Source organism: Pongo pygmaeus, chromosome 7, assembly GCF_028885625.2.
Source record: "Pongo pygmaeus isolate AG05252 chromosome 7, NHGRI_mPonPyg2-v2.0_pri, whole genome shotgun sequence".
Lineage (NCBI taxonomy): Eukaryota > Metazoa > Chordata > Mammalia > Primates > Hominidae > Pongo > Pongo pygmaeus.
In genome coordinates, this window is record NC_072380.2 from 93557657 (window position 1) to 93629745 (window position 72089).

At 38.7% G+C, this 72089-nt stretch overlaps 1 protein-coding gene across 1 annotated transcript; it reads left to right on the top strand.

Moving 5' to 3' along the window:
- Positions 1-11687: 11687 nt before the first annotated feature.
- On the top strand, positions 11688-19817 carry FABP5 (fatty acid binding protein 5). The gene is made up of 4 exons (XM_054499174.2): positions 11688-15677; positions 18406-18578; positions 18914-19015; positions 19552-19817. Exons 1-4 carry the CDS (start codon positions 15599-15601, stop codon positions 19603-19605), a joined length of 408 nt encoding a protein of 135 aa, XP_054355149.1. The 5' UTR covers positions 11688-15598; the 3' UTR covers positions 19606-19817.
- The last annotated feature ends 52272 nt before the right edge of the window (positions 19818-72089 follow it).

Sequence of the window (72089 nt, forward strand, 5' to 3'; positions counted from 1 at the left end):
GATACCATCTCACACCAGTTAGAATGGCTATTATTAAAAAGTAAAAAAATAACAGATGCTGGAGAAGTTGTAGAGAAAAAGGATCACTTACACATTGTTGGTGGGAGTGTAAACCAGTTTAACCATTGTGGAAGACAGTGTGGTGATTCCTCAAAGAGTTAAAGACAGAAATACCATTTGACTCAGCAAGCCTATTACTGGGTATATACTCCAAGAAATATAAATCATTCTATTATAAAGACACATGCATGTATACGTTTATTTGTAGCACTATTCACAATAGCAAAGACATGGAATCAACCTAAATGCCATTCAGTTATAGACTGGATAAAGAAAATGTGGTACATATACACCATGGAATACTATGCAGCCATAAAAAAGAGCTAGATCATGTCCTTTGCAGGAACATGATGGAGCTGGAGGTCATTATCCTTAGCAAACTAACAGAAGAACAGAGAACCAAATACTGCATATTCTCACTGAAAAGTGGGAGCTAAATGGTGAGAACACATGGACACATGGAGAGGAATAACACACACAGGGGACTATCGGAGGGTAGAGGTTGGGAGGAGGGAGAGGATCAGGAAAAATAACCAATGGGTACTAGGCTTAATACCTAGGTGATGAAATAATCTGCACAACAAACCCCCATGACACATGTTTGCCTGTATAACAAACCTGCGCATGTATCCTTGAACTTAAAATAAAAGTTTAAAAAATGAATCTGTCACCCCTGGGAATTTCATAAAAATATGGTGCCACATTTTTACATGAGTGTGAATTAGGATAACATCATGGTATGTTTGCAAGTTTGAAATGAGTATGTTGCAAATGTTTATTAACATATTGAATATGAAAATATAATAAAATTAAGTACAGATTTTTAAAAATTGGCATTTTATGTTTGTTCAGTTTATTTACTTGTTAACAAATAAGTTAGGTAATTCTATTTATAATAGTAGTTACCATCCACTGAATATTATATGGTGCTGATATATATACATGCATGCATACTTATATACGTATTATTGTCTCATCAAAATGGTCGTTATGATTCCCCTTTAAGGTGAAGAAACAGAAAGTGACTTGCTCAAGATTATACAACTAGGTGTGTGGCAGAGCTAAAATTCCAGCTCAGTTCCTTCTGGCTCCAAATTTCACATTTTTTCCACCCTACCGTGCAGCCTCCCAAAGGAGCATTCAGGTTGCTTTCCCAGTTACATATCACCTCCCAGTTGTCAGTGTAACCTTGTAAAGTGGGAGGTCAAAAGGAATTACGTGGCCCCCTCAACATTCACTTCCTTAATTGCTGAGCTCAGCTAACTCTAGCTGTACTCACCTGAAAGGTAAAAATCAACAAAGTAAAACCTGCTAAGTTATGTTTCCTTTACCTAATAAAATAATTTAAGAGGACTCTTATAAGCCAGGATTAATAACATAGGAAGAATTTTATTGAATCATTTGCTACTTTTTCCTGAGACACTTAAGATATTTCATAGTTCTTCACTCATCATCCTATTTGCTTTCAAAAAAATAACATTTCTAATGAAAGCATAACACTAGGCAGAGAAGAATGCACAAATGTGTTATATACAGCTTGGTGAAATATCACAATGTGAATCTACCCATATTGCCATCTTCCAGATAGAAAACTTTGCCAGCACTCCAAAGCCCTCTCATCCCCTTCCCAATCATTCCTCCTTCTCTCCTTCCCAAAAGAAACCATTAACTTGGCTCCCACTACCACAGATTAGTTTCATCTATTTTTGATTTTTTAACAAACAGGATCTTCAGGTTTTAGCTTTTGTGTGTGTAGATTCCTTCACTCAACATGTTTATCGTTGAGTGGTTGCAAATGGTCATATTTCTTTCATTATCATTGCTTTCATTATTCCATTGAATGAATATGTCACACTAAAAGCCCCATTTTACTGTTGATGAACACTTGAGTTACAACCACGTACCACATAACAGTTTTGGTCAATCGTGGGCCACATATTTAACAGTGGTCCCGTAAGCTCATAACTCCATATTTTTATTGTACCTTTTCCATGTTTAGATATGGTTAGCTACACAAATACTTACCATTGTGTTTCAATTGTATTCAGTATTTAGAACAGCAGTGTGTTGTATAGGTTTGTAGTCTAGAAGCAATAGACTATGCCCTGCAGCCTCGGTATGTAGTAGGCTATACCATCTAGATTTCTGTAAGTACTCTCAATGATTTTTGCACAATGATGAAATCACCTAACGACGAATTTCTCAGACTCTACCCCTATTGTTAAGCAATGATGATGTTGCTTGACTGTATTTCCATTTTGGGATTATTACAAAAAACCCTACCATGAACATTTTTGTACATGACTCTTGGTGTAAATATTCAATTTTAATAGATTATACCAACAGATTTCCAAAGTGGTTTACCAATTTACTATCTACCAGCCAGGCTTGGTAAGTAGGAATGGTTCCTACTCTACATTTTAGTCCTGAGTTTTAATGTAAGTTATTAACAAGGTTGGGGGCTAGAAAGAGGCATCACATCTATCCTAGTGCAACATAGAGATGTTAAATACTGCACCCAGGATGACTCAGCGATCTCTCTGGACTTGGTCATTGTGAGCTACCTCCTAGCTGCAAGTGTTAGCACACTAGCTAGGAGTGTTTTCTGGACCATTCTGTGAACAGTGGCAGTTTAATAACATGTGGCAGGGCACCAGTGGATGATCTCATGTGTGAGTAACCACTCTTAAATCACCTTAGTATTGCTGTTGATTCATCGGTGTGAAAACAGCAATATCAAAGTAAGCCATGCAGGAGGGTGGAGGCACGTAGACACTGTGCTGTCATCACAGCAAAAGTTAACACTAGGGTCTTCCTAAGGCATCTGCCTATCATAGTGTTTGTTTGAAGTTCTGAAGACACCAGAACTTTTACAATGCCACTCTAGAAGGTAGCATTAGTGGAACTGACAACAGGTGCCTGAACACCTGACCCATTTCTTTTAAGTAGGTCAAAACCTTTTATAAAATTTGTTATGAATTCTAATACTCTTAGAAGTTCTTGTAAATGTTACCTACTTTTTACTTAGTTAAGAGAAGATCTGCGAGAGATGACAACTTCCCTTAGATAATTCTGGATACCAAGGACAATCCAGAAATAAGTATGCAAAATGAAATAGATTTGTAATCTTTGGAAAGTTCAGTGAGTATGTGGAGATGGTGTGGAGAAACAGAGACTAAGATTCTTAAATTTATTTGCTCTCTCTCTCTCTCTCTGTCTCTCTCTCTCTCTCTCTCTCTCTCTCTCTCTATATATATATATATGAGAAACTGAACAAGCAAGTTAAACTTATAGCTTTCAAAGAGAACCTCCACTCCTTGCTTCAGGAAACTTTAGTAGGTGAAGAGGAAAATGTGATATAATCTCTGAATAATAAAAAGAGGATCTAACAGAGGCTTAATCTCCAAGGTATTTCCAGTATCCAAAGTTTCTTTGACTACAAATCCATTCTCAAACTCTTAGTTGTCTTTTTTTTTTAATTTACATTAAATAAAAAATTACATTTTTAAAAATTACATGAATGGTCACTAATTCCTAATAGAGTATCAATACTCTTAATTACCTTTTCTTCAGCCTACTGAGGCATGTACTGTCATCATTAAGTATTTGGTCATAGTAAAAAAAAAAAAACCCTCAGTAACCTAAAAATAAGGTTTGCAAGTCTACTGATGCTGTCTTCTTGCCATTTGCTTTTGGTGGCATCAGTTGACTTAGTTGATTTATACAATACATTTGCCATCAACCCTGGCAATTTTTTAAAAAGAAATGATGGAAATCCCCTGCGGGGTGGAAAAAAAGAAGTAAAGCAAGAATGGGGTTAAGAGAGAAGGAGGGAGAATGAGAGAATGGGAGTGCTTTTATCCATTTCACAGGCATAAGTCAATGCATGTGTCACTCGTGAATTTGAAGAGTGAGCCTTCTCACTGGGCAAGCAGAAAGCAGTTTCCTCCCTTCCATAAGCTTCTGTACAGGTGGAAAAATCTCCAGTGGGGAATAGAGGAGGCTTCTCTACTATCTTCTTGTCTGCATTAGGCTGCCTTTGGCTATTCTAGTGTGGGAGAAGAGGAAAAATAAAGGGTAGAAAAAGTCTTATTTGACTGGAGTAGTTTTATCTGAAATTTATTTGTATCAGAATAAATTTAAATATAAATGAATATTTTTTGTACTTAGTGAGTTTTTAAAACTATGTTTTTCTATGGGATGTTATCGTGGATTCTTTGGAGAACTTCCTGTCCTCATCACTGAGGATTTCTCACTTGTAGTTTCCTTGACTCAGAGAACTCTTATTTCTCTGCTTATAACTCCTCCTTCAGCAAGATCCTGCTGGCAGAAGGGGGCTGAGCAACAATAATAAAAATTGTATTACAAAATTTGCCCAGGAATCTGAGTCTGAAAACAGTCAATGGCATATATTTTAAATTTTAACCATTATAGTTTATCCTTATGTTAGATGACAAATAAGTAAAATGCATAATAAGGTTTTTTAGTTGTTTTCTTCAATGTTGTTTTCTTTTTGGTTGTTAAAGAAATGCTCTGTGAAGTTATTATACACATATCTGAAAGAAACCATTTACTACACTTCCCACATGTAAGTATATAAATTAGGTAGGTTTAATGCATCTAGGTGAAAAATCGGTGCGTAATTGCTTACTTCTTGAGAAATAGAACATTTGGCTTTGGAGTAGCAATTTAATACAATACCAAGACCACCTACTGAAGTGGCTAGTGACTTTGCTGTACTTTTCCCCCTTCTCACTTTCTTCGAAAATCAGTTTTTGCTCTGTGTCTTCTGACTACTTTCTCTCTACCTCCACCAATGGCTTCAGTCACCTGCCCACCAATGTCATATACATAGGTGAGTGCTACTGTCTGAAATGCCATCGTTAGGGATTGAGCCTTCAGTTTAAACATTGCTCCTTCTTCTCCTTTTAAAATGCAAATACCTCCCAGATGGTCAAATATGAATTAAATCACTTCATGCATTAGAATGAATTAGTCTTCAGGTTCCTATGGCCCCAAGGACAGCATAAGAGACTTGGAATTTAAAGGAAAAGACTATTGAAAAGGGAAAAGAGAGGAGGTACATTAGGTTGTTGTTTTTCATGTTTCATTCTAGTATAACATGTTGTCCACTGGAATTAAGATATAATCTGGTGACCAGGTGTGGTGGCTCACACCTGTAATCCCAGCACTCTGGGAGGCCGAGGCGGGCGGATCACGAAGTTAGAAGTTCAAGACGGGCCTGGCCAATATGGTGAAACCCCATCTCCACTAAAAATACAAAAATTAGCCGGGCATGGTGGTGCGTGCCTGTAGTCCCAGCTTCTTAGGATGCTGAGACAGAAGAATCACTTGAATCCGGAAGGTGGAGGTTGCAGTGAGCCAAGATGATGCCACTGCACTCCAGCATGGGCGACAGAGCGAGACTCTGTCTCAAAAAAAAAAAGATATAACCTGGCCACAAAGCCAGGGGATGCTTACCAATGGCCTGATCTCTACTGGGGCAGAGCCTATATCCTGATGCACCTTTAGAAGAAAAAGAAAATCTCTCTGTACTCATAACTGCTTGGAAGAAGATGCATTTGATTCCTATTCCCCTCCACTGGTCACCTTTCTCTTCTTGCCATCAACAGAAAAGTTCGGGTGTCTAAGTAACCTGGTTTCTTCCTCCCTGCATCAATTTTGTTCCCTATTACTCAAAGCTCAGGGTGCAGATTTCAGAAGTAAACCAACTCAGTCCAATATTCTACTTGTCATTCAAAAGACCACCAGGATAGCTACATAGTAGAAAGGAGAGCATTATTGACAGCATCAGTTTGCAAACCAGAGTCAGTCTCTGATGTGGACCAAAGGTGCTCTCTCTTTGAAGAGGGAAAAAGCAGGTTGAATTTTATGCCTCACAGGTCCTTTATCATGCAATAGAGTCGGACATATATAGATGCCTCAGAATACAGCTCTGCCCTACAAAAATCAGGCCCTGGGTAAGTGTCCTCTGGCCCTGTGGTCAGGTTATATCTTGATTCCAATGGGTAACATGTACCGGGATGAAACATGAAGAGAAACATCTTAATGCACCTCATCTCTTTTCTCTTTTTAATAGTCCCTCCCTTTAAACTCCAAGTCTCTTATGCTTCTGCAGGTTTGGGAAAAAGCTATCCATATCTCTGAGAGGAGTTAGGTGCATGAGCAATGGGTAAAAATGTATGGAACATATATCCCATGTTCACTTTGGGGCGAGATTTTAGCATTAAAATGGGGTGGACTTTGCTCTTTACATCAAAAGATGAACTATAGGACACAAAGACAGTTTGTGCATCTCTATTAAGCTGGCTGAAACTGGCTTGAGGACTGCAGTTGCTTATCAGGAAAGAATGTAAGGTGTGTCCTCTGTTCAATTAAAGTTGTAGTGGTCTGGGATGTAAATCAGAGTTAAGAAGGTTCTGATAATTTGCCTGATTCCTCTTGTTGTTAAGGAGTTTAGCAAAGGTTTGGTTTTTCTTAAAGCTGTAGGAATTTAGGACAATACCATGCTAGCTGAGCCCTGAACCCTCAACCTGCAGGGAACTTGTTTCAACTTTAAGGTCTGGTTTAACTGATAAAGGGGCATCTACTTTGGCCTCCCAGGTCACATATACAAAGCTTTCTCTAAATACTGTACCTTTGGTCTGCATTCACTTTCTGAACTTCAATAGAACATGTCTAGAAGACCTTTATTAGGAGGTAAGTTTTCATGCATAGATGTCCTCCATGAACAACTAATATGTATGTTCTTCGAGGCCATTACTAGTTATGTACTATATTTCTTCATTCCTGCAGAACAGTGTCTTGGTGATAGAATCAAATACTTTGCAGGCTGAAGATTATCATCAGCATTTTCCTAGAGTATTCTTCAGAGCATTCTAAGTGCTGCTAAAAGGATGGCAGCAAACAAGGCAGGTTTTGCAATCAATCCATTTGTAGAATTGCTGCTTTTAAAAAGTTAAATGTATTTTTTAAGTTCAAGATTTCCTGGCATCTTTAGTATGCTCATACAAGCTGGAAATACCCAATGGGAATCACGGTATGCCCAATTTCCCTAATTTGTTTGATAATGGAGTCTGTATTCAAAAAACTCCTCACAGGAAATTTTAATTTCTTCTGTTCTTCTAAGGTTACAGATGAGAAAACAAAAATTTAAATTTAAACAGATATTTTGTAGCAAAGTCTAGAACAAGGGTTTCCTATATCCTAGGTCACTGCTTTTACTTTTTATGTATTTAGAGCAGATATTTAATAAAATTATTGTTTTACAAATGATACTAATATTTATTTGCCTGACTATTTTAACATGTTATGGCTTAGAATTATAATAGAGACAAAAGTTGCTATGTCCAATTTGATTCTTAAAAAATCTTTTAAGATTTTTTTCAATTCAAGTGAAGACAAAGGGGAATTGAGGACACAAAGATAATAGTTCTTTAAAAAAAACTTAAAAAAAGATATATACTTTTGAAGATTTTCTAAGAGACCAAAAAGGCTCTGCTACAGTTTAAATAGTGAGCAAATTATGCATGTTTGTGTAAGTATATGACACATGATTATGACATATGGTTTTCTTGAGGAACAAGGGGGGAGGCCAAGCAATGGTACAATTACTTGCAGTGTTACATTTCTCATGTCTATTTATAATCCATACTCTAGTATTGTTTTAACTATGAATTATTAACTATTATTTTCATAGGCCAAATACGAATTGAAAGAAATTATTTAATTTTTAGGTTAATCCCCTTCTCTTGTTTTTTCATTTTCATTTTTCTTTCCATAAAGTATTTTAAAGAATACTTAAATGATTATGGAATATATTTGGTATTCTTGATAAACCTATAATTTGCAATTCTATTTTTGCTTACTCAGAAAATCTTTTGTCAAAGGAATCTTGATTGAGTTTTAGTTGAATTAGAAGACACCTAAAATTCCTTTAAACTCTAGGATTTTGATTCTCCTTTAGTCCTAAATCCAAGCCACTAATCTATTTTCAGAAATGAAACTATATAACTTTAAAGAATTTACCAATATGTCTGCTCAAGTGACAACTCATTGTTCTGAGATCACGTCTGACCAAGAATTACTGCCAAATATGCAATTAAAAACTGTATGTCTTGGGTGTGGGCAGCAAAGATCAAGTTCTACTTGTTCATGTGGATTAGTGACTTGGACTAATTAGGTTCCCTTAGAGTACTGAGGCCCTAAGGCTTTGGGTGTGAAAGAACTAGAGCCTTGCCTTGGAAAACCAGAAGCAGCTGCCACCTACTTAGTAAAGCACGAAGCAAAAGGAAACCCAATACTTTTTTGTGTGTGCAGGATTTACCGTCACTATTCACGTTGATTGGAAAATGACAAATAAATGTTTTGTTGAACTCTTACGTGATTTTTATTTTGTTTCTAGTTATGATTTATATCACCACATGCTTTCAAATGGAATATTAGGCAGTTTTGATTTTCTGTTTCATATTGGGGTCAAACTTTTGTTTCTGTGACTATATCTCAGAGATGATTATGTCAACCAAAATGCAAAAATGCAATAAAATGGAAAGGTATTTAATTTGAGAAAAAAGCTTTTTTTCCCATGTAGTATGTAACATAAAGTAACTTTCATATGCGAAATACATTCAAAGGGACACCAGTAAATGGCATTCTTTCCTTTTTATAGAAGCTGGTCCTATTCTGTCTTGATACTTATACGATGTCCTGATAATATAGCTGCAGAAGTGATAATACTTCACAACATGCAACAAATAAAACTTGTCATATAGAACCATAGTCTTCTCCCCAGGAACCACGTACAGTTTCTATTGAAAGACAAGGGCATCAGAGTATGTGTAGCAAGAAATCATTCAGCTTTGCTTCTGAGACTCTTCTCTCAATTCTCAGAAAAGGAACTCAGCAGGATTTTCTGACCCTTACTGAACTAGCTGGGTGGTAGACAATTCCAGTTTTGACTTGTATTCTGGAAATTTTTATTATGCAAGTTGTATATCTCAGTACTCATCACCACCTCAGGCATAGCCTGGTGTCCATTTACTACCCGGTTTATAGCGATGAACTAACTCTAAAGCACAGGCAGAGCTGAGTAGTGACATGAGTTGCTGCATGATCTCTAACCCAGTATTTCTCAGACAAGATCTTTCTAGCTGAGCAAAGTTTACCTCAGTTAAGTTTTTGACATTGGGCACATTAATTTTAAACAAGATATATCTATTTGGTACACTCACCTGGTTTCTGTTAAAGACTCCCTTTAAAAAAAAACACACTTAATATTATAAAGATAAAACAATTGCCTTGACCAATGCCATGGAGCTTTCCCTCTATGTTTTCTCCTAGTAGTTTCATGTCTTACATTTAAGTATTTAATCCATTTTGAGATGATTTTTGTATATGGTAAGAGATAAGGGCCTAATTTCATTCTTCTGCATGTTGATATCCAGTTTTCTCAATACCATTTATTAAAGAGACTGTTCTTTCCTCTTTGTATGTTCTTGGCACCTTTGTAAAAAAAAAAAAAAAATTAAATTGACTGTAGATGTGGTTTTTCCTGGGCTATTCTATCCCGTTGGTTGATGTGTCTCTTTTTGTGCCAGCACCATGCTGTTTTAATTACTATAGCTTTGTAGTACGTTTTTGAAATCAGGTAGTGTGATGCCTCCAGCTTTTGCAATTTGTTCTTGGCTAATTGGGGTCCTTTGTGGTTCTATATGAATTTTAGAATTGTTTTCTCCATTTCTGTGAAGAACGACCTGGGAATTTTGGTAGGAATTGCATTGAATCTACAGATCACTTTGGGTGGTATGGACATTTTAACAATATTAGTTCCTCCAATGCAAGAATACAGGATATCTTTCCATTTATTTGTGTCATTTTAAATTTCTTTTATCAATGTTTTATGGTTTTCAGTATATAGATTTTTTATCTCCTTGGTTAAATTTACTCCTAAGTATTTTATTTTTATTATTTTATTTTTATACCTATATCATAACATCACATTTTACCCCATAAATATATACAATTATTATTTGTCAATAAAAAAATTAAAAGAATAAAATAAAAACATTATTATGTAAATGGAAAACAACAAATGTAGATTTTAAATTAACCAGTGATGATCTAAAAACCTTTCATTTATTTCTAAAATAAAATAATGTGGTTTCTTAAGAAAAAAGACATAATGAATTATGGGGAACCTGAGGGCTTCTGTTTACCTGATATTTCAAAGACCTTCAATTTTTAAAAATTTTCAATATGTGGTGAACTAAAACAGAATCAATTTTTAATAAATGTTTGTGAAATTTAAAAAACCCACAATGAATGTAGTTTTTAGCTTGTATAGACTTAGATACTAAACTTTTTGAAGATAAGAACTAGATTCTATCCACATAATTACTAGGTGTTCTAAAAATATGGGGTGATGTGAGACAAAGGAATGTGTCTGGTATGGACATCTCTGCTGGCCATTCTTTTGTGAGCAAGCAAAGCTGTCCCTGCATGACATAGTTGTATGATACCTAAGTAGGGAAATACTGAACATGGCGCCACCACATTTTTTCCCTCCTGCAAGGCACCTTCAGGTCTTACAATAGATGACACTGTAGTACCATGTTAATGCCTTCCTTGAAATTTAGACTTTGGAGCTACCTGATAGGTGAGAATTAAATATAACAACTCTTCATCCTATTTGAAATAGTTGGAAGGAAGGAGGGCATTGCTCAAAATCATACCAGGACAACAAGCATAGCCCTGACTTGCCCCATTCAAACTAGGATATGGTCATCCTATCTTGCACTCTGCAAAAAATCGTGTGTTCAGATAACCTACCAGGGCAGAAAGGCCATTAGGAGCTCCATCTCTGCTCTGATGGCGAAACTAGAATTAATGCTATCTGATGTGCTGGGCAGGGAGAAGGAGGTAAGGATGCAGGGCACATGATTATTTTTGTGTTATTTTAGGATTCGACCATCAGCTTAGGTCTTGTTCCTTCTTCCTGATGGTTAAACTCTGTCTACCATTCTCTTGCCAGGATCCAAATCCAGATCAGAAGAACCCATCAGAATCATAATAGTACCATCCCCTGGAATTCAAGCCTGACCTCCACAGCTCTAGTTGCCGTGTCCCACCCACAAAGCAGATCCTCTAGGTATTTTGTTGTCTTCAGATCCAGGTACATACACTTTAGGCCCAGCATGTGGCAGTTATGAAATAAAGCAAATGTTTCAAAGACAAGTCAGACTCATTCCTCCTTCAGATGGGTAAAACTATATCGAGTGTGAAGGAGAAATGATCAAATGGTGTGAGAATCTAGGAATACTGCATGGAAGGTAGGAATGAAAAATACAAAAGGGTAATCTACAAGAAAAGAATTCGGCCTCTTCCAGTGGGAACATATCATTTGAAGATTTTTTATGTTTGCAATTTTTAAGGACAGAGATCCTCATTATGAATGTGACTGTGTGTTTGGGCTTGGCCAGCCTAAGATTTTGTATATAAGGAGGCTTAGGAGTAATAATGTGATTAGAAGTGGGCTTGAAGAGGTTGGGGTTGCTAAGGAATTTGTTTTGAAGTTGTATTGCCTGGTAAACATAGTGCTTTTACTAAGATTTTGTGTTTATTGGGGTGGCTTTGCTAGCATCCTCCTGTTCCATTTCAAGCTGTGCCCTTTGGAGTTGTGCTTTTAAACCTTTGAACACTGCTCATATGAGGTATAAAAGGGTTATACCAAACTACGTATATCTGTTGCCATGACCTAATGACAAATGTAATATACAATAATACACATGTCTGGAAAGTAGGAAGATCTATATAAGTAAGGGAAATTTATGAATTTTATACTGAAAGCTTTTATTATAAAATGAGCCATTATGTCCTCTGCCTTATTTGGAAGCCATTCACCTTTTATTACTGTAACTTTTGCAATGCCTCATTTTCCCTCCAGCTATCTTCTAGTCCAGTTAACTCAGCAAGCACAAGTTTATGATGGATCATTTAAGGAGCTGGAAAATTTTAATGGTTAGCCATGGCAGTCATGATGTGTAAGACTCTAACTGCTTTAAGTAAAAGGACAAAGTTCAAAATATAACTCCATCTTTATAAGTGCTTTAATTAAAACCAGTCTTATGAAAAACAAACCAAAAAAACCTCGCATTGATGGATGGTAGCTATCTGCAATTTCTTGTTTTGGCTGGATGCATTGAAGGATTTAAAATTTAATATTTAAGGTGTGCCTTAAACTGCAAGGCTCCCTGACTTTATTCTCATCTAGGAATTTTTGCTGCTTCAGATAGCTGACAACATGCAGATCCATACTCTATCTCTTAAGATTTTCTTTTGGAACTGATTCCAGGTGAAATTTTCTTAGGGAAGATGTGGCTAGAAGCTAGGTATGCAAAGCATGTCTGTAGCAAGGAAAGCCAGACGAGTGAGGGTCAAAAAGCTAGTTATAAAATTTAAGGGAGACACTAGGTTTAAATAAACATATTCTCCAACCTTAGTGATGAATTTTTTTCCTTTTTTGATCACCTGGCTATGTACTTAGAGAAGACTCAATTCCCTGAAAATGGATTACTTTGAATATTCTCTGCAATAATTTAATGTGGTACTCTCCATTTCTCTACCAACTGCCTGTTGCTAAGCCACCAACACTTAACTGTCCTTAGGAAGAACTAATATACAATAATCGACTTTGTGGAAGGCACATCTATGTACATAAACTTTAACTGGGAAGTTGTCTTTAAATAAAAATGACACAATACGCTCCAAAGCTGTGTGTGATTACAGAATGAGAAGCTGAAAAACTACTCACATTTATCAAGTAAAGCCTCAGAGAAATATTACGGTTTCACCACTAGGTGGAAATAGAGTAATTTTGAGTACGCTTTTTCAAGGCCATGAACTACTACTGCAGGAGTACTTCATAAACTGAAGGGGACCTAAAAAATCATTTAGTTTTAATTCTCATCTCCTTAAATTCATAGGTGATAAAACTAAGCCTCAGAGATATTAAGTAAAATTGCATCTGTCTTGAAAAAGGCAGTTTTCTAAGCTACTGGATGAAGAGTTGCTAGTAATTCTTGATTCTTCAGTCATTGTCATCCATAAAAATGTGTTATTATCTTCCAGTGTGAAGGAAAATATGATATAACACCTGTATTACCTATGTGCTGTTACTAAAAATAATGAACAGCACAGTTACTAATGTTCGTAAGGACAGGTTAGGATAAAACTATTGTTTCTTGTTTCCTATGTTGTAATTAATCACAATCAAGTGATGATTCTCCTCCTTCTTTCCAACGAAGAAATACTCAACCATCTCCATAAAGTTACATGAAACTTCAATGAAATTTGTTTTCACAACATTTTTGGTTTTACACCTCATAATGGGTGCAAGGTAAGTAGCCTAGAATAGGCCTTTACTTAGCGGGTGAAGGCAGTACTTACTGCTTTTTCACAGCTTAAAATCCATTACCATTACTCTTGAGAAGGAAAGAATCTGAGTAGTAGAGCTTAAGGGGCATTAGGAATAATCTACTCCAATCATACATCTGTATATACAGCAGATGAGGTGTCTGAAAACAAGACATTCAATGTGTTTCCCTGAGGAACAGAGCAATCACCATGCCCTTTTTTGTTCCACAAGATACAATAACGGTTATTATTTTGGCCATATAGCTTTGTTTTTGTCTGCATGTTTTAACACAAAAGAATTATTTCCACTCATCACATCAGAGATTGTGTTTAAGCTTAAGTTTTAGGTAAGGCCTTGGGATTAAAGGCTATTTCTTAAGTACCAAAGTATCTAGTACTCCAGTGCCATTATCTTTTTGATATTTCTGTAACATGTTATATTATGATAATTTAAAAATTAGTATCAGAGTGCTGTGTCCTATTATTACTATAGTCTATACAGAAATGGATAAGACATGTTGAAATGGCACATGAAGAGCTCAAGTTCAAACACACAGGCAGCCCTAGGAGCTGCCTGAAGTGCCTGGTAGCTAGGGCTTCTCATCACTGAGTAAATGACGCACTCAGCTTCCCTCAGAACACGAATATTTTCTGAGCAGTAGGGCCTCGGGTGTGTGACATGCAGACCCTTATTGGGAAAACAACTGAATATTAAATGGTACCACAAGGAAGGCTGGTGTGACCCTAAACTGAGGGCAGGGACTTGAAAGAGATGCAGTTCAGGGGAGTACACGTCCTGCAGCATGTTGAGAGATAGCAAACCAATCTCAGATTTCAATTTTGTCAAGGATGATACAAGAACTAGTAGTGTCTCGGTGACTGTGGTCTACTCAGAGCTCCATCACAGCTACCCTGAGCCCAAGGCAGTCAGGTGTGGTCTGATTTCATAAGGTCTTCAGTGAGTCGGACCTGGATAGGGATTCTGGTTCTACTACTGTGCGAACTTTCTTTGCCCTATTTTCTCTTTTGAAAAATTGGGATAACACCCCTAGCAAAAATATAGTGGAGACCAATGTCTATAAAGTGCCCAGGAAGCACATCTAGCACTTAGTAGCTACTCAATAAATGCACATTACCGCTGTCGAAACGGCCAGCTTGTGTGGCAACTTCCTCACCTCAGTCCATCTGACCTCCAACAGGCACCTGGGAGCACCAAGTAATAAATTGTGAAAAGTACACTTTGAAACGTATCATGTTCTACGCACATGTGTAGGGTATTATTATAGTTCAAGAGAAAGAGGGAACCCGCTGGTGTCTGAGAAGAAACGGTGAAGGGTGCACCACGAAGGGAATATAAACTAATCAAACATTCTTGAATGGCAATGACAATCACTAAAGTTGACACTTCCTGCAGTCTTTTAGTTTAGAAACCACACTTCCCGAGACGTCCCCCATCCCAACAGGGATAAAATCCTCTAGCTCAACTCAGGTATGTCCCCACTATTGGGCCAGGGAGACCTGCGGATGGCGAGAGCAGGTTCTCTCAGGAGGGTGTGGATTGTGAGCTTGTCCGCTGGCGAGGAGCAGAAGGTCAGGGAGGCACCGTAGTTAATGAATCAATAAACCAATCAGCCGATCAATCACTTCCTGCAGTCCAAGTCCGGCGAGGGCTAATCGATTGGTCCGGGTATTTTGAAAGGAAAAACGGCGGTGGATATGTTGTCAAACGGAGGGGTGCAGGAGAGGCGGGGCCGGGCCTCCAGGTGACCCCTCTGGCTTCCTGGGCCTGCAGAAGCGCCGAAACGTGCAGGCACCGGCGTCCAGGAGGCGTGGGGCGCGCCAGGCGAGTCCCTGCTTGCAGGAGGAGCCCGAGAGGCCGTCGCGTACCCTGGCAAGCGGAGCTGGTTAGCACCTCCCGACCCCGAGAAGGCCCGGGGGGCGCCCGGCGGGCGGGGCGGGGGCCGGGCGAGGCCCGCCTCCCATTGGCCGCATTGCGCCGCCCTGCGCGGGCCGCCGTTATAAAGCAGCCGCCGGCGCCGGGCGCCTCACAGCACGCTGCCACGCCGATACAGATCCCTGTCTGCACGCCAGCCCGCCCGCACCCACCATGGCCACAGTTCAGCAGCTGGAAGGAAGATGGCGCCTGGTGGACAGCAAAGGCTTTGATGAATACATGAAGGAGCTAGGTGAGGCACCGGGCCTGGCAGCGCCTGCAACGTGGCGTGTTGTGCGGTCGTCTGTCCCTAGGTCCCCGTCAGCGTGCCAGATTCCGGGGCAGGAGATGCTCGGCGGCCTACCCCCATCCCTTCCCATCTTCCCCACCACGCGGCCGTTGGGTGCAGCGCGCGCAGCACCACGCGGGCAGGCGGCGAGGAGCAGGGAGCGTGCGCGCCTCTTGCCCGCCCGCGGGCCGCAATATTCCGGAGGTGGTCCACCCCGTGGTCCACCTACCTCTCTGCTTCTTTCCCGTCGCCCAAACGGCAGTCACTCCGCATTGCTTCCTGTCCTTTAGCGGGCGCACCAGTCACCTCACGCTGCATTTCTTTCGACCCCCTCCAGGCGACCCTGTATTTCCCTTTTTTCCCCCTTTACTCATCCTTTCCCTTCCTGCCACCATTCTCTCTCTCATTTACCCCATCGTGGCAGCACCCACTCCCCTTTTCCTCCCTGTCGCATCTTTTGTTCCCTGTGGCGCGCAGGTCACCCTCCGTTTTCTTCATGGGGACGCGGTGCTGGCGCGCAGTTTCCCGCAGAAATCCTGTAGAGGGGTCTGAGTGGCGCTACAGCTTCAGCTTGCATTCCTCTGTCAGCCCCATCTCCCCCAGGTCCTCTGCTCGCCCTTACCAGTTGACCCGAACCCTTTGGATTGGTACCCCATGGAACACCAGGGCCCCCGAGAAGCGTGGCGCTGGCGGTGCCGACCTGCTGCTGGCACTGCCGGGCCGGGGCGCCGCAGTGGGCGGGTGGCCTGTGGGAGGAGCGCAATGAGGCCTGGGGGTGGCCGTGTGTTGCCATCCTGGCCTCTGCCACTTGAGGGTGAGGAGGAAGGAGGCAGTGGGCTTTGCTGGAAAACCGTAACAGAAACTGCCTGGCCCTCCTGCGGCTAACTGCATGCAAGATGGGTGTGGCCCTGCAAAAGGCAGATGACTTCTTGAGGCGTTCCGAGGGAGAATGAATCTCAGTAGTAAGATTCATTTCTCACTCAACAGTGCTTCATTATAAATTACTGTCCTTTTCTATGCCAGTGACAGAGATTGCATGCTGATTGAGACACTGGATAAATTGCAAACAAAAATGGACCTTTGTCACAGGCCACTAGGAAGTGAGATGGAGTTAGCATAGCATGGATCCTCTCTGGAAGGGAGTTTCCAGCCCTAAGGGATGGCTGGGACTTATGAAGGTGCTTCAGAAGCTGGTATCCACAAATGTTAACCTGGTTACTCGCTGGTGAAATAACTACTGTGACCCTCTATTGATACCTGGTCACCGTGGCACTTCGGAATCACTCCTTCATTACCCTTTATCCAAGACCGTGTGGTGTTAAGGTTGGTTTATGGTGAATCATGAGTGTATTTATGATACTATCAGTAAAGAAGGCAGTATTTTTCTTTTTCCTTGTAAACCTACATCAAGATGACTCTGGAAAAAGCGATTTACTTCACCTGTCCAATAAATACTGTGTGTGTGTGTGTGTGTGTGTGTGTACAAGTTTAAGGCCCAGAGAACACTTTTTTCTGCCCGTAGAAAGCAAATTGTGTGTAGGTTTGGAGGGCTTGTTTCCAGGATTCTGGAGTCTTGAAGGTTGTCAAGACTCAGTTCGTTAGGGAGCAGTCACAATGTGAAAAGAGCAGAGCCCATTTATTTGTCCAAAGTGAGAGTGAATAATGACTCAATTAACAGCGTAAGGCACCAGCCCTGAGCTGGTAAAAGAGAAGGCTCCAAGGGGAACTTTAAAGCCTGGCTGAGTGTTCTTCATCATGACAATCATGCTGCATAGGTTGTAGTCTCCTCATTTATGAAACAGTGATTTGGCCTGGATCTAAGATTCCTTATACATGTTAACTAACTCTAAGGGGAAAGAGATAGATCATAAATTACATGTTAACATTGAGGGGAAATTGATAGATCATAAGTTACATGTTAACGTTGAGGGGAAATTGATAGATCATAAATTAAAATATAATTTAATATGTTACCTTATACATTTCTATTGATTTATATAGCTATGAAATAGTTTTTATATTGAAAGGTAGGATTTTTTTTTCCATTTGTTAGCATCATGATTGTGCTGCTGAATTTTAAAAGATTGTGCTTTTTGAATATCTCAGGATCGATTTCTATTTTGTGTAGTCTATTAATCAAATATTTATCGAGAACATTTATATGCCAGACTGTGCTGGAGTCATAGAATGTAATGGTTGGCAGAATCTAGTAAAAAGAAAAAGATTGAGCAAACTCCTGAATTTGCAATTTTGAATGCTTTATCTCCACCTTCTATCAACTGCTTTGAGTAAATAAAATTTGGAAGTCCACATTTCTTCCCTAACTTTCTGAAAGCCAGAATAGCATGGTGGCCAGAGCTCAGATTTGGAGCCAGGGTGCCAGTGCTCTTGGTTCCCAGCTCCACCACTTTCCAGTTGAACGATCTTGGGCAAGTTACTTCAGTGCCTCGCTTTCTCATCAGTAAAATGGAGACAGTAACATCTGCCTTTTACAGGGCTGTTGTAAGGCTTACCTGAATTTCATATATGTAAAGTGGTGGCTCATACCATGGGATATATGTTTACAATAGTTATCAATAAGCAAATAAGTGAAAATATGCTGCACAAAGTGATTACAATGGAATTATTGCTTTTATCATGTAAATGATAACTTTGGTCTTCCTGTTATTTAACATGACTTAATATTCTACAGGAGTGGGGATAGCTTTGCGAAAAATGGGTGCAATGGCCAAGCCAGATTGTATCATCACTTGTGATGGCAAAAACCTCACCATAAAAACTGAGAGCACTTTGAAAACAACACAGTTTTCTTGTACCCTGGGAGAGAAGTTTGAAGAAACCACAGCTGATGGCAGAAAAACTCAGGTCAGTCCATGACATGTTGTGAAATCACAGAAGCTTCTAGAATGATAGGCTGTATCAATAACATTTTACTGTTTATAGGCAAGAACTTAATAAAAAAGTTATTTTATGAATTGAATTTTGTCAAATTAGCAAAAGTATCAACTTCATCATAGAATTGGCATCTTTTATTAGCTACTAGGTTGAAAACCACAAACTATTGTGAATAAAATCAGTATGGGTTAATGAAGTAGACTCAGAAAGGAGAAGGTGAAAAAAATGTTGATTAAGGAGGTTATGAGTCATGGAAACTCTTGTAATGTACTTGGAAGATTAAAACATTTACTTTGTTTTTGCAGACTGTCTGCAACTTTACAGATGGTGCATTGGTTCAGCATCAGGAGTGGGATGGGAAGGAAAGCACAATAACAAGAAAATTGAAAGATGGGAAATTAGTGGTGGTGAGTGTCAAACTGCTGTGTCTCAGTCAGCTTCTTGTGTGCATTTATAGTTCACATAACTGTTCTATATCATTGATCATTAACAGAACTCAGTTTGGAAGAAAAAAAAGCAAAATAACAAATTAAATACTAGAACACTAATTATTAAGAAAGTCCTAGAGGAGATAGAGAAGTGACATGACATAGGAAAGGATTTGGCTGGAGTTGGGGGGAGTTCTTGCTTTGCTGCCACATCACAGTGAAATCTTGGCAAGCCACCAAACTGCACACATTTTTCTATATCTTTAAAATAAGGAATATTTGCCATAACCAAAAGAATAAAGATATATTCAACACAGTTTTCTGTAAAACATGCATATTATAAGCAAAACAACAGCTTCTGGCTTCTCTCAAACCCATGAATTCTGAAAGAAATTTTCTCCATCTATGAAGTAGGTTACGTGATTTCGTGGGACTTTGATTCTAATGTTTTAATACCACCACTGCTCTGGAATCTAAGGCTAACCTAACTCTTTTAATATCTTTCCTTCTCCTAGGAGTGTGTCATGAACAATGTCGCCTGTACTCGGGTCTATGAAAAAGTAGAATAAAAATTCCATCATCACTTTGGACAGGAGTTAACTAAGAGAATGACCAAGCTCAGTTCAATGAGCAAATCTCCATACTGTTTCTTTCTTTTTTTTTTTTCATTACTGTGTTCAATTATCTTTATCACAAACATTTTACATGCAGCTATTTCAAAGTGTGTTGGATTAATTAGGATCATCCCTTTGGTTGATAAATAAATGTGTTTGTGCTAATACATCTTGTATGCATTCTTTAAACCTTACAGGAAATTAGTGATGAGTTTTAATAATTATTAATTGAGTAAAGGTTGGGGCAGTCTTGAGGGTACTATATTGAGATGACACTAGCAATTTATATAGATAGCTACTCTTACAGGAAATACCATACCAATTATTTAAGCTTGCCCTATACTATTTGAACTTTGTATGAATTCAGGAATCTTGAATTTCTGGCAGAGACCATTCTCAATAAAAGGTGGCTACAACATAAACTTTATTATTCAAATTAGAGCAAAGGTTTAATTAACCAGCATTGACTAAAATACTTTTTGTGTGTATTTATATACAAATATAAATAATATACTATGTATGGAATAACCAGAATTCTAGTGAATCTCTGTTTCTCGGTCCCCAACACAAATATCCACAGTTCACATTTGGAGAAGCAGGCTGTTGGCCCTGAGCTAAAGCTTCGCATAAATGATCTTTAGGGCAGACGTTAAAGGGCTGGTACAACTACATGCATTCTGCAAGTAAGGAAACAGGTTTTTGACTAACTAGTTCAAGGACAGGAGGTAGTAGAGCTGGACTGACAACCTATATCTCATCAAGTCTACTCAATGTGTTCAGTCATTTTGCAACGCTGCCTCTGCAGCTTGTGCAGAGATCTTGTCTAAAGTCCCTAAGTATACTAAGTGAGACTTCTGAAACCACCCTCCATGTGCAGAAATGTTAACTGGTAAGCCTATTCTCTTAAGAATTACCCACAGCTAGCAGTCAGGGGGTTTTCAACTCACTGATACTCTAGTCCTGTCCTGTCCAATACGTAGCTATGAGTCACATATGGCTATTGAAACTTTGAAGTGTGACTAGTCTGAATTGAGATGTACATAGGGGATTTCAAAGGCTTAGTACAAAAAGTAAAATGCCTTATTAATGATTTTTTGGTATTGATTGCATATTAAAGTAAATATATATTAATAAAGTTAATTTTACCCATTTACTTTTTTAATGTTTCTAGGGAAAATGTAAAAATTGCATGTACTTTCATTTCAGTCATGCTTATTTCAGTCTCTATGCTGGGGTTTTCTTTCATCCACATTTTCCGCTTCTCATCATCGTGTATATTTATTGACATTCTCTCTGAACCAAACATGATTATGAGAAGTGGAAAATGTGGATGAATGAAGAACCCTAGCATAGAGACTGAAGTAAGCATGATTGAAATTCACATAGAAAGGAAGTCTAAACACTGTCCAATAAAAAATATGACACAAAAATGAAAGTTAGCACAGGACCCATAATATAGTAAAGGCTTAATGTCCCACCAGCACTTCCCAATATAACTATGTGACATGGAAATGCTCTTTAATATCTGCACTGTCCACTAAGGTAGCCACTAGCTGTGAGTATTGAGCACTTGAAATGTGGTGAGTGCAACTGAGGAACTGAATTTTTAATTTAGTTTTTATTAACTAAAATGTAAATTTAAGTACCCACATGTAGTTATTGACTGTTAATTTGGACAGCATGGGATGTTTCCAAAATTGAAATTCTCATGTTTTAAAATTTCAAACCTATTCCTCTTGCAGTATTCTCCCTCTCAATTCATGGGAATGTCATGTTTCCAGTGTTAAGGCTAAATGTCTAATCTTTGATTATTTCTTTCCCATCTTTAATCCATTAGCAAATTATTTGTTTTACCATCAGAATATACCTAGAATTCAATTGCTTGTCACCTCTTTCACAGATACCACCCTCATTCAGACATCACCATCATCTTTCCCCTTCTCTGCCATTTTGCAACTTTATTCTCTCAAAGCTATCATTTTAAAACACAGGTTACAACATGTCACTCCTCTGTTGAGAACCCTCCACTGGCCTCTCACTTCACTAGGAGTAGAAGAAGCTAAGATCTTCATAGAGTTTCTATCTGATTTGCCTGTGTCTTCCACCTTCCCAGTGCCCCCTCCTGATTTCATTTCCTGCCACTGTTATCTCAAACATTCCCTCAGACCTTGGCCAATGTTGATGCAAATGTGCTTTTGCCTCAGGGCCTTTGCACCTGTTTCCTCTGGCTGAAACACTCTTCCCCAAGGAGGCTGCAGCCCACACTTTCTCCCCTCCTTAGAGTCTCTTCCCTAAAGGTCACCCTAACAGTGAGTCATTCCCAGACCACACGATGCATCAGAGCTGCCACTCCTCCCCCACATTCTCAATTCCCCTAAGCTGCTTTATTTTTTCTCATAGTCCTCACCTTTATCATTAATTCTAACTATACATTTGCTTGTTTTATTTCTTAATTTTTTTGGTTATTATCTGTCTCCCCAATAGAAAGTAAGTCTTATGAAGAAGGGACTTTGTTTCTAACAGTGCACACACTCTCTAGTATGCAATTAGGGGAGAACCTGACATACAAAGGATGCTCCATACATATATGTTAAATGAACGAATTTGTTAATAAATTAATGGATTCCTGACATCTATTTAACACATTTTTATATTATTTAAGACCCATCATGATATTGCTTCAATCGACTTTATTTATTAAAACCATATTTCTTATCTTTATACAAACCATTCAACTTTAATCAGGTCTTTTACCCCAGAATAGTGCGCTTGATGACTGTGGAACAAGTATGTTTGAAGTAGGAAGTAAGGAATTCAGCCTTGCTTCCAAACTGGCATGTCATGGCACTCTGGCCTACCAAAAAATAGGCTACCCAGTTTTTATTGATGTATACAATTTATTTTACTGCAGCCAAGCACTCTGCTAACAGGCAACGCCTGTCAAGCAGAACTGGACGTGAGGTGTTTGTGGAACATGGTGAAGATTAATATGATTTGCTAGAAGAAAGACAGTTTAACACAAGTCAACCTCTCACTAAAGAAAAATATACAGGAGAAAGATGACAACTTTTGTATTATGTCCTTGAGCACCATGAGGGCATCAACTCTTCTCTACAAGTGAAGTCCGAGTGCCTGTGGATGAATGGTTGTAGTGAATTGCCACTGTAAGATCTTCGCAGGCAAAATGAGGCATTGTTTTATGCTAGTAGTGATTATGAGGCATCTATTGCTAACATAGTCAATGATTTCTTGAGTCTCAATCTCTTTAACTGTTTTCTCAAAATTCTGATATTTGAAATTCTGCTATGACCATGAAAAGGTTGAGAACCATCTTTTTGGCACCTAGATTTTGATGCTGCCAAGTCAACTTAGACTATTACTCAATTCTTGCTGCTCATAAACCAATGATTCTTAATGTCTGTTCCATTTTGAATTCACTTTTAAGTTCATGAGAATAATTATAGTGTTTCCCTGGGTTTCATGAATTCTCTGTTCTCCTTTTCTAACACTGCCCTCTTAGAATTCACTGCCATTTGGTGGGTCATGGGTGAAGTGAGTTGGTAGAAAGGGCTGATGAAGCTGGTGAACTGGTTTGGAAAGCTGAGTGACACATATTTTGAAATGCTGTGAAAGGCAAAGTGGTATGACTTGCAGCTGGTCACACAGCAACTGGAAAATAATTGGAGTCTTAGGATATCTGGTCTGCCAGGCTTTGTCACCAGATCATATGTAAACATTTGCTTTTGATCCAGTCTCTCTCCTCCTCCCATTGCCCCTCCCCTTATACCTCCTTCTCCCATACTGTACACTTGGAAAATGTCTGAAAAGAGGATAATTCTTAAGGAGCGTTTTTTAAAGGTGCTGGCAACACATGGCATGGTGAACAAGATAGAGTAGGGCGAAGGTTCTTTCTGATGGAACTGACATTCTAGTGTGAGATGGTGTGTCTTAGTCTGTCCTGTGCTGCTGAGACAGAATACTTCAGACTGGGTAATTTATAAAGAACAGAAATTTATCTGTTATATTTCTCGAGTCTGGGAAGTCGAAAATTGAGGGACCTGAATCTGGTGAGGGCCTTCTTGATACGTCATCCCAAGGCGGAAGGTGGAAGGACAAGAGAGAGTAAGAGAGCAAGAGGGGGCTGAAGTCACTTTCACAACAAGTCCACTCTTGTGATAACCACCCCACTCCAGTGATAACGACATTAATCCATTCATGAAGGCAGAGCCATTGTGACCTAATCACCACTTATTAGGCCCCACCTCCCATCGGTGTTGCATTAGAGATTACAGTTCCAGCACATGAACTTTGGGGGACACAGTCAAACCATAGCATGATGGAACATACATGATTCAAACAAATGGCAGGGTGATAAGTGCAGCTAGAAAAATATAAAACCAAGTAGAGTGATAAGGAGCGAATGGGGTGGAATCTGTTAGGTTGGTGCAAAAGTAATTGCAGTTTTTTGTCATTACTTTGAAGTGCAAAAACTGCAATTATGTTTGCACCAACTTAATACTTTATATGGGACGGTCAGGGAAGGCCTCTTAGAGAAGGCAGTGTTTGAACTGAGACCTGAATAATGAGAGAAGGTAGGCAAGTGAACATCTGGAGCAACAGTATTCTAGGCAGAGGGACTAGCCACTGCAGAAGCCCTGAGGTGGGGACTGACAGAACCACAGAGTGACAGAAGCTTATTGAAAGAGGAGCAATGTGGAGCAAGATGCTGTCTGAGATTTAGGTGAGAAGCAGAGTGTGTAAGACCTTGTAGCTCCTAGTGAGGGATTTAGGTTTATCTAAGGACCCAGAGAAACTACAGAAGGTGTCAAGGAGGAAGTGACAGATGACTGTTTTAAAAAAGATGTTCTATTTTCACTTTTACAATGAGATACTGATATTTGGAATAACTTACCAAAGACACTGAAAATATTGGACAAAAAAAATTATTTTAATTGCCTTAAAGTGACAATGAGCTGACAAAATCATGAGGAATTATGTGGCCTATTTCTGGGAATCCAGAGAAGCAACCCCAACTGACAGGCGAGTTTTACCCCGGAGTATTAATTGCAGGTCTAGGAGACATGGTTGAGAGGCTGAGCTGTGCTTTCTGCAACATAGGAAACAATTGGGCCTTTGTCTGATGGTAGATAGGCTGACTCCATCCTCTACTGTCTTGGAGAAAGTTCTCTGAATGTTGAAAATTGGGTTATAAAGATGTTCTTCCAAGTGCTTTTACATTAGCAGTTGATTGGCAAGCATATAACTTTCTAGAAACAGAAGACTGGTTAAATAATCATAATATAGCCATACAATAAAATACTAACTGGAATTAAAACAACAAAAAGACAATAGCTTGGAAAAAAGACTCGTAATTCACTGTAAAGTGGAAAAACCGGATATAAAATATTATGTACATATTATACCATTTGTGTAATAATGGGCACATATGTATAATTAAATACAGAAGAATGTTAACAGTGCCTATCTCTTGGGTTTGAGGTGATGTTTAATTTTTATTTGCTTATCTCTCTATAACAGAAATGCAAAAACATTTCAATGCCAATAGCTTTGTTTGTATTGTTAATAATAAATTTATATTGGAAGATGTTTCAGAAAAGCAGAAAGAAGTAAATAAATATCCTTGGAAGTCTCACTTCTATAGAAAATTGATATTAATATTTTGTTATGATGCATTCAAATACTTCTTCATATATTTATATGCATAAACATCCAAAACATTTTATACATGGAATCATATAACACAGTATTCTCTTGCCATTATTTGTCTTTTAAACCTGATTTAAATATAGATTCACATCTTTTTTTTCAACTTCATAATATTTAACTTTACTTCAACTCTGTTATTTCTTTTATCAATTTCCTCTTGATAGATGTTTAAGCTTTGGAAAAAGTTTTGGAGTTATTAACAGTGGTTTGATAAACATTCTTTTCCATTGATGGAATATAATTATTTAAAATATTTTAAAAATATTTACCCTTTGGTTAGATCCCCTAAAGCATTCAGCCCATGGTGTGACATAAACCAAGTAATGCCTGGATGCAAACAAAGCTGGCTTCACAAAGTTGCAGAATGTAGTAGGCACCTGGTTAAGGAAAATTCTACCCACAAATTATTTTGCCCCCAACAGGCACTTTAACAGGGAACACATTTTTTCCCCCTTTTTACATTAAATATCTGAATGTTGGGGAAGGGGAGATGTTTGTTCTAAAGTTAATCCTAATGGTAGTTAAAGGTCCAATATTGTGTTTATACTGTAATGGACAGTTTTGCTTTTTCTCATTGCTGAACTTTATGCAAGGGCCTGGTGCTTATTTGGGCACAACTCCAGAGGCCTTCATTCTTACTCTCACCTGAGTGCATGGCCCTGCCAGGTCGTGTATAACCTGTGCTATACCTGTATGTGTACGTAGTGTGCATAGGCCGCTGAGGCCCTGGTATTTGGTTTAGTTTGTTTCTTGCTTTGCTGCTGCTTGGCTTATTGATTCTCTAAAAGAATACAAGGGAGAAAAGTCCCCACAGAGATGTTTCAGAGTTTCAGGACAATAGCAATGAAGATAGTATTCATGCAGAAGTTTAGAGAAGTTAGATATAAGAGAACAAAGACTCCTTTCATCATTTAGACAGAGCTGGTTTGACAAAGGTTTTCAGCAAATCACATCACCAAATATAGAAACTAAACTTGCTGACTCAGTCTATTGCACTAACCACTAAACTCAGCTTCCTCCCTTAGCTATACAGGACGGAAACACGGGGGAAAATGCCACCCTTTCTGGAACAGGCAGACTTTTGGAAAATGGCCAGTTCTGGAGGCTGACTTATATAGTGCATCATTTTACCAGACACACACCGCACCCAGAAACTTTGCAGAAATCATCATGACAGAGATGAGATAATCTCAATACTTTCTGATTTTATGTGAAGATAATTTACCATGCTCATAGAAGGTTTTATGAGAACTTAAATGTTTTATTCTGAAAATAGGCAGTAATTCCAGAATCCCAGAAAATTTAAATCTGTGTCAATTTGGTATGTTTGGACAGCTGATGGGGAAATTGTGCTGTTTGAATTTCATGTCTGTAGGGCATAGAGACACATATTAAAATAAGAAATAAGGCACCACACCAGAATGAGGCAACATAATGTGAATGAAGGCAGTAAGTTCAAAGGATAATTGTATATTAGAGTATTTGCCAAGAGGAGAGTTACATTTTCTCTATCATGTCTCTTATTTCATTATACCAGAGCCTGTATACCTGCAGTGATTCTTTTAGGACTTAAGACAAACACTTTATTTATTCTAAGAACAAATTGATACACAACTTATATATCACATATAAGAAGTCAGTTGTCTCTTATTGTATTAGTGTTGATCAGTTAGCTGATGAGGTCTTTAAATCCTACCCCAATGCCAGCATGTCCGGGATGGATGTATTGATTGATTGATTCATTCATTCATTCAATTTAGCAAATATATGTCGAGCCCCTACGATGTGCCAGTTAGTATATAGTGCTAAGGGCTGGGTCTACACAATTGAATAAAGTAAAAGCTCTTACCTTCATAGAGCTTAGAGTCTGGAGGGAGAGATAGACAATAAACAAAAATTGAAATAATAATTATAGATAGATTTAATTGCCATGAGGGGACTAAACATGAAGACTAATAGCAGGAACCAATAGTGGATAGGTTAGGGAAGGCCTCTCTTGGGGGAAGAAATTTAAGTTGAAACCTAAAGGCAGAAAAGGAGCCTCCAGGGGAGGAGGAACAAGGAAAAGCCTCTCCAGCGTGATTGACAAGTGCCAATGGCCGGAGGTGGACATAACTTGGTGTGGAGCCAGGCACAACACCTGAGAGAGGGAAGGACTGCACTGGAGATGGTGGGCATTGGCTGTGTCCTGCAAGGCCCTCGAGTCAGGGAAAGCACAAGGATTTCATCTAAGTCTATTGGGAAGTCACCAGACGGTTTAGTGCCAGACAGAGCCACGGTGAAGGGCAGACACTCACATCCCAATCCCTTGAGCCAGATATAATTTGGAATTCAGAACTAATTTTGCATTTTAGAAAGTTAATATAGTGTGTGTATGTATTATATCCACATATTAACCCATATATTATATAATTTTGCCAGAGATGCCGGGGACAATACCATTTAATCAAACATATTAATATATCTGTAGTGAAACCGTGTGACTACTCACACTAAGTGAGGTGAAGAAAGACTGTACATGGCCCAACCATCAGTTCACCTCAGGCTTTGCTGCCAAATGAGTTCAAGTCCCATGAGGTTTTGCCACCAACTAAGTTATAAAAGAAAAACAAATCAGTTTTTGGAGCTTTTTGTATTTTGGGGTTGGTGGATAAGAGATTGTAGATTTATAATTATCCCTCTTTTTTTGCAATTATTATGAACAAAATTTATTAATACATCAATTCAAGAAATATTTTTGAAGGCCTGTGTATCATGTAGTGTTCTGAATGTCTAGAAGTGTATTAAACATGAAAATAATTCATATTTTCTTTAATTTTTTCTTCATTTTAAATGACAAAATTGTACGTATTTATGGTGTTCCACACAATGTTTTGGTATATTTAGCCATTGTTCCTGATACTCACATTTGCTTTTCATAATTAAGGAGATTTATCTGCCTATGATAAAGCATTTATTGGGTTGAATTTAAAGAAAATATTGCACATAAAACCAATAGTATATTTTGAATAATTTCTGCTCCAAATAATGATGTGTAATACTGTTTTTATAGAAGTGCCAGATACTGAGGCAAAAACTTTACATGAATAATTCCATTAAATTCTAAAAGATGAGATGGATACAAACTCAACACCAAAAAAAATCCAATTAAAAATGGATAAATTACTTAACAGATATACATCCCTCAACATGGATGAGTTTGGAGGACATTATATTAAGTAAAATAAGGCAGGCGACAGAGAGACAAATACCACGTTATCACTCATACATGAGAGCTAAAAAAGTTGAACTCTTAGAAACATAGAGGAAGAATAGTGGTTATTAGAGGCCAGGTAGTGTCGTGGGAAGCAGGATTAGGGAAAGGTTAGTTAATGGGTACAAAATTAGAGCTAGATAGGAGGATAATTCCAGTGTTCTATGGCACTGTAGAGTGACTACAATTAATAATTTATTATGTATTTTCAAATAGCTAGAAGGGAAGATTTTGAATTTTCGTATGCTAATTACCCTGATTTCATAATTCACATTATATACACATATCAAAATAGTAGAATGTACCTCATAAATATGTATAATTATGTCAATTAAAAATAATAATAAAAGCCAAAATATGAGGCAGATACAAATATTATTTCCATTTTACAAATCAAAAAACAAGCTGAACAGCAATTTGAAGAGGCCTCTGGAGCTTCACATGTAGAGAGTCAGGCATGCTTGGGAGTTACCCTCCAATTCCAACCTGATGCCCAGGGTGGCAAACAACCAATGACTGTCAAGTGTAGGAGTGTGAAAGCTCAGGTCCCTTACATCAGATGAGGACATCTGATATATAACTGAGATATAACTGACCCTCCAGAGTTGCTCCCTGGATCAGGCTAAAGCCCGCCCTCTGCAGAACTTGGTCTGAGATCATATCCTGCCTCAGTTTCCTCCTCTTCCCACTCCTACTTCCCCTCTCTCATGCCTTTACAAACTTTCCCTAACACGTCCTTTAACAAATCACTTGCATGCAAATTCTTTCCTTTGGCTTTGCTTCTGGGGAACTCAATCAGAACAGCCCTGCTGAGCCCTGGAAATTCCTGACCCTCCGAAACCTCGGGACATGATAAAATGATTGCTGTTTAAGCCTCGTTTTGGGGTGATTTGTTCTGTAGCAATAGGTAGACAGAACTCCCTGCAACACCACCATTAAGTGTATGCAGCAGGGATCCCTCCAGTCCTTACTCAAAGGAATCCAGGGCTCAATTCATCCTGACCAGATTGACATATTCCACAAAGGAGCTTTCCCTTCTTCTGCAGGTCTCCAGCCAACACTGCTGTCTGGGGGCCCACAGAGTGTTTCATCTGTTGATATAACATCACCTTGAGACCCATTCTATGGTGAATGAAGTGTGGCAAAGAGTCCATGATGAGGAAAGTTGCTGTTCCTACCACAAACCACCACTTTCAGAAGATTCTAGCCTGTTGAACAGTCTGTTGAAGGCAAACCCAAGATTGGGGTACCGTCCTTCAGGATGTGGTAAGCAGCACGAAGCAGCAACTATTACATATGGTGCTGCTTTATTTTTAAAAATTGCAGATTTACTTGTGAAAGGCTTAATTAATAGTCATGGTGGCTGGGAGCGGTGGCTCACACCTGTAATCCCAGCACTTGGGGAGAAAGCCGAGGTGGGTGGATCACTTGAGGTCAGGAGCTCGAGACCAGCCTGGCCAACATGGTGAAACCCCATCTCTACTAAAAAAACACAACAACAAAAAACAAAAACTTATCCAGGCATGGTGGCAGATGCCTGTAGTCCCAGCTACTTGAGAGGCTGAGGCAGGAGAATTGCTTGAACCTGGGAGGCGGAGGTTGCAGTGAGCGGAGATCATGCCAATGCATGCCACCCTGGGCAATAGAGTGAGACTCTGTCTCAAAATAAATAAATAAATAAATAAATAAATAAATAAATAAATAAAATAAAATTCGTGCGGATTGTTTTCAGTCTTTTGTTCTTATAGCTAACCAAAGTTCAGGCTATGTTTCATTCAATTTATAGAGACTCTAGAGTCTAAGTACAAATGGGAATCCAATAGGAGCAATCTACAGGCTCAGGAACCAGAGGCAGGAATAGGAGTGACCCTGCTCACCATGACTCCCAGTGACCTGCTTGTCCCTTTGAATACGTTTTTATGGTTTATCCCCCTGGCTTTGGTGTACTTTCAGCAGCCAGCAGCTAAGGCTCTTTGTGGGAAATCTGTCCTTGGACTACTAGAGCCGTTTTTCCCACACATGCAGAAGGCTGAAAGTGACTAAGAGTTTGTGTTCTTCTTTCTCTGCCAGGGCTGCCTGGTGCAGTGTGGGAATATGAAACCCAGCTCCCTTGCTGAAGATGGGACAACACCAAGGCTGAACTCACACTCGAATTCACCCACAGGATGGGGCTCAGCCTGAGATCTCATCCTTGCATGGCTTCCTCTCCTTCCTTCTGTTTCAGAGGAATCTGACCTAACTCACTTGTTTAGGGTTACAAACAAAATAAATGGCGAGGTCAGGACCTAGGTTTGCTGTATTGAGCAAATAAAAATACATGACTCCTGCATTTTATCTGGCAATAAAAATAAAATAAAAAATACAGGATGTCCTGCATCTTATGTCTGGCAACCTTAGTCAGGATACTAATCCAACTCTGTCTAATTCCAATACCCATGCTGGTTTTTTAAAAAATTAATAAATCATTTTGAGTCTGTAAAAAGCTTCAGTGTCACATTACAAAATACAAAAATACAGTAGTAAAATTGTCAGCCTTCTTACTACCCCTGTCCCCAGCCACTCATCTCATTTTTGAGGCAATCATGGTAACCTTTTTCTTATTTATCTTTCTAGCAATATTCTCTGTAAATCCAGGCATAGTTATATATGCATCTCTGTACCTTGCTTTATTAGTTTAACGACTCATCTAAGGTAGGTCCTTATCAGACATATGGTACTGTTTTGTTTTAGAAAATTGCAAATATACTTGGGAAAGCCTTAATTAATAGTCTTGTGGATTGTTTTCAGTCTTTTGCTCTTATAGATAACCAAAGTTCAGGCTATGTTGTTTTATTCAATTTAAAGAGACTCTAAAGTCTAAGTACAAATGGAGATCAAGAATTGAGCTGCTAAGTGCTGCTAACAGCATTGAGGAGAGATGTAGGTTACTCGATGATAAGGCAGCCACAAGAGTCCAATGGATGCTATCTGATGTCTGAAATTATTCTGCCCCTCATGAGTACATATACAGGAATTATTTGAGTAGATATGAATACATTTTTATACCTAATCCTTTAGTCTCTTCCCCTAGGAAACTAATAACCATTTACTGATAAAAATATCACTCACAGCCAGGTGCGGTGACTTACGCCTGTAATCCTAGCACTTTGGGAGGCTGAGGTGGGCGGATTACCTGAGGTCAGAGTTCAAGACCAGGTTGGCCAACATGGCGAAACTCCGTCTCTACTAAAAACACAAAAAATTAGCTGGGTGCTGTGGTGCATGCCTGTAATCCCAGCTACTCTGGAGGCTGAGGCAGGAGAATCTCTTGAACCCAGGAGGCAGAGGTTGCGGTGAGCCGAGATCACGCCACTGTGCTCCAGCCTGGGCTGCAGAGCGAGACTTCATCTCAAAAAAAAAAGAAAGAAGTAAAAAAAAATATGTCACTCACTATAGGGGTGGGAATTCATCTACCTAATTTCATCTGGGAGTCAGTGCATTTTCTAAAAGTAAGTGCTCAACAGTGGAGTACCTGCTGCCAAAATCCTCAAAGATAAGAATGTGTTTTAAAAGGGCTGGCTCTGTGATAAGCAGAAGGGCCTATCCATCAGTAATACTTCTTGCTGGAAAAGCAGCCTCAGAGAAAGTGGAACCAATATAAGGCAAGTTCCTGGAAGATTGTTTTGCTAATAATATCTCCAGAAGGTGAGATTCATTACAGAGACAACACAGGGCCCAGTTTGTTCAGGGTCATGATGCATGACTGGTTTGGTGGTTATAGGAGGTTGACAAGAGCAAGTAGTCCAGCACAGAGTCAGGCAGAGGCAGTTTAGTTTCTTACTGGCTGAGAAGATGGTGGGGGAGATGCGGGGATGGGTTTGGTATGCATAAAAGTATTGTTCTGGACTGATATTTATTTGAGGCAACTCTCATTAGGTTAGACATGCTCCCTGCCCTCAGTAAGTTTACAATGCATTAGACTGACATGGAAACAGATGTTATCTAAACAAACAGAAGAATGATTTTGAACAGAATTTATACATTACAGTATAGAACACATGTGATGCATGTAATTCAGAGTTTTTTTTGAGATAGAGTCTCACTCTGTTGCCCAGGCTGGAGTGCGGTGGCACGATCTCAGCTCACTGCAACCTCCGCCTCCCGGGTTCAAGCGATTCTCCTGCCTCTGTCTCCCAAGTAGCTGGGATTACAAGCACACACCATCACACCCAGCTAATTTTTGTGTTTTTGGTACAGACGGGGTTTCACCATGTTGGTCAGGCTGGTCTTGAACTCCTGACCTCATAATCCGCCTCCCAAAGTGCTGGGATTACAGGTGTGAGCTACCGCACCCGGCCTCAGATTTTTTAAAACTCCGTAATTCTCTGCTAGTCAAGTATATCAAACTAGGCCCTGAAATAAGTTTCAACAAAGGCAGGCTAATGTAGTAAATAATTTAGATCATGGTTATTTAATTGCTATATATCCTATGTTTCCCCCATGTAGAATTAATGTTTTCACTCTCTTTAAAAACATTTTTATTACTGAAGGAAGAAATCACTTTGAAATGTTAGATAAGCATATGGATTTTCAATGTAGTTTGATCAGTGATTTATTAATTGGGAAAAGAACACTATCAGATTCGGCCCCAGGGATTTTTTTTTTTTTTTTTTTTTTTTTTTTTTAACATTCTTACATTGTCTATTCTCTGAATTGTGTGTGTGGTATGTATGCTCTCACAGTTTAATTTATAAGTTAAATAAATAACATGGAAACCAAAACAATCTGTGCTCCTCAAGTACTGTACAACAAACTTCTCAACCACAGGATTTACTTTAGCACTTCCCAAAAAGTGCTTCTGTAAATATACAAACTCACACCACCCACTTGCAGATTGCACTTGAATACCAAGTAAGGGAGACTTGAATGAATGAAGGGCTAGAATGCAAAACCGGCATTTCTTTTAAAAGCAAACAAAAAAATAAAACATCGATTTTTTTTTCCTGCATGTGCCTGGTAATACTAGTTTGCTTACACTCCTGTTTCTTGTTTCTTTCTCTTTCGAGCCTCCCTATACTTCACGGTCCTCACCAAGTAAATTTGAGAATGGTAAAAACAGTGAAACTCATCTTTGGTTCTAAATCTCTTCACCTTGCCCATCTTTATTCATCCACTATCTTCCTTGTTCTCATAATTGTCAAACAGGAGTCATGGAATCAAATAAACCCCAAGCCCAGAGTGGAGGGACTTGGAAGAGTCATTTTGTACAAAAGCCCAGGAGATTTAAATATAGTATCTTAGATTTTCAGGGCTGAAAGGAAGCTTACAGAGGGTTCAATCTCATTTCAGGTATTTGACTCTTTCCTGAAATATGTAGAATTGTTTTAAAACAATTTTTAACTTTGTGAATTCTTGACTCCTTATGCCTACTCTCTTCAGCATTTGAAACAGAAAATTGTTAGTCTTAACTTTCAAACCAATAATGTTTAAACATTCAATAAAATAATTATTGTACATATCACATAAAACTAATGTTATAAGTCCCTTCCTAAATCAAGTACATGATTTTTTTTCTTTAACTTTCTTTCCCAAGATAATTCTCTAGTGTATTTTTCTACTTTCTGTGTTCCCATAGCAGTGAGAAAACAGGTATCATCTTTATTTTGTTATTCTCTTGTTCAAATCTCAAAAGGTATTGAACTCAGAACTTGAGGAGCATAATTAGTATAGAAAGTAAAACAAGAAAAAGTAGATACGATAAACTATTAAAAAATCAAATTCTGAAGCTTAAGGGGACTTCAGATATCATCTAATAAGCTCTCTTCGTTTTATTTTTAATGAAAAAACATTAATTCTTTCATAGTTATCGGAAATTTCAGTTTTACTTTATTATTTTACCTTTATAGTTGTATGATACTTTGCTTTTTAAAAAAATTATTTTAGATCCGGAGGGTACATGTGCAGATTTATTACATAGATATATTGCCTGGTGCTGAGGTTTGGGCTTCTAATGATCCCATTGCCCTAGTGGTGAACATAGTACCAGATAGGTAATTTTTCAACCTTGCCACCTCCCTCCCTCCCTTATTTTGGAATCTCCAGTGTTTGTTGTTCTCATCTTTGTTTCCTGTGTACCCAAAGTTTAGCTCCCACTTGTAAGTGAGAACATCCTGTGTTTAGTTTTCTGTCTCTGTGTTAATTGGCTTTGGATAATGGCCTCCAGCTGCATCTATGTTGGACATGATTTTGTTCTTTTTTATGGGTATGTTTTCATTTTATAAGATGAAGAAAGGAAGACCTAGAAAATTTATGTGACTTGCTCAACAATACACAAATGGTTTATGATAGAGCCTCTGTTGGGTCCCATTCTCTTGACTTCCAGAACACCTCTGGCTGTATAAAAGATCTAAAGAGAAGCTTTAATGCATAAAACATATTTTTGTCTTTCTTGATTCCTAAAAGCTTTTTCTCTAGGCATTTGGATTCTGAGAACTTGATTTCTTTTCCTCTTCTTCTTTTTCTATTTGCATAGCAGCTAACTCTAATTTAAGCTCTTTCAGCCCCAGTTATAGGAAATGTATTATGCATCCACTGAGCCAGTTCAATTCTCAGACAATTCTCAGTGTCTGGAATGGATTCCAGAGTCTCCCAGCATTTGACTATTTATAATAAGGAAGGGGAGTCTGGGCACGGTGGCTCACGCCTGTAATCCCAGCACTTTGGGAGGCCGAGGCAGGCAGATCACGAGGTCAGGAGTTCAAGACCAGCCTGACTAACATGGTGAAACCCCGTCTCTACTAAAAATACAAAAAATTAGCCAAGTGTGGTGGCGGGTGCCTGTAATCCCAGCTACTTGGGAGGCTGAAGCAGGAGAATCGCTTGAACCCGGGAGATGGAAGTTGCAGTGAGCCGAGATCACTGCACTCCAGCCTTGGTGACAGAGTGAGAGGCTTCGTCTCAAAAAAATAAAAGGGGGGGAAGAAGTAGTATAGGCAATCTAAATTAATAAATAATTTTTGAGTTATTGCAAATAAATTTAATTGTAGAAATTAATACCTAGGTTAACATATTAATGGGAGCATTCATCTTGGGCAAGGCATATATGCCGGAATGTTCAGGGCCTTGCTTTCTGTTGATGAAAAGACTCAAACTTTGTAAAATACTTGAAGAGATTTATTCTGAGCCAAATATGAGTGACCAGGGCCTATGACACAGCCCTCAGGAGACCCTGAGAACATGTACCCCACGTGGTCAGGGTGTAGCTTGGTTTTATACATTTTAGGGAGATATGAGACATCAACCAAATACATTTACAATATACCAATGTATATCTTCAGTCCAGAAAGGCAGGGCAGTCCAGAAAGCAGGGTAGACGGCATCCAGGGCCATAGGTAGATTTAAAATTTTTCTGACTGGCAATTGGTTGAAAGAGTCATTATCAATAGAAAGGAATGTTCCAGTTAGGATAAGAGGTTGTGGAATCCAAAGTTTTATCATGCAGATAAGCCTCCAGATAGCAGACTTCAGAGAAAATAGATTGTAGATGTTTCTTAACAGACTTAAGATCTGTGTTGATGTCAAATGCTGGTTGGCTTTTTCTGAATTTCAAAAGAAAGGAGGGCATAATAAGGCATTTCCAACTCCCCTTTTCCCATCATGGCCAGAACCAGTCTTTCAGGTGCCCTGGACAAGGAGGGAGTTCATTCAGATGGCGGGTGGGCGGGGCCTTTGAATTTTATCTTTGTTTTACATTTCAAAGAGAGGTGACTTACATAGTTCCATCTACCACCATCTCTACAGGGTATAAGAGGAATGCTGATAAGAGCTGCAGAAGTTCTGGAGCATACTTCAGATAGGAATGGTCTAAGCAATAATGGAATATTTAGTACTGGAGGGAAGTATATGGTAGAGCTGATAGACCTGCAATGAAAATATTTCTAGAATGAACCTCATTGAGAAATGCCAAACAGTTCAGGAACCTAAAGGAATGAGCACTTGTAATCAGTTCTAAGAATATTATTAACAGGACTCTTCCCATTCACATAGCCTCATTACCACTCCTCTCCATTATTTTTACACACACACACACACACACACACACACACAATTTGTTAATTTTCAACTCCATTTGATCTATATGTATCTTCTCTCTTCATTTTAGTAGCTTTCTGATTCTCACTGTTTTCTAAGAGATGAGGTAATTTACTATTTTTATTTAAAAAGTTCTACATCTCTTTGGAAATTCTGCAAATTTGTTTGATTATGAAAAATTAGGCATTTACTTTTAAAATGAATCCCAACACGCCAAATAGTTTCAGTGTCTTCCTAGTTGTCCTAATATCACTGCAGAAAGCATTCTCAGTCTTTACGAAGATGTTTTTTAAGATTATGTTAGTATATGGGAAATAAAAAGATATTGCTACAGTGGGTCCTCTTGGCTCAGCTGTCTTGAGGACCAGTGTGGATCCATGCAGACTTGGATTGAGCTGTAGTAGATTACAGAAGAATATTCAAGAACTTTTGAATGATTGTTTTCCTTACTTCTGGATGGGAAGAATATACATGGAAGAAGTTCTTTCTCTTTCCTTGAAGATCAGGAGTCCCCAACCCCTAGGCAGTGGGCCAGTACCCGGCAGTGGCCTGTTAGGAACCTGGCCGCATAGCAGGAGTTGAGCAGCAGGCAACTGAGCGTCACTGCCTGAGTGCCATCTCATATCAGATCATTGGCTGCATTAGAGTCTCATAGGAACAGGAGCCTTATTGTGAACTGTGCATGCAAAGGATGTAGGTTGCGTGCTCCTTCTGAGAATCTAATGCCCTAATGCCTGATGATGTGAGGTGGAACAGTGTCCTCCCAAAACCAATCCCCCTCCCCAACCCACCTCTCCATCCATGGAAAGGTTGGGGATGGCTGCTGTAGATGGCATATTTCCAGATTCTCTAGAGTCTTTGGCTTTTTAAGGATCGTTTTAACCCTTGTATATTGTGTTTTCTTTTAATTGTTTCTTCTTAAATAAGGGATCACAGAACTAGACACCTCTATGGATAAGTTTTGTGCTAAAAAGCAGTTCTTTCTTATCTACAATCTTTTCTCCTTCAGGCCATTGCCACTTCCTCTTCCTTGATTATCCCATGTCCCAGTTTTTCACCACTAGGTGGCATAAGTATTCACACAAATGCCTGAAAGGTGTAAAAATAAGCTTTCTTTTAAGATGTGCCCCTGAATATCTTGACTTTCCACATCCAAATCTTGTATTGCTTGGGTTCATGTTATTAGCTCACATTGACATGCGATTCCAACTCAGAATAGAGAGTGTAGAAAGTCATAAAATCAAGGAAAAACGGCTGGGCACGGTGGTTCACGCGTGCAATCCCAGCACTTTGGGAGGCCAAGGCGGGTGGATCACGAGGTCAGCAGATCGAGATCACGGTGAAACCCCGTCCCTACTAAAAATACAAAAAATTAGCCGGGCGTGGTGGCGGGTGCCTGTAGTCCCAGCTACTCGGAGAGGCTGAGGCAGGAGAATGGCGGGAACCCGGGAGGCGGAGCTTGCAGCGAGCCGAGATTGCGCCACTGCACTCTAGCCTGGGGGACAGAGCGAGACTCTGTCTCAAAAAAAAAAAAAAATAAATAAAATAAAGGAAAAACAAAATGAAAATCTTTTTGGTAAATCTGTGTAGCTTTGACTTCTGCAGATTTTGTTCCTGTGAGATCATCTTCCCCACTCTGCTCCAAAAGTGTCTTTAAGCCTCACTCTATGAGATTAACGGGCAGCTTTCCTTTTTAGTGATGGGCTGCACAAGAGTGCGTTGAAAAATCCCTTAGGAATCATTTATTACTTTGTAACGGGGAAACGTGAGACATCACAACCCAGTCTTGTGCTGCTTATTTGTATTTCAGCTGAAACGGCTGACACATTAAAAACATTTTCAAATCATGGATTTTTAGAGCTAGAGCTAGAAGAATCCTTAAAATGAAGTCTGATCTTTTCATTTTATGTGAAGGAAATAATACCTGGAGTGTTTTGCTCCAGGCAAAACTAGATCTTGGACACACATCTCCCTACTTCTAAGCATCTTGCATCCTCTCTGTACGTGTTACTATTGGGATAGATTCATGCATCTACTCTGGAATAGATTCATGTATCTACTCTAGAATTTTAAGGAAAACATAAACCATAATACTCCTTCGACTATGCTTAATATTATAAGAAAAAGCTTAGCTCAGTAAGCCTCCTCAGTGGAGAGTTAATGTTAAAAAAATTAGGCTGTTAGTTATTGGCACAATAATAAGAAACAATTTTTAACAGATTTTGCAGATTGCGTTTTAATTCAGAATGATGGGATAACTTCCTTTTTGTTTTTCTTTGTATTGAAAGTCAGTCAGATCCATACACATTTTTTATTGAAGTTTTTTTTTTAAAAAAGGGGATGACCATATTTAATGAAAAGATATGGTCGATTCATTGGTATTCTAAGCAAAAAAGAATATTATTATTGTTCTCACCAAGATGTAAAGGAAATAAGCTTACTCAGATATAAAAGCAGTGCAAATATTGTATTTTTAAAGTAGCTATATCATAAAATAATTAATTTTCTTCATGTATACCCTTTATTTGTTGGGAGGAGCAGCTGTCAAAAGGCCTGGGGAGTCCCTGTCCTCTGGTGCTCGTCCAATTCCCCAAAGGAAGGATAGGATCATGCAGATCTTGTAAGATCCAAATAAGCCTCTTCTCTTCATGTTGACTGAACTTTCCTTGATAAATCCAGGTGCAGAGAATGTCTTGTGCGTAAGAATTTTAACTAATTATAATACTGAATAATTCCTTTGGCAAAATTTTCTCTCCCTTTTGTTTTTTAAAGATAATTAAAAACATTTTAATTGTATTTTTTCCTAGTTTTATTGAGGCATGATTGACAAACAAAAACTAAATTTTCTTATAAAATTTTGAAACACTGAATTAAAAACTAACTCTTTGGTCATAACTACAGTGTATGGAAATTATATAAACTGGTGATTCTGAATGGTGTTTGAGATGTTACACCAATAAAAGGCAAGGTTAAATAAGTTAGGGAGATAAGGTTGTATGCTTAACACCTTTTCTTAGACATTCATAATACTGCTTAGCATATCAAAGACTGAAAAATCCTGAAATTAAGAAACTTAACCAACTGTGTTTAAAGTAGCATGTTCTGAGTATAGTTGATCAGAAACTTCTGTTGTAAAATACCAAGTAACATCTTGTGAAAAACAGGTTGAGAAACCTTGATTGCCCTAATGACATAAGATACTTGCTTGATAAATCAACTACTGCATATCTTGCAATATGTAACCCTTCTATTTGACTTTTATCGTACTTATTGGCAGTATCTTAACAGTATTCCTTTTGCCTCTATGACTACTTTTTTGGCCAATGGGAAGATTCGTGGTTGCAACATCAAAGACCCAATCCTTGCCAAGTTTATCCACAGAATGTCACAAATATCAATGTCCTGTCAACAGATATATTATTTAAAAATATTACCTTCAAGTGTGTTATAAAACAGTCTTTTCGGTTGATTTCCTCTAACTCATTTGTTTTCTTTCACTTAATATAAAATTTTTCAGTGTCACAGAGTCCCAGGCTATTTACTAAGCACCAAATATGCCTGGATTAAAAATACAATGGTCATAGTCCCTGGGAGTTGATAGTATGGTTGTTACCTGGTGGTAGGCGTAGCTAGTACATTCAGGATAAAATACTGACCCTTCAGTATGTCATAAGAGGTTGAGTGTGTTTGTTTCTAATGCTGCATGGAAGTGGTACATCCAGATTACCACTGGTAATGGAAGTTTTTCAGAAAAATCAAGATATAACAAGGTAACCTGAGCTACTATTTCATAGATTTGTTGCAAATTTGCATTACGTCCTGGTACTTCAATAATTGGGTATTCCATAAATCTTATGGAGAATTGTAATAATATTTTTATGCTATTTTGCATCTAGCTACTGCTTCAGTGATTTGTTTCCGTGTGAGTACTTCCTATTTATACATCCCAAGAGAGATGATTCATTTTTGACTACTTTGTCACCATTCCATTCAAAGAACTCTTACTAGGCAGAGTTTTATACCAAGTGACTAGAAAGGCCATTGATCACCTTCCAGTTCAGGTTAATTTGGAAGCTAGTAACTTTGAACCAACCCAATCCCTAACTCCATTAATTAGGTGGAGAAGATACATATGTCATAAATACTAGCTAATATTCCAGAAAAGTTACTTGCACTTTCTGTCCTAAAAGATGGTATAATGAATGTGGTGATGGGAACCCAGATTTTCATAGAAATTTTTTGGTCCAAGGCCTGTCAAGATCTGATTGCCACCTGCTCCTTCAACTGATTTCTGATTATCCTTCTCCTTCATTAGTTAAAATAAAGTAATAAAAATAAAGAAATTGCTATTCTCTAAATGTTTCATGCTTTTATTTCCTTACATAATTTGTGCTTGCTCTTCTTTTCTACTAGAATGCCATCCTCTTCCTTTATCACCAAATTAAATTCTTCTCATATTTCTGGGTTTGATTCAGGAAGTACCTTTCCTAGGTACTTTTATGTCCATTCCTAGGCTCAAAGAAAATTTTAATGCCGTGAAAAAAATTAAGGATGGACAGACTAAGATGGCAGATAGGAGGCAGGACTAGCTTGCAGCTGTTGCTCAGATGGACAGAGCAGCGTGTAGAGACTCACATTGTGAGCTTTTGCTCCAAGAACTACTGCAGGAACATACCAGGAAAGCTGAGAGAATCCATAGACCCTTTGAAGGAACTGGATCACTACTGCAGGCTCCCTGAGATGCTGCTGAAAAACTGTGAGTCTGCTTGCTTTCTCAACAGGGAGGCTCATGGTCTGGGGCAAGTTCTCAGCCCTGGTCACTGGCTGCCTGGAAATAGACCTGGTGCTGTTGCAGGGCCACAGTGGGAGTGAGACCGGCCTTTAGGACAACGGGCTGCGTGGGAACACGGTGAGGCCTGTGACTGCTGACTTTCTTCCACTTCCCTAGTGACCTGTATGACTCAGCAAAGCCAGCCATAATCCCTCTGGGACTATAACTCCATTGGCCTGGGAACCACACCCCCATCCCCCACAGCGGCTGCAGTAAGAAGACCCGCCCAGAGAGAGGCTGATTTCAGACACGCCTATCCCTGTCCCCACTTGGTGGTCTTTCTTTACCTTCTCTGGTAGCCAAAGACAAAGGTCTCAATTTCTTGAGGGCTCTATGGCCTGCCCACCACCTGAGAAACCTGAATACTTAACCAGGTGTCCCTAGGGCAAGTTTGCATTCTCCCTATAGGACCACAGCTGATGCGCTCTTGAAAGCACCACCTCCTGGCTGGAGGCCAACCAACCCAAAACCAGCACACTAAAAAACACAACCAAGGACCCTCACAGAGTCCACTTCACTCCCCTGCTGCCTCCACCAGAACAGGTGCTGGTATATGCAGCTGAAAGATTTTAAGTTGGATCACATCACAGGACTCTTTGCAGACACTCCCCAGTACCAGCCCAGAGCCTGGTAGCTCCACTGGGTGGCCAGACACAGAAAGGAAAAAGCAATCACTAGAGTTCGGCTCCCAGGAAGCCCCATTCCCAGGAGAAGGGGGAGAACATCATACCAAGGGAGCACTCTATGGGACAAAAGAATCTGAACAGCAGCCCTTGAATCCCAGATCTTCCCTTTGACATAGTCTATCCAAAAGAGAAGGAATCAGAAAAAAAAAAATCCTGGAAATATGACAAAACAACATTCTTTCACACCCCCAAAAGATTAAGCTAATCAAGAAGGCACCACAGAAAGGAGAAGTCCAACTTAAATTAAAAAAGCATGATACAAGATATGAAAGGAAAATTCTTCTGTGCAATAGCATAAATAAAAAACAATCACATTAGGTAATCATGACACACTCAGAGAAATGCAAAATGCACTGGAAAGTCTCAGTAACAGAATTGAACAAGAAAGAACTTCAGAGCTCAAAGACAAGGCTTTTGAATTAACATAATCCATGAAAGACAAAGAAAAAAGATTATTAAAAGAATAAACAAAGCATCCAAGAAATTTGGGACTATGTTAAACATCCAAACCTAAGAAGAATTGGTGTTCCTGAAGAAGGGAAATCTAAAAGTTTGGAAAATATATTTGAGGGAATAATGGAGGAAAACTTCCCCGGCCTTGCCAGAGATCTAGACAAATATAAGAGTTTAAAGACTACTGGGGAAATTCATCACAAAAAAAGATCATTGCCTAGGCACATAGTCATCAAGTTATCTAAAGTGAAGATGAAGAAAACAGTCTTAAGATTTGTGAGGCAAAAGCATCAAATAACCTATAAAGGAAAACCTATCAGATTAACAGCAGATTTCTCAGCAGAAACACTATAAGCTAGAAGGCATTGGGGTCCTATTTCTAGCCTCCTTAAACATAACAATTATCAGACAAGAATTTTGTATTCAGCGAAACTAAGTTTCATGACTGAAGGAAAAATACAGTCTTTTCCAGACAAATGAATGCTGAGAGAGTTCGCCACTACCAAGCCAGCACTACAAGAACTGCTTAAAAAAGCTCTAACTCTTGAAACAAATCCTCGAAATACACCAAAATAGAACCTCCTTAAAGCATAAATCTCACATGAACTATATAACAATAACACAATGAAAAATACCCAAGGTATTCAGGCAACAAATAGCACGACGAATAGAATAGTACCTCACATCTCAATACTACCATCGAATGTAAATGGCCTAATGCTCCACTTAAAAGATATGGAATGGCAGAATGGTTAAGAATTCACCCCCTAGTTTCTTCTATCTTCAGGAGACTCACCTAACACATAAGGACTCACATAAGGTAAAGGGGTGGAAAAAAATACTCCATGCAAATGAACACCAAAAGTGAGCAGGAGTAGCTATTCTTATATCAGACAAAACAAACTTTAAAGCAACAGCAGTTAAAAAAGACAAAAAGGGACATTATATAATGATGAAAGGACTAGTCCAACAGGAAAATATCACAGTTCTAAATATATATGCACCTAACACTGGAGCTCCCGAATTTATAAAACAATTACTACTAGATCTAAGAAATGAGATAGAAAGCAACACAATAATAGTGGGGGTCTTTAGTACTCTGCTGACAGCACTAGACTGGTCATCAAGACAGGAAGTCAACAAAGAAACAATGGACTTCAACTATACCCTACAACAAATGGACTTAACAGATATTTACAGAACATTCTACCCAACAAATGCAGAATGCACATTCTATTCATCAGTACATGGAATATTGTCCAATATAGCCCATATGATAGGCTACAAAAGAAGTCTCAGTAAATTGAAGAAAAAAAAATTATATCAAGTACTCTCTCAGACCACAGTGGAATAAAATTGGAAATCAACCCCAAAAGGAAGCCTCAAAATCATGAAATATGTGGAAATTAAATAACTTGCTCCTGAATGATCACTGGGTCAACAATGAAATCAATATGGAAATTAAAAAATTCTTTGAACCATAATAGTGACACAACCTATCAAAACCTCTGTGATACACCAAAAATGGTATGAAGAGGAAAGTTAATAACATTAAATGCCTACATCAAAAAGTCTGAAATAGCACAAAAAGACAACATAAGATCACATCTCGTGGAACTGGAGAAATAAGAACAAACTAAACCCAAAGCCAGCAGAAGAAAAGGAATAACTAACATCATAGCAGAACTAAATGAAATTGAAATAAAAAAATACAAAAGATAAATGAAACAAAAAGCTGATTTTTTGAAAAGATAAATAAAATTGATAGACCATTAGTGAAACCTAACCAAGAAATGAAGACAGAAGACCCAAATAAACTCAGTTAGAAATGAAACGAGAGATATTACAACCAATACTACAGAAATACAAAATATTATTCAAGGCTACTATGAACACCTTTACACACATAAACCAGAAAACCTAGAGGAGATGAATAAATGCTTAGAATTATACAACCCTCCTAGATTAAACCAGGAAGAAACAGAAACTCTGAACAGACCAATAACAAGTAGCAAGATTGAAACAGTAATTTAAAAAATTGCCAACAACAACAACAAAAGCCCAGGACCAGATGGATTCACAGCTGAATTTTATTAGACATTCAAAGAAGAATTGGTACCAATCTTACTGAAATTATTCCAAAAGATAGAAAAAGTGGGAATCCTCCCCTAAATCATTCTATGAAGCCGGTATCACTCCAATAGCAAAACCAGGAAAGGACATAACAAAAAAAGAAAACTACAGACCAATATCCCTAATGAACATACAGGCAAAAATCCTCAACAAAATACCAGTGAACTGAATCCAATAGCATGTCAAAAAGATAATTCACCATGATCAAGTGAGTTTCATACCAGGGATGCAGGGATGGTTTAATATATGCAAGGCAATAAATGTGATGCCTTAAATAAACAGAATTAAAAGCAAAAATCACATGATCATCTCAATAGATGCAGAAAAAACATTCAACAAAATCCAGCATCCCTTTATAAATAAAACCCTCAGCAAAATCAGCATAGAAGGGACATACCTCAATGTAATAAAAAGCCAACTATGACAAACTTACAGTCAACATTACACTGAATGAGGAAAAGTTGAAAGCATTTCTCCCGAGAACTGGAACAAAACAAGGATGCCCACTTTCACCACTTCTATTCAACAGAGTACTGGAAGTCCTAGCCAGAGCAATTAGACAAGAAAAAGAAATAAAGGGCATTCAAATTGGTAAAGAGGAAGTCAAACTTTCACTGTTTGCTGATGATACGATTGTAAACTTAGAAAACCCTAAAGCTTCATTCAAAAAGCTCCTAAAACTGGTAAATGAATTCAGCAAAGTTTCAGGATACAAAATCAGTGTACACAAATCAGTATCTGTGCTATACACCAATAGTGACCAAGCTGCAAATCAAATAAGAACTCAACCCCCTTCACAATAGCTGCAAAACAATAAAATAAAATACTTAGGAATATACCTAACCAAGTAGGTGAAAGACCTCTACAAGGAAAACTACAAGCACTGCTGAAAGAAATCATAGATGACACAAACAAATGAAAACACATCCCATGGTCATGGATAGGTGGAAATAATATTGTGAAAATGATCATACTGCCAAAAGCAATCTACAAATTCAATGCAATTCCCATCCAAATACCACCACCATTCTTCACAGAACCAGAAAAATAAAATCCTAAAAATCCATATGGAATCAAAAAGAGCCTGCATAGCCAAAGCAAGACTACACAAAAACCTATGTCTTTATTATGAATTACCTCTTTTTTAAAGTTAACTGTAACATATTTTTATTACTGCAATGAAAAGGAGACTTAACAGTTACACATCCATCTAAAATACTTCTCATTTACCAATTGCCAATTATGTTCCAAATTGTGGCTTTCCACTTTATCAGCTGATCTATTCCAGGTGCTCTCAAAAAGTTATAAATCCCTGAAGGACAATTTCTGAATAGCAACTAGAAGTGAACAAAATAGCAAGAAACACTATATTCATTAAGTACTTTCCTATCACATTTTTCCCTCATCCTGGAAAAACATTTTTTCTCCCATTGCTGATCTAAGCATCTCTTTATAACGCATGCCATCTACCTTTGTGGACTTATTTTCAGCTGGAAGATAGAAGCAAACTATATCCATTAGGTTTCTGCAGCTTCTTCTTCATTGGTTTTATTCATATGACATAATTAATATGTGGTCACCCACTTGGCTTTTGGGAAAGTATGACCCTGGTTTAAGGCCAGAATTCTTTCAGGAGAGATAGGTAGATTCTGATAATTGGAGCCTTGTTGTTGAATACTTTCCAGCCCTGCAAACCAATACTGTTGTTTATTGAAAATCTGAAATCTGAGATTATGGCAGTACCCCAAGAGACTGTCATTTTTTTGACTGTTTTGGGGGAATAAGACCTCCAGAACTTCTCTCTCTTCATCAGTTCAGGGTCTGGAAAATATACCATTGGAATATATACACACACATACACACATATTTATTTATAAGATCAAAATATACATCATAATATATCATTGGGATATATATCTATATATAATATAGATATATCATATGTGATATGTATGATAGAAGTTGTAGGCTCAGTCTACGCTTGACTTGGAACCTTATAATTTTATTTCAGAAAGCCCTAGGGTAAGTGGAAGAACATCACGACACATGTGGATACAAGTTTGTGATGTAAACTACATTAACAGGAGGTGTCAGTGGACTGGAGAAGTATACGCAGTGTATAGGGAATACAGAAGCAGGTCAGCTCCTGCTGCTTCAGCTGAAGTCCAGTACCCATGTCACTCACTTGCTGTTTAGCCCCAAGTTCTGAATCCCTGCCACCAACCTGCCATTTGTCCCTGGTAATATAAGCAATCCAAAACCATGGTTTTGAACTTAGTTGCTGGTAATTTGGTTGGCTAGATTTCCTGAAAGCCTTCCAGGTTTTCACCTTCAATCACCTAAATATGCTGGATAAAAAAGAAAATAAATCATTTTAAATCCACAGTTAAGCCAAGAAGAAAGTATGCATCATCTTCAAAGTGCAAAAATGAAGCAGGGGCACAAATCCAGAGTTGAGCCTTTGCTGATACATGCTGCATGACTAGATTCTAGTCTTGCTTATAAACTAACTATATCCCCTCCTTTGAGTAACATGAGAGGACGTTCAGATATTCTATAGTTTTTGAATGAGCATCTATTGCATACCAGGTGCTATTTTGTGTTATCGTATGTGTACCTGTCACAATAACCTTAGGGAACAAAGTCAGGGCCCCAGGCAGGTTGAACAGGTGGATTGTGGATCCCTGAATCAAATTCAGACACCCTCAGTAAAATTGTGGATGGGAATAAAATATGTCCTGAAAATAGGCTTTTTTTTTTCTTGGTTTTGGATAAAGAAAAAAAATATTGTGGAACTGAAAGAAAGTCTTGCTGCACAAAAACATGTTATTCTTCCTGTTGATGTCTTGAAAAAGAGCCTAATTTTTATTTCACTGAGAAAATAGTTTAACACAGTGGCTGGAGTTTTAGCTGATGGATCACAGATTTCCTGGGGGTGGGAGTTCACACCCCAGATACCTTTATCTACATCACTTCCTCTCCAGCATAATATAAGTAAGATAATGCCTGGGAAATCCTTCAGGGACCCAGGCTATCCAAAATTTCATAGGTAATTGCAAATTTTGAATCCCTCAATGAAAACTGCTGTTTAATTTTTTAAGTATAAAATATTTGAATGTTTGCATTTAAATCAGAAATAGAAAATGAGATATTGCATTAGATGGCTAGCAGACTAAGTTCCTGACAAGCCTGGAGGTAGCATACTGTCCACCCATACATTTGGAGCCCTGGGCAGTGGGGAAATGTTTCTGCACAAGTCCCACTTGGACCCTTGTGATCTGCTTCCTGGGCTGCTTCCCAGTATGTGCCTCAACAGAAAGGCTGTCAGTGTGTTACAACAACTATTGGTTCCTGGTTCCTCTTTTGACAGGTGTGAGAATGTCTCTGTCCCTTCCAGAGCCCCACAGAGTCTTAGCTTTTTCTGCTCCTATAACAGAATACCACAGACTGGGTGGTATTTTATAAATAAAAGATATTTGTTTGGTTCATGGTTCTGGAGGTTGGAAAGTCAAAGGTTGAGGGGCCACATATGCTGAGTGCCTTCCTGCTGTGTTATAACATGGAAGAAAGCATCACATGGTGATGACAGAGTGCATGAGAGGGTAAGAGCATGCAAGACAGAGAGAAAATGGGGCTGAACTTATCTTTTCATCAGAAGCCCATTCCCTTGATAACTAACCAACTCCCATAATCACGGCATTAATTTATTTTGGAGGGCAGAGCCTTCATGACCTAATCACCTCTTAAAGATCCCACCTATTAACACCATCACAATAGCAATGAAATTTGAACATGAGTTTTGGAGGGACATTCAAACCCTAGCACATGGCTTCTGAGACCCATCTAGGACTTTTGAATAAAGGGGAAGTTGTCAGGATTATTTTACAAAGGAAGAAAAAAATGTAAATGTTGAGTTACATTTTGCTTGGTTCTAAATGAGTCCAGTAGTCTTTTCTGGGACTTTTAGGCCAGTGATGTTTAATACTTTATATTATAATAAAATGAAGGAATTATCTGGAAGAATAGCAGGGAAAAGACAAAAGAAATGGTGGGGGGCGGGGGTCGAGTGGCAAAGCATCTGCTGCAGTACAAGAAATGGACTTGACATATCTGGGACCTAAGAAAGTGTCTTGACTTCCTTGGCACCTCACTCAGGCTTGCTCTTCCAGAACTTCTCTCTCCTCACCAGGTCAGAGTCTGGAAAAAGTTCTCTCTCTTCATTTGTTCCTCACATGAGTGATTCTCACTGAATTTTCCTTAATCCGAGAAAAAATGGAAATTCTTCTAAGAACTGGAATAAGGACTCTTCAAGGGAGAACGGGACTGACACACAGATTTTTAAAAAATAGAAAACTATGAAGTCAGTGTTTTTCGATCTTCTTTTCATTTCTCCATATTTTGTACCCCACAAGAGCCATGTTAGACATTTTCTTCCATGTCACTCCTTCCCCATTAGATGCTTTAATACCACAGGTATTCTGTACATCTGTTTAAGTTCAATGGCCCAATAAACCATTGTAATATCTACATCTTTGATCACCCCCCTAGACATAATTTTTCCCATGAGGGCATATTGCCCCACCGAGACTGCATGAGTTAAGTGAATATCTCCGCTTTCAATATGTTGTTATTAACGTGGAATAGTAAAGAGAACACTCAATTTATAATCACTCAACTGATAGAACCCTCAATTTACAATCCTGTAGAGGATTAGAGTACCAACTCTATCCTGTACTCTGTTATTTTAGAAAAATTATTCAATTTACTTGAATGTCATTTTTTTCACATATAAAATAGGGTTAACCTTAAGATAATAAGCAAACAAACAAACAGAACAGAACAAATCTTACCTGCTTCCATCACAGAGTTGTCTGGAGAGTGAGGTGACTTGTCCTGAGATAAGTCACCTTATCAAGTCCGAACTAACTACAAACGGCTCTAAGCAATTTCTTCACAAGACTGGAGTCTTTGTATTATTAACATAGAAAGAACCTCAAGTGTTCGCACAGTAGAAATAAGAATGTGGCAATGAGCTCTGCTGTTTCAATTAAACAACCAACCAGATAAGTTTCTTTAGTGGAGACTTTATCTAAGCATAAGGAACTCACGCTTTATGGAGGAAAAGGTCACAAAGGGAATTCTTGGAATATTTTCTTCTTAGAAACTCTAAAAAGGATATCAAGCCATTGCTTGACTTCAGTGAATTATTTTCAGTCAAGGACTGGATGAGGTGATGGTTAATCATTTCTCTAACATTTAATTCATTGCTTTTCTATAAAGAACCTAATTATTAATAGGTAATCCAAGACTTCAATGTAAACGTTGTCAACCTTAAGTAGGAAACGGACACAAAATTAATATAGAGAGTTTATTTGGGCCAAGGCTGAGGACTGCAGCCCAGGAAACTCTAGGAAATGCTCTGGAGAACAAAGGAGAGGCTTGAGTTTTTACAGAAGAAAAGGACAAATCAGGAGGGGAGCAATTACAAAAGCTGTTTGCCAGAAATTCTCATTGCTTTACAGAAATAACATTGATTGGTGATCGGCTATACATTGTTGAACGATAAGGTGTCAGTTATAGTTTCCAGGATGGGGCATTGTTAGGTTAATGTACGGCTATGGGTGGCGACACTCTGTTTAGAGTCTATACAGGAGGCAGCTTTGAAATGATTACTTAGCTCAAAAGGGAGTGGGACAAGAATCAAATTTCCATGCCTCTTTGGGCTTGATAATTTAAAGGAGCCTCATCTTCTTCAGATAAGTTTCTTTTCTTTCTCAATTATTATTTCTAACCCTAGCTTGTTAAGTCCAACATCTATATGTTGGTTTTATAATTAAATTAAATGCATTTATTTTTCAACCCTTCACAACTCCTAAAATACACAGTTGGTTGAAAAATAATAATACATCTAACATTTATTGAGCACATGGTATATGCCAGGACCTTGACTAGTGTTACAGTCATGGTTTCCAATCCCTATGACAACCTGTAGCGTTAATATTATACACCCTATCAGTTACCCATTGAACAACAATCATTTTATTTCCTTTCAATTCAGTGGGTCAGCAATTTGGTCTGAGCTTAGCTGGGCAGTTCTTCTGCTGATCTGGGTTGGGGTTGCTCATGTGACCTCAGTTCATGGTTGGGTTGCCTAGGGGCTAGTTTGATCTAGGAGGCCTTTTTTTCTGCTCCACATGGTGTCTCTCCAGTGCATCAGCCTGGGCTGGTTCTGTCAGCTGCAGCACTTCAAGAGGTCAAGCATAGAAGTGGCATTGTAACTAATGCCTGGCCACTTGTTGCCTGAAAACCAAAATTTCAAGGGACAAGCTTTGGTGAAAGGAAAGTTAGGTTTTTTCAAGAAGCCAGCAACTCGGGGGAGGCAGTAAGCTGGCAGCGTTCAAACACCGGCTCTCCAACTTGTGCCTCTCGATCGGGGTTTTTTTAAGGAAAATTAGGAGAAATTAAGATGAAAATATTCTTGTGAAATGTGTGCAGTCTCAGGTAATCATTGCTTTCTTGGTCAATTTTTGTGGCCTTCTGAAGGTGCTGTCAGCCTGTTCTGATCTGCGCAGTCAGCCCAGTCCCAAAGTTGTTGATTGGCATATTTTCTTTGATCTCTGTTGAAGGTTCTATTTTTCTGAGGTAGTTTTTAGTGAATATTCAACAAACTCAAGTAAAGCAATAATTATATTCAAGTAAGCAAGCTTTTACCTAAGATGAAGTCAGTACCGTTATACAGCACAGCTTCCTGAGACCTAGACTCAGAAATCATGCATCACTTCCACAGCATTCTACTGGCCAACACACATGGTGAGGCCAGCCCAGATTCGGGGAGTGTGGAAATAAAGTCCAACTCTTTGTAGGAGGAGCTGCCAAGAATTTGTGGCCATTTAAAAACTACTACCTACACTATCACTGATGGAGCAACGTGGGACTCAGGGATGATGTCAGATGTCCAAGATCTCACAGCCAGCAAAGAAGTAGCAGGGGTGAGCTGGGAACTGAAGATATTTCTGATTCCAAAGTCTACACTGTTTTAACTACATAACATTGCATTCAATTATACTTTATACACATCTGAATTTCTCAAAGCCCTTGTTAGGGGCTGAACTGTGTCCCAACTGTGCTTCCCTTTCCCCAGCCAAACCCATGTGTTGAAATCCGAACCCTCATACCGCAGAATGTGATTATCTCTGGAGATAGGGCCTTCAAAGAGGTGATTAAGTGAAAATGAACCATCCGGGTGGGCTGTAATCCAGTATGACCAGCATCCTTGTAAGAAGAGGAGATTGGGACACAGACAACAGACAGAGGCATGTGAAGACAGAGGGAGAAGACGGCCATTTACAAGCCAAGGAGAGAGTCTTCAGAAGAAATCAACCCTGCGGACACCTTGATCTCAAATTTCTAGGCTCCGCAACTGTGAGAAAATAATTTTCAGTTGTTTCAGTCACCCAGTGTGTGGTCTTTTGTTGTGGCAGCTCTGGCAAACTAATATGGCCCTACTATTTACCTTGGTTTATCTGATATTCATAATAACTTTATAAGGCTGGTACTATTAATCTTATAAGATCACAATAGTACTTAACTTTATAAGTACAAGTTTTATTTCCTTACCCTACCTCTTTATTGTGCTAAGTTGAAGACATTGAATGTAAAAAAAATTAATAGGGGATTTCTCAAAACCTTCATAAGGTTAGGTACTATTGTTATTTTTTTTAAATATGATTTGACACACTGAAGAATCTATGTACCTTGCTCAGTAGGGTTGGTTAATGGCGGGGCCTCTTTGGAAACAAGGTTTTGTTACTCTTGGCACAATGTCTTCTCTACTAAAACAAGACTTATAGCTCACTTTTAATCTCCAACCCTTCTCTTAAGGATGTACTTGTTATTCCTGTTTTCTGCAAAAAAACTGATAATTTGATAATCGGAACACACACCAAACTGTTTTTTTCTTTTTCATTAGAAGTGTCAAGACTGTGCTGTTTATTACTATTATTTTTTTACATTCAATATCTTCAACTTAGCACAATCGAGGGATAGGGTAAGGAAATAAAACTAGTACCAATTTTATACATGCAGTAACCCACACAGAAGAAAAAATTCTTATTGCTGAAATTTAAATGAGCTCTTAGTTTTAGAGATAAGTCAGACAATTATATTTGGGGTATCAACACTTCTTCCAGGTGTTGCTTGTATTGGATTATCTTACCATGGAGCAGTAAATCAGGGTAGCTCCAAAGGAGAGTGAAACTTTAGGCAGTGCTTGGCTCTCTGGCTTGACTCTGAGCTGAGGCTGGGTGGTGAGCCCACTCACGAATGCAAACTGCTGGGGGCAGGGCTGTCACAGAGCCTGCAGCTTTGGTACAGTCATCTTACCTCTTGCAAGCTGTAAAGAGATGCTCTATCTGCAAATTTGAACAGTAGGATGGGGAGTAGTTTCTGAAAAGAGCTTGGTGCTATGGGATTTTTTACTTTGTAGAAGGAGAAGGCAATTGAGCACAGTGAACTTTAGACTTGTACAGACCTGTTGTGGTCTCTGTTCTGTCACTTCAAAAGTTTTCTACCTTTGAGACTTTGGGCAAATTAATCTCTCTAGTTCTCAGTTGCCTCATCTTCAATAAGGAATGTATAATACTTAGAGGATTGTTGTGAGCAGTAAATAATTAATTTAACTACCATGTACAGTCCATGGCATTGAGTAGATGCTTATTACACACTAATTATGAGTAGAAGTAAATTCAGTTGAATTTCACTTTCCATACATAGGTAGCTTATGTTGCCCTATGGAGCCAACCATGATGTTATTTGTTCATTCATTTATTCAACAAATATTTATGGTTCCACATCTGTTTTTTTTTCTACTATGCTAGGTGCTGGGAATGCGGGAATACAGTAGACAGGGTGTATGGTTTCAGGAAACATGAAGTCTCATTTCCTAACTACTCAAGATATAGTCTGAGGATCAGCAGCATTGACATCACCAAGGAGCTTGTTAAAAAGGCAGAAACTCAGATTCCGCCCCAGACCTACTGAATTTGACCTGCATTTTAGCAAGTTCCTCCAGGTGATTTGTGAGCACATTGATGTTTGAGAATTGTTGCTGTACTGAACCTGAAGTCTGTGACATTTTACTTGATTTGGCACCTAAAGGTTTCTTGAAATAGTCTTTCCTTATAGAGGGTTTCAAATCTGAAACATAAAACTGAAAATGTAGAGATAACAAGCTAGAAAGGAAATAGTTTGGTTTTAAGCACCTTAATCTAGCAGAAGGAAATCAACTTTTGACCTATAGGCCAAAGCATTAAAGAGAAAAATTTTAAAAGGGCATACGTATTCTAGGGACCATAGTCTCTGTTGTCCCCTGTTTGCTCACTTGTGGAGGATATGGTGCAAGCTTTGACATTAACAACCCTGTTTTATCCCCACCATTGCCAGACTTACTATATTTGTGGGATTATTGCTGAATGAATGATATAGTTAGAATACTTTTCATGCTGGACATAGGAGGAGTGTTTGCTTGTTGAGTGTGCCCATGTTTAGGTCCTCTTACAAGATTTTTTTCAATATGTGAATTAAGTCATAGGAAGAAGGCTCTCATATTTACCAAGAACACAAATCTGAGAGGGTGTGGCAGAGACAGCTAGTTGTCCCCTAGTACCTGTTTTGACCTCTTAATTAAAAATGGAATTATTCTTTTTAGCAGGACACATAGCTGCCTAGAAGTGAGATTGCAATTTCCAGCTTCCTTTGCTTCTGGGTATGGACATGTGGCTAAGCTCTAACTCATAGTCTTGAGAAGGGTCACCTTAAATGGACTGCAGATGGCCTTATTGGCTTTTTCTGGCTTCCTGTTGGCTGGAAAACGAATGTGATAGCTGGAGCTCAGGCCTTCATCTTGGACTACGAGGTGGAAGAGGTGTTTAGGGTGATGGAACCTACACAAAGTGACCAGTGTACCTGATGATAACAGTCGTCACTCTAGTCCTAAAGTGCTTTCCTGTGGTCTTTGTTCACATATGATAGAAATACATTTCTATTTTGTTTAAGTCATGGTATTTAAGTGTTGGATCAACCCTAATCCTAGCTAATCCATGCTTACTTATATATTAAATAATGAAATCAAGATTTAAAATTCTTGATGGGCTGAGATAATGGTCCAAACTATTGTGAAATAAAATGGAACAAAATGTGGATATCAACATTTTTGTTTAAAAATATTACCCAATAAATCAGGCACGGTGGCTCATGCCTATAATCCCAGCACTTTGGGAGTCCGAGGTGGGCAGATCACCTGAGGTCAGGAGTTCGAGACCAGCCTGGCCAACATGGTGAAACCCCATCTCTACTAAAAATACAAAAAAAATTAGCTGGGTATGGTGGTGGTTGCCTGTAATCCCAGCTACTCTGGAGGCTGAGAGAGGAGAATCATTTGAACCTGGGCGGCAGAGGTTGCAGTGAGCCGAGATCACGCCACTGCACTCCAGCCTGGGTGACAGAGCAAGACTCCATCTCAAAAAAAAAAAAAAAAAAAAAAAAAAGGAATAAAATAAAAAAAATTCACTAAATATAGAATTAAGGAAAACTGGCTAAATAGTACTTTATACATAAAAGACACAACTGTTGTGGTGGGGGTGGGTGTAGGGAGGGAAGAGGTGGCTGACAAATTTCATGTGGGTAAACAGTGTAATGAGGCTGTTTGAAACAAATCCCATGTTAGCCTGAGTTGAATTTCATAAGAGAGGTGAAGACTTTCAGTTCTCTGCACTGGCACAGCACATCTGGAGTAGTGTGTTCCTTTCTGAGCTCCAGATTGTTCAGAGGGATAGTGACAAAATAGAGAGTGTCTGAAAAGCAAACAAGATAGCTAAGGGTCTCATATGGTTTGGATATTTGCCCCCCAAATCTCATTTTGAAGTGTAATCCCCAATGTTGGAGGTGGGGCCTGCCAGGAGGGGTTTGGGTCATGGGGGCAGATCTCTCATGAATGGCTTGGCACTGTCCTCACAATAATGAGTGAGTTCTTGCAGGATCTGCTTGTTTAAAGTGTGTGGCACCTCCCTTGCCCTCTTGATCCCACTGTCACCATATGAGATGCCTGCTATCCTTTTGCCTTCTGCCAGCAGCTGAGCAGATGCCGGTGTCATGCTTCCTGTACAGCCTGCAGAACTGCGAGCCAATTAAACCTCTTTTCTCTGTAAATTACCCAGTCTCAGGTATTCCCTTAGAGTGATGCAAGAATGGCCTACAACAGGGTCTAACAAGCATATCACAGTCAATAGAAGGGACTTTAGAGTATTAGCCTGGAGAGGGGATGACACATTGGAGGCATAGTAGTCACCTTCAAATATTCAAAGCATTGTCACATGGAAGATGGAGTAATTGCTTTTTTGCCTTTCAGAGGGCATGCTTACGACCAAAGGTCCTAGAAACAAAATTCTGCTCTATATAAGAAATAATTTTTCAATAGCTAAAGCTGTCTCAAATGAGAATGTGTGGCTTTGTTAAGTTTGATCATCATCAAATCATCACAAGTGCTCACCTGTATTTGGTGCATTCTATGGGGCAGCTGCTTTGATGTGTTACCTCATTTAATCCTCAGAAACCGTGAGGTAGTCTCTATTTTTATCTCTGTTTTACAAATTTGGAAGTTGAGGCTTGGAAGCATCAAGTAACCTTCTCAACACCATCTGGCTGATGAAAGCCAGAACCAGGTTTTGATCCTGCTTTGCTTCCCCATGTCGCCCTCCCATGGCCATGGTTTGGGGCAGGCTGGATACAAGGGGTGGGGTGTCAGCTGGTGGGCTATAAAACAGATTCCTGAATTAAGCCACGTATAGTAAAGTCTTCATTTCTTTATTTTGAAAGCATTTCCTTAACTCTACTAATAGTAAGGAGACTGTGTGGAACAGTAAGAAAAAAACCCACTAGGCTTGTCTAGGACCTTGGAGGTAAGAAGGGAAAAGCATGAAACACGTGGGGAAATGGGTCAAAACACCTACGTTTGAATCTTGAATCTTCTACTTCCTAACTGTATAGTTTGGAACAGGATATGTAGTCCGTGTGAACCTCAATTTCTTCATGAATAAAATCCACGTAACTATATCCAACTTGCAAGATTATTATGATAGTAAAAATAAAGTCATTAGCTCAGGGTCTGTTACATGGAAGATGCCCAAAACTGGTAGTTAATGATCACTAGCAACTTACTAAGGTACGAGCTGAGGCAGGTATTAGTTACAGCTTTTGGTTAGAAAAATTCAGATACTGGCATTCCTCCAGCATTTAAGAGAGAGATTGAAGCTCATGCAGACTGCAAAATTTTTATAATGCCTTATATCACTACTTGTCTGGAAATCTAGAATTTCATTCTTTTGGATGAGACATATATTGTAGGGAATGGGAAATGAAAACCTCCACTTCCCAGGCCCACCTCAAATTAGAGTTCTGGATGTAATTTAGATTTTGCCTATCAGATGCACTCATGCAAGACTTGAATTAGTGAAAAAAATAAGGGAGGACAGAGATATAGAGGCAGTGATATGCAAGTGTTTGGAAAATGTAATTAAAAACAAAATCTCCTGCCAACCCAGAAAACCTCTCCTCAAAGGTGGAAGAGAAAGAAAACGGTTTTATTATTGAATAAGCATAAACCAGAATGCTGGGTGCATTGCAGGAAACCTGCTAAAGAGATTGCAAAGACAGAAAGACATCTCATCCTCTCGTATCACCAAACAGATACAATCCATTCTAGACATGTTCTCAAGATAAATAATAACTTGTGCTCAAGTAAGAGGACTTGCCAGCAACATTTATCACGCAGAGTTGATCATAAATCCACCTGGCAGTTGGAGTAGCCACCTGTGTTTGCTCATTGCCTTTATCAGAAGGAAAAATAATTTTTTTACATCTTATGACATCTCAGTTTGCAACTTGGAGACAAGTGCCAGCTGAAGATAGGCTCCTACCCTCCTACAGACTGGGAGATAGAGGCACTGTCTTCTTTGATGATGACATTTCAGAGTTGATTTCCAGGTCCTTGAGGATTTGTTCTTGGATTATAAAATTCACAAGAGGCTTATTTAGCTTTTAAAAAGAGTCAAATGCATTTCAAAGAGGCAAAGAAATTACAAGTTTTCTAAATGCCCTAAGAAGAGAGAAAAGGAGAAGTTACTTCCCTTGTTCTTGTTCCTCAACTTTTCCAGTGTGTTTGTCTTCACTTAATGCATTGTACTAAATCCCTGCCTTCCTAAGTACCTGGAGTGGTTTCTGTTCTCTACAGCTGAACTGTGTCTAAGACAAAATTGAATAAAAATGATTCGCCTAATGAATCATGACTTTATTTTAGACAAAATTTCTTTGTTAGTATAAGCAGAACTTGGTCCTCTAAATGATTTTGCTAGTGAAATAAATATTCTAACAGGCATAGTTTTTAACTTTTTTTTTTTTTTTTTTCTGAGAGGGAGGTCTTGCACTGTCACCCAGGCTGGAGTGCAATGGTGCGATCTTGGCTCACTTCAAACTCTTCCTCCTGGGTTCAAGCGATTCTTCTGCCTCAGCCTCCTGAGTAGCTGAGATTACAGGCGCCTGCCACCATGCCTGTCTAATTTTTGTATTTTAGTAGAGACAGGGTTTCACCATGTTGACCAGGCTGGTCTTGAACTCCTGACCTCAAATTATCTGCCCACCTCGACCTCCCAAAGTGCTGGGATTATAGGCGTGAGCCACCATGCTTGTCCCATTTTTAAACTTCTGATTGTTTTATGGATCAAATGAAATAGATGAGACTTAAGTGTATTTTTAATTAGTTGGAGAAACTTAAAAAGCAGATATCCTTGGCAGATTTTTCTCTTTTTATTTATTTATGTTTATTTATTTTGTTTTTTCTTCTTCATTTAATAAAATAAATGTATTTTTTAAGTAAGCTAGTTCAAAACAAATAAAATTTTAAAAGAGAAGAGATGTGGTTTATCTGGGATGATCCCATCCCCAAGTGTTAAGAAACAATACTGTTTCATAAAGTCGTATTCAATTCCTCTCATACTTATAGGCAGATGCTGGTCCTCTCGTCAAGAAGTGAAGGTCAGTTCTCTTCCCCTTGGATCTATGCTAGCCTTGTTATTTTCATTAATCAACAGAATGTGGCAGAAGTGACTCTGTGCCAATTGTGGTCTAGCCTGAGAAGACCTAACAAATCACTGTTTTGGAAGGCAGCCGCTGCTAAAAAAAAAAAAAAAAAAAAGCCTATCTTGCTGAAGAGGTAGGCCACTTAGAAGAGCCCCAGGGATGTGAGACTATGATAGCAGCAGAGAGGTAGACCAGCCATTCCCTAGCCGTTCTAGCCACCCTGTGAGGTGCAAGATATTGCTAGGTATTTGTAACTGCTGGCCATTCCCTGAAAAACTGTTTACTCTCTCTCTTCCTAGATAACTTTTACTCATCCTTCAGGCCTCACCTCAAGCATTATTAATGGTAATATTTCTAAGAGAAGACAGGAGATGTGATCATTATTGCCCAAGTCATCTAGGGATCCTAGCCTGGAAGTGGGGGTGGAGAGATGGGAGATTAAAACCATTGCCATATTTACACAGCACTTTTGCCCCCAAGTCCATTGCACTTGCCATCTGTTTTCTCTGGTTGCTGTCTCTGCCTTTTGTAGGTAACTGTACAATTCCAGTCTCTTGGTGGTCCCTTGACATGTCCATTCTCCACTGCCCATAGACTATGATGCTCCTGAATTCCCTTAGACCATCTAGTTCCACAGAGTTCTCACAGCCAAGCATTTCTAAGATTTGTGTAAATTTAAGGGGTATGACTGCAATTTTGTTACATGGCTAGATTGTACAGTGGAGAAGTCTGGGCTTTTAGTGTGTCTGTCACTGGAATAATGTACGTTGTACCCATGAAATAATTTCTTATCACTCACCCTTCTTTCACCCTCCTACCCTTCTGAGGATCCAGTGTTTGTCATTCTACACTCTGTCCATGTGTACACATTATTTAGCTCCCACTTAAAAGTGAGAATATGTGGTATTTGACTTTCTGTTTCTGAGTTGTTTCATTTAAAGTAATGGCCTCCAGTTCCATCCATGTTGCTGAAAAAGACATGATTTCATTCTTTTTAATGGCTGAATAGTATTCCACTGTGTACATATACCACATTTTCCTTATTCAGTCATCCACTGATGGACATTTAGGTTGATCTCACATCTTTGCTATCGTGGATAGTGCTGTGATAAACATATGAGCGCAGGTATCTTTTTGATATAATAATTTGTTTTCCTTTGGGTAGATACCCAATAGTGGGATTGCTGAGTCAAATAGTAGTTCCATTTTTAGTTCTTTGAGAAATCTCCATACTGTTTTCTCTAGGGGTTGTACTAGTTTACATTCCCACTAACCGTATATCAGCATTCCCTGTTCTCCATATCCATGCCAACATCTGTTGTCTTATGACTTTTTAGTAATAGCCATTCTGACTGGTATAAGATGATATCTCATTGTGGTTTTAATTTGAATTTCTCTGATGATTTGTGATTTCCAACATTTTTTCATATGTGTGCTAGCCATTTGTATGTCTTCTTTTGATAAATGTCTGTTCACATCCCTTGCCCACTTTTTAATGGCGTTATTGTTTTTGTTGTTGTTGCTGAGTTATCTGAGTTCCTTGTAAATTCTGGATGTTAGTCCCCTGTTGGTTGCATACTTTGCAAATACTTTCTTCTATTCTGTAGGTTGTCTGTTCATTCTCTTGATTATTTCTTTTACTGTACAGAGGCTTTTTAGTTTAATTAAGCCCCATTTGTTATTTTTGTTTTTGTTGCTTGTGCTTTAGAGGTTTTAGTCATGAATTATTTCCTAGAACAACATCCAGAAGAAATTTCCCTACATTTTCTTTTAGTATTTTTATAGTTTCAGGTTTTACATTCAAGTCTTTCATCCAACTTGAGATGATTTTTGTATATGATGAGAGATAGGGGTCCAGTTTTATTCTTTGGCATATGGCAATCCAATTTTCCCAGCACCATTTATTGAAAAAGATGTCCTTTCCCCAGTGTATGTTTTTGTCAACTTTGTCAAAGATCAGTTGGCTGTAGATACATGAGAGTCAAGCTTTTAATAGAGTTCTTTTCATTTACCATAATCATATTCTTCTAAGAGAGCACAATCATTCAGTGGGAGAATATGAAAACAAAGTAAAACAAGGGCCTCACTCCCTTACCTTAGGAAACCATGCATTCATCAAATATTTGCTGAGCACTTATCATGTGCCAGTCATTGTGTTAAGCACTGAGGTTACAAAAGTGAACAAAACAGATGCTGAACAATTAGAACAGTGTTGAGTATTACAACAGAAGAAATACAGAGCTGAATAAACTATGGCTCAACTTTAGCAAATACATTTTATGGAAAGATGAACTAACACAAAGAAAACACAGAGAACATATGATTTGCAACCTAATGCTTGGTTTAGTAAATATTAATAGTAATAGAAACAATTAATACTAATCAGTCTACGTTAACACAAAGATAAAACAATGGCAAACCTTAAACTTTTAACATATTATCATCCCTAAATAGGCATAAAATCCCGTTAGTGGCAACCAAAGATAGGGCAGTGAGAGTGATCTATTCTGGGTATACGCAGCCAAATGGTGTTTTTTTTTTTTTCTGTAGAGCATTTAAAAACAATAATAAAGTAGGCTAGATGGTCTGCTTTTGATTATTGCCACATGCAGGCAATTTCAACCATGTTAGTGACAAAATATCCTTCCCTGTGAAAAAGATCTTTCATTGGTCTGGATTCTAAACAATTGTTGTTGTGGTTACTCCTGAATTTTAAGTACATATGTAAGCTTCAAATGAGCATATTTTTATTTTTTATAATATATCCTTTCACAAACATTAAATGCTATATAGGAGCTATTTGAAGAACTCCTCAGTTACACACTTAGTCTCCTATGCACATGAAGACTCAAATGTATGTTTTCATTTTGAGCAGAGTGTTGAAATGTTTTGAGCTTCTTTTGGTACAGTTCATCTCTATAGATTCTTGAGTCTAAATAATGAACAATGGTATGATTTTTATTTTTGTGTGTGTGACTAGAATCAAGGGAATGCAAATTGCACCTATAAAGAGACAACAGTAAATCCCATCAGAATAGCAAGAATTTAAAATAACTGATAATGCCAAGTGTTGACAAGGATGCAGACCACTATTTGTGATTCACAGTCTCTTTGGGTAAACTGTTCTGCACCTATAAAATTTGAACATGTTTATACTCTATGACCCAGCAGTTACATTCCTAGGCAAATATCCAACATAAATTTATATGCATGCTGAAAGACATTCAAGAATGTTCAGGGCAATATCATTTGTAATGGCCTCTAACTGGAAACATTTCAAACTGTAAAGAATTGAATGAATAAACAAATTGTGGTGTATTTATACAATGGAATAACGCACAACGAGGATGACACCTCTATACTCAACAATCTGGATGAATCTCGGGAACATAATGTTGAGTCATACAACTCATATGCAGAATATTATATGGTTTATAATTTCATTTATATAAAATTCAAAAACCAAAAAAATTATTCTGTGGTGTTAAAATTCAGGGCAGTTAATATTTTTTGAGGATGGAGGGGATATGGCTTGAAAGAGACATGACGTTGTTTTCTGGTGTTTCCTGGTTTTGTGGTATTTTGTTTATTATTTTTTGTTTTGAGACAGGGTCTCACTCTTTCGCCAAGGCTGCATTGCAGTGGCACAGTCACAGATCACTGCAGTCTTGACTGCCTAGGCCCAGACAATTCTCCCACCTCAGCTTCCTGAATAGCTGGAACTACAGGTGAGTGCCACCAAGCCCAGCTAATTTTTGTAGAGATGGGGTTTTGCCATGTTGCCCAGGCTGGTCTTGAACTCCTGGGCTCAAGCAATCTGCCTACCTCTGCCTACTAAAGTGCTGGGATTACAGGCATGAGCCACCACACCCAGTCAGGTGTTTCCTAGCAATGTTTAATTTCTTGACTTAGTTGATATTTATATGGATGTATTCCCTTTGTGATAATCCAATGAAATGTACTTTTATGATTTGTATACTTTTCTGAGTGTATAATTCAATAAAAATGTTTATTGGAAAAAAATAGCTAAAAACAGTAAGGTATGAACAAAAGATGTTACAGACATTATATTTTGGGGGTATTATTGTACAATCTGGTATGAGTAGGCTCACAAGTTTAGTTGTAACACATACAGATAGAATTTTCTTTAAGAAAACAGGAAATGAAGAAATCCACATTTACAAAACAAGTAAACCAAGAGGGGTGTTATTTATATAATACTGAATACAACTTTTGAGGAATTCTTCTCTTTCTTTGTGTGTTAACATATATTTTTCAATTATTTGATTCCGATACTCGGGAGGAAATAAATTATGTTTTTTTTTTTTTTTTTTTTTGGAGACAGGGTCTCACTTCCATTGCCCAGGCTGGAGTGCAGTAGTGCGATCATGGCTCACTGCAGCCTTGACTTCCTGGGTTCAGGTAATTCTCCCACCTCAGCATCCTGGGTAGCTGGAATTATAGGCACATGCTGGCTGGCTAATTTTTTGTATTTTTTTAGTAGAGGCAGGCAGGGTTTCACCATGTTGTTCAGGCTGGTCTCAAACTAAGCTGGGATTACAGGCACATGCTAGCTGGCTAATTTTTTGTATTTTTTTAGTAGAGGCAGGCAGGCTTTCACCATGTTGTTCAGGCTGGTCTCAAACTCCTGGGGTCAAGAGATCTGCCCTCTTTCACCTCCCAAAGTGTTAGGATTATAGGTGTGAGCCACCACACCCAACTTCTATTGTGTAATTTTAAAAAGCTAAGTGTTCTAACTTCCATTTCACCTCTATATCTTTTCCCTGCGTATTATTCTTATGAGACTCAAATGGCCTATCATCACTATCTTCAGTATCATCATTATCCCATTGCATTTGCATCATGCTTAACAGTAACAAAGAGCTTTTTCACTGGTCGCACAACAAGTCTCAGAGGTAAAGAAGGCAGTTATCAGTCTCATATTCTGCATGAGCAAACAAACTGAAAGTGGCCAAGAGATTTTCCTAATACTCCATTGCTCATAGGAGGTGAAGCTCTGCCCTAGTCCAGCATTCTATCTTCAGTAGCCCTTGAATCTGTCAGATTACTTGGTTGCAAGCTATAGAGACCAACTTGGGTCAACCTAAGACAAGTAAAGAAAGAGAGAGAGAGAAAGAAAGAGAGAGAGAGAAATCAAGAAATAAACAAGGAAAGAATGAAAAAAAGAAAGAAAAATAAGAGAAACAGAAAGAAAGAGGGAGGATGGGAGAGAGGAAACGGGGCAGCAGGGAGGGAAGTCGGAATATGCTGGAAGCATATCAGGGGCTCAAGTATTAACAAGAGGCTGAAGCACATGTCTTGGAAAAGTGGCAGTTACCAGGCAGCTGCAGAGGCTTGGCATCAGAAATGATGATGCAGAAGCCATCTGGTCTTTGTGGAGTTGCTGGGATGAGTCTGAAATCCAAAAAATATGTTTTCTTTGCTCAGGATTCAAATTTCCAGGAAGGAGTCCTGACGGGCTGAGTTTTCCTTTTGTGCTACTCCCTGGCTATGCTAAAAGGCCAGGTAAGATTTAGGTCCCTTCATTCCTGGGAGGAGGCAGTCAGGATTAGAGAACATCTCAAAAGGGATGTTATAGTGAAGGACTTCCCTCAAAGGAAAATTAGGGTGCTCATTGTAGTGAGTTGTTGGAGAGTTGCCAGAGAGCTGAAAAACATGGCAAACCTCTTCTCTAATACTAGTCTACACACTGGAGAAAAAGCCAAATAGGTGATCAGGTTAGCAGCTGGAATCATGATAAATGTAAAAGTCTGAGATTCTGAAGACATTCAGGGTTGAACCAATCTGTTAGTTCCTGGTGCCTTTGCAGCCCTTGTGGTCGCATGGAGCTATGTTACTTTAAACCAGGCCCAACACTTGGTTTCCAGACTGAGTTGATTCTCAACCTTAACTAGTAAGATGCAAAATAAGACAGGCCAATTATTCTAAAGACTCAACAGCGTGAAAAAAATGGAACAATAACAACAGAAAAGCTAAAGGGCATCTAAGAGGACATAAAATAGCAATTACCAACACAATAGCAAGAAGAGAAGTGGAGGCTGCGGCCCAGTGTAGCAGCTGGAATAGTTAGAAAAACAAGTAGATTTTAAGGGAGCGCATTAGTTACTAGGGCTGCCATAACAAAGGGCCATACATTGATTGGCTTAAAAAGATCTTTATTGTCTTGCAATTCTGGAGGCTGAATTCCAAGATCACGGTGTCAGCAGGACTGGCGCCTTCTGAGGGCTCTGAGGGAGAGTCTGCTCCATGCCTCTCTACTGGCTTCTGGTGGTTTGCTGGCAATCTTTGGTGTTCCTTGGCCTGTAGGTGCATCACCCCAATCTCTGCTTTCATGCTCACATGATGTCCTCCCTGCCTGTGTCTCTGTGTCCAGGTTTCCCTTTTGTATAAGTACACCAGTCATACTGGATTAAGGCCCAATCCTAATGACCTCATTTTAATTTGATTACCTTTAAAGACCCTATTAGCAGGTAAGATCACATTCTAAGGTACTGAGGCTTAGGCTTTAAACATATCCATTTGGAGGACACAATTCAAATTATAAAAGGGAGGATGCTTCTTATTGGTCAAGAGTCATGCTTTTTAGTTTCCCTTTGTCTGGGGACCAATAGGCATGTTCAACACTGCATCATATGTAGGAGCAATTTAGTTTGTGAGAAGGTCAGTGAGTTTATGATGCTCAAATGACTATGCCAAGGCTGCAGATATTATGTCCTGAAGTCTGACCTTTATTAACTCTGCTAAGTTCCTAGTTTCATGTTTACTACAAAGTATATTTTTCTAGGAAAGTGTTGACTGTGACATGTTATTCAACACACTTATTTTATTTAGAGGTTTAATTTCTTTCATTTCAGTCTTAATTTTCCAAACCTTATTGAGGATTTTGCTTTTGTTAATAATTTTTATACCCTTTAAGTATGATATCACTGGTAAAGAGGTATTATTAGAATTAGAAAATATTATAATTTAATAAAAACACAATATTTATTAAACAATTATTATGTGCCAGGAACATAATAAGTTCTTTATATGGATTATCTCATTGAATTTCTGAATGAGTCTTATTTTACTCACGAGGAAGCTGAGGCTATGGAAGGTTCCATGAATTTCTCAAGGTATCTTACAATGAGGGGAAAATTTGGACTCAGGCTGATTCTAGAGTCTGGGTGTTGCCACTTTGGTGACATTATGGAAATAGTTTCCATAATTCGAGATGATGCAAAAATTTGCCTTTTGACTCCTCACAAACCAGGATCTTTTTTATTCCTAACTAAAAACTATCTGAAATATTTGCTGTGTGGTAACAGCAATATTGTGATCAACTGTTCTGCAGTTCTGGAGCCGTCCGTGGGAGGAAGAGTGGAGGAGGAGGCAGGGGAAGAAGGAAGGAGGAAGGGCTGTACCAGGTGACCGGTGAACGTTCCCAGCACACACAGGACTCCTCCCAGAAACAGACAGGTGGAAGCTGACCACTAAAAGCTGGCTAGAGAGAGAGCCAGGGCACTCAGGACTTGGGGGAGAGTTGAAGTATTATGTTGGCGAAAGACTCTATGGGTATCCTCACTTGACTAGAAGAAGGATTACTTTTTCCTTGGACCCAGGTCAGCACTCACTCTTTTGGGTTATGTGATGCAAGACATTCATGCCAAGAGATGAATTTTTCTCCACCTGGCATGCACTGCATGGCATTAGATTTCCATTGATTCAAAGGGGGAAGACACAGCTGCCTCAAATAACAAACATGCATCTTCTGCAGCTGGTAATGGATGAAAAAAACCTGCGTTTTTTTTCTTTTCAATGTCTGGAGAGAATCAGGATAGGAGAGGCGGGATATATTAAATTATCCTTTGGCGAGCTTTAGCTTCTGAGTGCCTCAGGCCTTACCCTGGAAATACTCCACATCAGCTATGCACAGGGATGCAAGAAGTAATTAATCTTGCCATCAGTAACACTTTGTTTTTGGAAACTCTCTATGTCAAAAAGCGTCAGCTCCCAAGAGTTTTGGCTACTTCTTAATTATCTTTGCAACTGAGCAAATGTTTTCCCTCCTCTTCTAAAGGGAAGGTAATTTGGTCTTTTTCTCTCTTTTTCCCTGAATGTTTGCAAATACTATGGCCTTTAGCAGGTTTTGGATAGACTTGAGAGCTATAAAGCCAAATCCTTTGCAATCCTATAATCTTACTTGTTTCTTCCAGGAATCTGCTGAGGTGTTCACAGCTGCCTGCCTGCCGTGTCAGATAGTAAAAGTGGTGTGATGATGACCAAGTTGGATGGTGAATGGAAGATTCTCCACACCAGGTACTGCCCAGCCAACAAGACATAGGCTTGTCTCACCCCAGCAGAAAGTTATTCTGTAGGCCAATAGCGAGGCTGAGAAATGGCCTGATGCAAAAGAAACCAGTTCTGACTGCACTCCAGCTCTGCCTACCAAGTCAGGGCCAGGAGGCCCACGAACACTCCCTCATTGCTGACACCACAGAGCTGAGCTTCACAAAGCGCTCCCTGTTGGCTCTGCATTTAGACCTCCCACAACTACAGATAAAACAGAGGGAGATTAACATGCCTTAGAAACTAAGCAAATAACTTAAAGGATAATATTTAAACATGCTCATATATCTAGATCTTGATCTTCCTTTATTCAGTTTCATGGTCATGCAAATATAACGGCTTGAGATATTTTTAGTCCTGTGCAGTGTATGCTAAAATAGTGTCTGGCTTTTCTAGATTTCAAGGTCTGAATCTTATTTAGCTATCAATTCAATTAGCAGGGAGTTTGCCAAATAACTTACATGTGGAGAGGGTGTGGGGGGAACACCACAGCTACACTGATTAGGGAGGGCATTATATGTTTAAGTGTTCATAAACTAAAACCACATTTTCTTCCTCTACTCAAGGGTCCCTTGGTGATCTTATGCAAGTCCAAAGAGGAAAGTTTCATCATACTGAAAACAAGAGATAGTGTGAGACTTAATGAGTATTTCTTGCGAATCGTCAACCTTACATTTTAAATTGGAAATGCCTCTGTATTCTATTAGGCTAACCGAAAAATGTTATACATTTATGTTATGATATTCGAAAGGAAGCACTTTCAAGTTATTAGATAGGAGGTGTTAGATACTTAGAGTATCACCAATTTTCCAATAGATTTTTTTATTGTCTTTATATGATGACTTTATTTCAGAAAAAAGAAAAAAGGAAAAAAACCGGACTCCAAATATTTGAGTTACTTTTATGCTTACCTCTGAACTGAAACTACTGAAGCGATTTCCCTCCTGGAAACCAGTTAAATGGACATAATCTCAAAAGATTATACATTCAGACCAGGCAGCGGTGGCTCATGTCTGTAATCCCAGCACTTTGGGAGGCCAATGTAGGTGGATCACCTGATGAGTGATGAGTTTGAGACTAGCCTGGCCAACATGGTGAAACCTCATCTGTAAAAAAATTACCCGGGTGTGGTGGTACACCCCTGTAATCCCAGCTACTTGGGAGGCTGAGGTGCGAGAATTGCTTGAACCTGGCAGGTGGAGTTTGCAGTGAGCCGAGATCATGCCATTGCGCTCCAGCCTGGGAGACAGCATAAGACTCTGTCTCAAAAAAAAAAAAAAAAAAAAAGATTATACATTCAGAAAATGTCATTCCTTAACTCTGGAATATGGGAGCACTTTGAACAGCTACAAGGGTGGGTCTTTTACTGCTCCTTTTCCTCCCTACTTGGTTTATGTTCAAGTTGAGGAACCACATTACTCCATGAAGGGTGATACAGAAAAACAACAACAACAAAAAAAAAAAAACCACACACACAAAGAAATGTTGGGACAGAGAATGCTCAACAGTGAAGCATGAGGGGGTACACGTTGGTAATGTGCTGTTTGTTCTCTCTGCCCCGTCTCCTAACCCTCCCCTAACTCCTGCTCACTGGTAGAAGGCACCCTCTTTCTCTGCTTTTTAAATGTTTCCTTCTGCTGCATGAAAAGGCTTCTCTCTCAACGGTTTACATGTCATCTCAAAAACAACCATTTCTAAGTTCCCAGCATTTTGATCCTTTCATTCCCTAAGCAAAAGTTCCCAATAATTTTACTAGTTTTGGGACCCACTGCATGGAGGTATTAACTGTTGGGAAGTCCCCTGTAGAGTACATATAAATTCTTAAAGAGAAATCTCACAGCCACAGCCTTTGGTACACATTACTTAACACCATTTGCCTTGGGCATGTTAGGGACAGGGATATTGATGTCGGATTGGGAAATACTGCACAGATGCAATAAAGACCAATGTGCTTTATCTGGGAGTCCCCTATTTCTAGACTAGAGAGGATAATTCAGTGCCTAATTAAAAGGCTGAAAAGACACAAAGGAAACAAACTTCAGAGACTTTTCAGAGAACAATTCCTTAGAAGCTCGTAGAAGACTAGCTACCAAATTTATAATGGTGTCATCAAAACATTTGATCTCTGGCACTATATCTTTCAGAAATGCAGCTGCCTTAGCAGAGAGCTGGCTGGGCACTTGGCAGCTATTTTTTTTATGTGCTGCCAAAGGTAAGAGTTTGTCATTGCTAGTAATTATAAATTATAAACCGGCAGCCAAATGGGAGCAATTATGAAAAGTGACCTATGAGCCAGTTTTTATAAAGTCATCAAAATAAATAAGGAAATTTATTTTTCTAACGAATAAAACAAGTTTAATCTTATATGTGTGCCATTAAGAAAGTCAGTGATGGAATATATGAAGAACAAATGAGTCAGGCAGCAACCCATAGCACTCAGTCACATGCAGTATGACTCAACTCCAATGTTTCATTTCCTGGTTTAGGGAGATCAGGTTTCCTGAAGGAAGTGTAAAGGCCAGATATATCAAAGGTAAGATGCAAAGTCATTTAGGGGGACAATTTCTATAGGAAGGGAGGCTGATATCATTATTATTTAGCATCTGCTGTTCATCAAGCACTAGATATTTCCTAGCACTTTGCATCTCTGATCCCAGGTCCTGGTCTCAATAACTCTATGAAGGTGATGTAATTATCCTCATATTTCAGATGCTCATTGGGCAGGCGAAGTAAATGTTACAATGTCTCACAGACTGAAAGTTGGATCCCAGTTCCAAAGCCCATGTGTCTCTCTGTTGCCTCTCATCTAGGTGACCTTCAAGGGCACCCAATAAAGAGGAAATGACATCCCAGTAGGGCTGCCCACCCAATCTGTAAATGAATGGAAGGAAAAATCTCACTGCTGGCTGCAAGAAGGAGTGTATTAATTCTACCCTCCTACCTTTAACTCAACCAAATCCCCTGCAACAATCTCCTCACCGTTCTGAGTGTTTGCTCACCCAATCTGTGGAATCAACTGACAAATCCAGTTTCATCCTCTTCTCTGACCTTATTTAGTGACCTTATTAGACTGACCTTACTAGACTCGGAGTCACTGCCTAATGCCTCCTCACCTTTGTAGCTCCTTCTGTTTCTCCTCTGTGTGCTTCCTTTGACAGGATTCTGCGATTCTGATTCTTCTGTTTTGGCTTCTGTCTTTTACTTGTACCTGTGGAACCTGTGGGCCAAGTCCGCTCACCACAGATACCTCTCATGGGAAGGACACTACATTAAGCTCAGAGAAGTACATTTAATCATAAGTAACTGTATTTGGACATTTTTCTAAACATTGTTAAGTCATTGCTTTTAAGGCTGTTAAAACCATTTTAATGTTTTTGTTTGTTTTTAAATTTTTTTTGTAAATCAGTAAATTTGGTTCTTGGTCATTTTGATCACTTGGCGAATTAATTTTTTTCCTCATTTCCTAACTGGAAACTAGGAGTAATTACTGGACAAGGCTCAACTCAGCAGTTGGCTCTCTTTTCTGGAACTTTGTTCTACTTCCTGGAAATAGAGGTGGAAGTCCAGAGAGTCAGAGCCTAGAGACATGAGGCATGAAAAGTCATTCTGTTTTGGTGGCTGGTGAGAAGTGGGTAGAACTTCCTATAAACAAGGAGCATCTGGACAGTCTTGGTTGGAACGAGGTCCTCCTGTTATTTTAGCCTGGAATGGCGCTTGCAGTTCATCTCTCTCCAACTGGTACAGGAAGAAAAAGGCAGAGGCATTTTAAATAATGGATTTTCCTTCCCTTACAAAGGTCGTAGATTAATCTGATGAGAATGAACAGCTTTAAAAAGAATGGCTTAACAACTTTTAGAAAAATGTCCATAATAGTTATCGTGATTAAACATATTCTTCTGAACACAGTTTTACAAACAATAGGTAGCATGTCAAATAAAAACTTTTGAGTTTATACTGATTTTTGTTTGAAAATTGTAAACATTATTTTCAGTTTGTTAATATTTAGGATCTAAATTTTAGTACTTTTCAGACTTCTAACTAGCTTTTTAATATTTCCTTTACAATTTTACATTGATTCTGAGTATATATCAAATTATTTTGATGTACAAGACATCTGATCCATTAAAGTATTCCCTTCTAAACATCCTTGCTTCCCTTCCACTGATTTGAGCAGGGTTATATTTTTAAGTTGAAATTTTCTGCAAACTGCTACCCATCTTTCTGTTTATGAATTTGTTAGAAACCAAAATGCCAGCATTTTATCTTTGATTAGGACTCCTGGTTAATTCTGATTTATATCATGTGCTCTTTAAATTTAAATTTTTAGTTTAATAAACATTCAATTTAATTTTAATTGAAATTTGAATCATCCATATATTAACATTTAAATTAGTTAAATTAGAAATCTCTTGCTAAAAATGTAAATTAAGGCTGCTGTGCCATTTGAAGAATTGATGAAATAAACTAAATGTGCTCTTGCTCTCATGACCCCTACAGCAGGATGCCTTGAACTAGACTTCAGCATATGCTGAATGTTTACATTTTGGAAAAAATAATTTTATTATAACACGGCGAAACACTATCTCTACTAAAAATACAAAAAATTAGCCATGTGTGGTGGCTCGTGCCTGTAGTCCCAGCTACTCAAGAGGCTGAAGCAAGAGAATCGCTTGAACCCAGGAAGCAGAGGTTGCAGTGAGCAGAGATTGTGCCACTGCACTCCAGCCTGGGTGACAGAGTGAGACTTTGTCTCAAAAATAAATAAATAAATAAATGAAAAAATCAATAGTCACATATTGAATGCCAA

Excerpts from the sequence above, each read along its gene's own strand:
- FABP5 (XM_054499174.2), top strand. The coding sequence starts at position 15,599 with ATGGCCACAGTTCAGCAGCTGGAAGGAAGATGGCGCCTGGTGGACAGC. Across the intron at positions 15,678-18,405 it reads TGAATACATGAAGGAGCTAG|GAGTGGGGATAGCTTTGCGA; the intron begins GTGAGGCACCGG and ends AATATTCTACAG. Across the intron at positions 19,016-19,551 it reads AAGATGGGAAATTAGTGGTG|GAGTGTGTCATGAACAATGT; the intron begins GTGAGTGTCAAA and ends TCCTTCTCCTAG.